Source organism: Saccostrea cucullata, unplaced genomic scaffold (genome assembly GCF_032062105.1).
Source record: "Saccostrea cucullata isolate Sc308-1 unplaced genomic scaffold, CSIRO_AGI_Scuc_v1 ctg870, whole genome shotgun sequence".
Classification (NCBI taxonomy): Eukaryota; Metazoa; Mollusca; class Bivalvia; order Ostreida; family Ostreidae; genus Saccostrea; species Saccostrea cuccullata.
Genome location: NW_026930195.1, coordinates 278561 through 350649, shown reverse-complemented (window position 1 = coordinate 350649; position 72089 = coordinate 278561). Strand labels below are relative to the sequence as shown.

Sequence of the window (72089 nt, the reverse complement as noted above, 5' to 3'; positions counted from 1 at the left end):
AGAAAAAACACATCTAAAATTTCTGTGAACTTGAGACACTAGATGGTACTAGTAATTATGCCCGTTTCCTATCTTAGGTCAAAGGTCACTTACTTGTGACATTCAAACAAGTCTTAGAATTCATCAGTGTATTTATAGAAAGTTAGAAACACATGTGACTCATCTGATTTTTATAGGAAACGAATGAGATGGCTGCAGAAGACATTGGAGAACTTGAAATGTGTCAGGTGTGTTACAAGGAGACAACATACACCTGCAGAAATACGTGGACAGAGAGACATCTATGTCATGTGTTTCAGTTTTACAAGGACAGACTTCCCCTGTAAAGGGATTTCCCGCCCCTAGTATTCCATTGTCAAAAGGCACACAGAATGGTCCACATGTTCCTCATCTTTTATTGATTAAAGGAGGGCAACATTCTCCTTCTCCAGGTGTGTCTATGATGACAAGTGGACAGCATACATCACAATCTTCAAAGGATTGGAAATCAAGAAGGTAAGTCATCCTCATATAATTGTGTACTGTAAATCACTTTTTATTCGCGAGAACTTTATTTTCGCGTAATTACGCGAGACGGTGTGCTCGCGAAAATTTAATTCTCGCGTATAATAATATTCCTTAAGATTTTTTAGAGCAATAACCACAATTCGTGAAAATTTTGTCTCACTAATCAAGAGTCAATGACTATCTCGCGAAAATAAGGTGTCGCGAAAATTAAGTGATCTACAGTATGTCTAACTATTCCGTGTAAACCTGGAAGTAGTATGCATAACTATCATCCTTTTCTGTTGTTAACATTCAATATCAAATTATGATATTTTAAATTGCAGGAAGAGAAAGAGCCCAACAAGGATTCCTAGTGAATTGGCAACAGAAGACCAAGCAGGGCGGGGAGCCAGTGTAGGGGATTCCCTGGGATCTGATAGTGAGGACAAACCCATCGTTAAGAAATCAAAGAGGGACGAGGACTTATAGTAAAATAAATAGGAAGAAATAAAATGTACACCAGTCAAATTATCCGGGAGTTACAGGGCTGGGCTCCAGTAAATTACTCACAGGTAGTGAGGACTAGTCAAATAAACCAAGGGAGTATTGGCTGTTATCAAGTCGTTTGTCAGACAAGCAAATTACTTGTGTGAACAACTGTAAACAAATGAGTAATGGGTTATTTAGTGGTTTTATTAAGTCTGCCATATATACATTGGTTTTTTTTCCTTTACTTTTCTTGTTTTTAATAAATGATAAATTGCACATCAAGTTTTTCAAATCATTTCTCAAACAGTGCATGTAAGTGAATGCCTGACTGTTATTATTATAAAACTTGACATTTTTGGTCCCATGTGTGTCATAAAATTCTCTCTCTCTCTCTCTCTCTCTCTCTCTCTCTCTCTCTCTCTCTCTCTCTCTCTCTCTCTCTCTCTCTCTCTATCTGCCATTTGCCATTGGTAGAGGTAATGGGAAATTAATCAAATTATATATACTAGTACCATATACCCGGTAAATCTTCCTATTTCATTTCACCCTTGAGTCCCCTGTAGTTAGTGTAAGAGACCTTCCATGGGATGTATATCAAATGTGGAAAATAATTGATATAAAGAGAAAATGAATTTCCTCCATAACAGAAGGACTTCATTATCCCACTTGCTTTTTCTAAAACAACAGCTAGCCTTCCTCAAAGCCTAAAATCACTTATCCTGCAATCAGAGGTGGTACACACTGATGGTCACAATATGAAAGATGTAATGGGAGGCTCAGTAGCAAGCAATATAATTAATCCCAAAGTTGCGTTAGCGCGATGGCGTGTTGTGCAAAGTTGTGTTAGCGCGACGGCGTGTTGTGCAAAGTTGTGTTAACGCGACAGCGTGTTGTGCAAAGTTGTGTTAGCGCAACGGCGTGTTGTGTGTTAGCGCAACGGCGCATTGTACAAAGTTGCGTTAGTGCGACGGCGTGTTGTGCAAAGTTGCGTTAGCGCGACGGCGTGTTGTGTGTTAGCGCGATGTCTTGTTTATCTGAACGCGATGTCGCGCTAACGCAAATGGCCCTATCTGGACACCATAAATATGTATATTTTATCCACCTTTCAACCTTTTATAATTGTCTCTACAGGCAAATGAACTCGCTTGAAGTGAGTTTTCGGCAATCTAATGAATAATTTTAATCAAGTGAGTTTATCACTTGTAGAGACGACTATAAAGGATTGGGAGATGGATAAAATATACAGATTAGTTATAAATATATAGTGTGCCTAGAATTCGGGAGTGAAAAGTAGTTAAAGCTGACCTTGATGCTGGAAAATTGAGAAAACTTCCCCAAAAGTGCTAAAAAAAAACATAAGGCTGCAGCTACTACAGAGATTATGCCTCCGAAACATCTGATCTGACCAAGCTTAAGTTATAATTAAAGCATCGTTAAACATGTAAAAGGAATATATATTAAATCTGTGGTATTTTTAGCTCTCCTGAGCCAAAGGCTCAAGTGAGCTTTTCTAATCAAAATTTGTCTGTTGTCTGTCGTTGTCGTTGTCATCGTCGTCGTTGTTGTAAACTTTTCACATTTTCATCTTCTCAAGAACCACTGGGCCAATTTCAACCGAACTTGCTACAAAGTATCCTTGGGTAAAGGGGATTCAAGTTTGTTCAAATGAAGGGCCACGCCCTTTTCCAAGGGGAGATAATTATGAATTAGAGAAAAATTAATGGCATTTTTAAAAAAATCTTAATTCGATCTTCTCAAGAACCACTGGGCCAGGAAAGATGAAACTCATGTGCAAGCATCCTCAGGTAGTGTAGATTCAAGTTTGTTCAAATCATGACCCCAGGGGATAGGGTGGGGCCAAAATGGCCGATCAAAGTTTTACATAGAAATATATAGGAAAATTCTTTAAAAATCTTCTTCTCAAGAACCACTGGGCCAGGAAAGATAAAACTCGATCATGTGCAAGCATCCTCAGGTAGTGTAGATTCAAATTTGTTCAAATCATGACCCCTAGGGGTAGGGTGGAGCCAAAATGGCTAATAAAAGTTTTACATAGGAATATATAGGGAAACCTTTTAAAATCTTCTTTTCAAGTACTTCGAAGCCATGCTTATAGTGATAATAGGGAAAATTAGGGAAACATCCTCAGGTAGTGTAGATTCAAGTTTGTTCAAATCATGACCCCCTGGGTGTTAAAATTCAAGCCCCCCCCCCCTTCAGTAAACTTTCAGTTCTGATCTGATATCTGCTTTTTCCTAGCCAATTGCTCAGGTGAGCGATGTGGCCCCTGGGCCTCTTGTTTATTTACTAGATCTTATTCTTTATTATCAGACTAAGTAAAAGAAATTAAATATTTCAATTTTCTCAATCAATCAAAACTGGTTTCTATAGTGGAATTTTTAAAAGTAAAGAAAATATCAAAATAAGATACTCCATACGTCATTTATTTACAGAAGTTCGAAATAATGTGGACCGAATTAATTCAGTGTCGAATTTTTTTGTTAACCCGATCCCGATTGAAATTTCTTTATTTCTCCTTGACGTCCTAATCCATTTGAAACACTGACATCTATTTAATTAGCGGTCTTGTTATTAATTTGTTCTTTGTCTTTAGAAATGAATAGGAAAATAGTTATATTTCTTTAAAAATAATTTAAAATCTTAAACCGGAAGACATATAAAATAAAGCCCGGAAAAATGTGAGTTATTGTTCATCACTAATATACCTTTTCTAAATCGACCAATCAGACACAAGGAGGGCGGAGCTATCACCTTGGTTGTTTACATTCAACATGGCGGACAGAATAGTAGACGCTGCAGAGCAGGGTATGCAGGGGTTTCTTGGCGACCAATATACTGGAGCACACACAAAGAGGCTTATAAAGGCCGCTATTACTGCATTTGACGGGTTTTTAATCCAGAAAGGAATACAGCGAGATGTTATCAGTAAATTATCAACCGCAGAAGTGAACGACCTGTTAAGAACATTTTATTCCGAAATGAAGAAAGCAGACGGAGAGAGGTACGCCAAAAAGTCAATGATATCCCTCCGTTACGGGCTGCAGAAATACTTTCTGAAGCTGAGGAAGGAAGATATAGTCACAGATAAAAAGTTTTCATCGAGTAATGCGGTGTTCAAGGCGTTGATTAAAAAACTAGAGGCAGACGGAATCGGGGAAACGAAGCAAAAGATCCCCATTTGTCCCCAGGATATAGCAAAGTTGTACAGCACGGTGTTTAATACCGATACGCCACAGGGGCTGCAAAATAAGACAATGTTTGAATATCTGTATTACTTCTGCAAGCGGAAACGTCAGAGTCTAAGAGAGCTGACAAAGGGGGATTTTATCATTTGTGTTGACTCGGCGGGGAGAGAATTCGTCACTGTAAGGGAAAGACCGACACAGAACTCGATACGAGGCAACGGCGGTGACCCAGGCTCCTCTAAACAAACACGGATGTATGATCGTCCAGGTAAGGATATTTATTCATTCAGTTTTTATTTTTGATCGGGTTCGAAATTGTAAAATAAAAAAAATATATAATCGACATGAGAAAATAAGAAAAACAGATTCGATCCGAATGTATTACCATGGTCGTGATTATATGATTGAATGATTCAACAAACAAAACACAAAAATATTATATTCACCTGAGCCAAGTCATTCAGATGAATATAACTTTTATTTCTCTGTGCATTAAGCTAAAAATAGATATGGGGGAAAAACATCTGTTATATTTATGATTTTCGTCCAATGAAATTTCGGGCAGTGTCTATATACACGACCGTCGTGTATATAACTTCTGCAGACGTTAGGCGACTCAGGAAAGATGGCGAGATTCGCATCGCTTGAAGAGGCCCAGTTAGAAAAACTCGTGAACGACAGAGATGCAGAAAACACCCAGCGGTCCACAAGATCGGCTGTCAAAGTCTTTCGTGGCTATTTAACAGAGAAAGGCCTCTCCCCAGATTTCGAGTTGCTGGGACCAGAGGAGCTAGATTCTCTTTTGTGTAAATTTTATGCCGAAGCTAGAACAGTTGGCGGAAAGCTTTATAAACGTAGCACTTTATTTTCCATTAAACATGGTCTCAACAGACACCTCTTAGTGAATTCACCAGCCTCTCTGGATATCACCCACGGAAAGGATTTCATCAAGTCACAACTGGCATTCAAAGCTGCTACTAAAGACCTTAAAATTTTCAATGGGATAACAGAAATCTCTCTTTACATTATTGTATATAAAAAGTGATATATAAAACTGCATGTACCAGTATTTTGATCTACAGGATAATGTTAAACTCCAGGAGAAAGTTTTTGTGGATGTGATACTGTATTTTGGACGCCGTGGTCGAGAGAATTTACACAAGTTACGAACCACGGATTTCATCGCCCGGCGTGATTCGGAGGGTAGACTGTACATTGATTTAGAGAAAGGGAAAGACACACAGATCCAACAAACGGATACCAACCAAGCTGAGGGAAGGATGTACGCGATGCCAGGTTTGTAAGATATTCTGTAAATCAATTAATCAATTTGTGAGAATTTTCTTTTTGCCATGCGACACTGTTTGCTTGTAAAAATTGCATAAAATTTCTTTAAAATATAAATTTCCATTTATTTATTTTTTTAGATAACCCTCTTTATTGCCCAGTGACATCTTTTTTGGAGTACAAGAGACGACTAAATCCAAACTGTGTACGATTTTTCCAAAGACCAAAACGCAGTCACGAGCATTGTCACCTGTGGTACGACAATGTAGCTATGGGTCATAATACCTTAGGGAACATGATGGCAAAAATTTCCGAAAAAGCAGGGTTATCTCAGAGATATACAAACCACTCACTCAGAGTGACGCTGCTTCAATCCCAGGATTCCACAGGTTTGTTAACAGGTCACCTCATTATAAGTACTAGTGTTGTTACGATAGTCGCCGACTATCGAAAAATCGTCGTTTAAAGGCCCAGATCGGCGACAATCGATTGTAAATATTATGATCGATAGATCGTTCTATTTTTAAAGCCGATCAGGTTTAACTTTTATTTTCACCAAAGGGACGTCACTCTAATTGGCGGTAAACAAAATGGCGAACGTGCATGGTGAAGAGGTTGACGCCAAGTTATATCCATATCCTGGTGCAACACGATCTAAAGTTTGGAGTATTTTGGTTTCGGAAAAAAGGGCGATGGGCCTTCATGCAAAAATAATTTACAGATGGACACGGTTATTTGTAAATTGTGTAAAAAGTCGTATGCCTATAAAGATAAGTTGAAGTTTGCAGTCACATGTCATGGAATTCTACTCGTGCTGAATAAATAAAGTTAACCTTTTTTAATAGTTCAAATTATCGATTATATAATCGATTGTGTTCTTCCGATTCAATTTGACAATCGATAGCAAAATTTGTCCGATTTTACAACACTAATAAGTACTGTAGCCGACAGTTTATGTGTATCAACTGAAATTATGAAAAATAATTGCTGAAAAAGTTGCAGCTTGTGTTTTCTAAAACAATGAAAATGACGTCTCCCTATATTTCAGGCAATTTGTCTTGAGCAACGGCTAGCCTGGTTGACCCTTGGATGGGTGACCATATTAGAGTATATATATTACATGAATATCTTTGTTATACGCCCGTCTTAAGACGGGACGTATTATGTTATAGGCTTCATGTATATATCTGTCACTTTGCAATAGCTATTTGCACGACCGTCGTGTAAATAGCTTTTCTCGTGTAGGCTCATAACTTTAATACTATAAGGCCTAGAGTTATCAAACTTTGTCAGCTGATACATCTTGGGTAGAAGGTGTGTCGCGCACAAAAAGTAGGTCGCTCTGACCTATAATTAAAAAGTTATAGCCAAATATGGAAAAATCTTGTCCGGTCCGTAACTAGAAAACTATTAGACTTAGGATCATCAAACTTGGCCAGTTTATGCATCTTAGGTAGAAGGTGTGTCGCGACCTATTTCAAGGTCACTGTGACCTTTAATTTAAGTGGAATTTTAAAAAAAATATGTCTATTTTTCTATTCATTTACACATTCAAAAAAATGTAAAACTATTGCACTAACCTTATTAGAAAAATGTTAAATCAAGAAAATACTTATTGTTTTTAGCATATACTTGACAGCAATTTGATCAAATATAATGTATGTTAGGAGAAATTCTTCCATGTCATGAGTCTAATTATCAAGCACTGGTCAAGAAGAATTTTGATAACAGAAAATTGCATGTCAAATTAGAGAGAGAAATTAATGATTTAGTGAAAGGAGTAGCTGTAAGATCATCAGGTGCTATCAATCCCTTGAGTATTGGGCCAAATGGGTAATGCCTGGTTTGATTAAAAATAATTCTTGTTGGCTAGCCTTAGTTTTAAAATGAATTTGTATAAATTGAAAAAATTAAAATATAATTTGATATTTATATTTTTAGTATTTTGATATTACATAATATTATGAACTTAAAAATTAATTTTATGGACCAAAACGGGGTGAGCATTGTCATGTCCATATGAATTGCATATTAACAATTAACTGTCTGACATTAAATCTAAAAAAAAAATCATTGATGTTTTGTATGTTTTAAAAATGTTTAATGGTAGATAGTGCCGACTATCGAAAAATCTTTTGGGCCCAGTAATGAGTAGACAATCGAGTTAAAGATTAATTAATGTGTTCAATTTTTAAAGGCTATGCATGTCTCTTTTATTTTCTTCAAAGGGACGTGGTCTTATGGGAATTGCAGAAGAACTGTTGGTCAGTTTATATTTGATGGCCAGCCTTTTATTTTTGGCCAGAATTAATGGGCCTAGGTAATTTAGATTAAGTTGTTTGTAAATTGTGATAAAGTTGTTGCCTAATATGATAGGCATTTGGTCACATGTATAGAAATCTATGAATGTGCAATATGAATTATAATTTTTTAATAGTTCAAATTATCGATTATATAACATTGTTTTTTTAATTGTGTAAAAATCATTGAAATCTTAAAATCAAGGTTGACATGATTTTCCTGCACTTTTAACTGTTTAAGATACATTGTAATTGTAATTTTTTGACGGGCGTATCATGCTGTGGCGTGGCACTTTATTTTGTATATTGAGAAAGACTTTGAATCATTCAGTCATATACATTACTACATTTATCATTTATTGGTGTGACAGTGTTAGCTCAAAATGATGATAGGGAAACTATTAAAGTGTCCTGCATTCAGATGAGTCTAACACTCTTAGTGAATACACTGCAGGTGCAGATTCAGAAATTGAAGTTAGAGGGGCGCCAAAAGTAGGCAAGGGGTCTGGGGGCCGCCTTAAGGCCCCGAGTGGGTCCAGGGCAAAGCCTTGGTGGGGGCCAAGGGGGCAAAGCCCACGGAAGCTCTTGGGTTCTAGAGATTTTGTAGGGTGACAATGAGGTCTACCAAGTTCAAGTTGACATTACATTTTGTAGACGAAACTGTGACTTATAATGCTAATTTTGACAAATTTAGGGGGCGGGGGGTGTGCGCCCCTTAAATCCACCACTGCACTGTACTTTACTCCTTTGGTAGCCAAATCATCATATTGACCCGAGAAAGAGTTATGTCTTATGATCTGATTTTTTGATTGACATGTGACTACTAGCTATATTTCCTTGCCTGGGAGTTGAAAATTTATTTCCAGTGATCATTCAAAGCCATGTGGTTAGCCCTAAAATAAAAAGAAGTTTGTTTGCAGTTGCCTACCGACCCACTGAAAATGCACCCGACCCAAACTTTTTTCTAGCCATTTTGTAATTTTTTTTTTTTTTTTTTCAATTTTTCAGAATATTGAAACTGTTTCTTTTTCAAATTTCGACTTTTGTTTTATCAATCAGTGGTTTTTAACAAGAGTTGAGTTTATTCAAGTGTAGTAGATCTAAGAAAACCTCTTTTATTTGTTATCTAACAAAAAACCCAATTTTTTTTCCAAAAAAAAAAAAAGAATGCCTACCTACCGACCCAGTCTAAAAATTATAGGTCGGCAAATGCAAACAAAGAATTTTTTAAGCTTGGCCTTATTGAAATATCCAATTATCCTGTTCATTTCAGCTTGAGGTTGATGTATACAGGGTGTCTTTCTTAAATGTCTAGCCTAGGAGTTGATTTTTCCAGTATCTTGCAAAGAATCAAATGAATGAATTTTTTTCTTAAAAAGAGGTTGCAAGATTTGATATTTCAGATGTTTACATTAAAATATGTGACCCATAATGCCCATTATAAATCCCCCCTTGCCAGATGCAGAAATCTAGCCAATACTGAATAGTCACATGTTAGGCATAAACCAATGAAAAGCAACAATACAGTATATACTCTCCTATAAGTTGGATTTTTGGGAGTTAATTTCTGGTATAAAACTCTATGTCTGTCTATAGGCGAGCTATAAAATGAATGGTACATGTATTATATAATAGGTCAGTCCCTATGATATATAAGCTTATTAAATACAACCGACTTATAGGCGAGTATATATGGTAGTTTTTTTGGGGGAAAAAAGTAAATAATCTGTTCACAGGGAAATTTTCTCCCCTGTTTCATTCTGTACGTTTTTCTCTTGTCACGTGGGCAAATTTAAACGAGGCAAATTTTAATAAAAACGTCAGTGTGATTTCTTTTAATTAACAGAATTATAACTGGGCCAGCAAAATTGTAATGCTGGGCGGAAATAACCCTAGATTGTTTGTGTATTGTTTGTTTGTTGGTGTATTGGTTGTTTTTGTATTGTTTGTTTGTTTGTGTATTGGTTGTTTGTGTATTGTTTGTTTGTTTGTGTATTGGTTGTTTGTATATTGTTTGTTTGTTTGTGTATTGTTTGTTTGTTTGTGTATTGTTTGTTTGTTTGTGTATTGTTTGTTTGTGTATTTCTGAATCAGGTGACCCGTCCTTTATTTGTTTGTGTATTGGTTGTTTGTGTATTTCAGGTGACCCGTCCTGCCCAGTGTATTGTTTGTTTGTTTGTGTATTGTTTGTTTGTTTGTGTATTGTTTGTTTGTGTATTTCTGAATCAGGTGACCTGTCCTTTATTTGTTTGTGTATTGGTTGTTTGTGTATTTCAGGTGACCCGTCCTGCCCAGTGTATTGTTTGTTTGTGTATTGTTTGTTTGTGTATTGGTTGTTTTTTGGTGTATTGTTTGTTTGTGTATTTCAGGTGACCCGTCCTTTGTTTGTTTGTGTATTGTTTGTTTGTGTATTGTTTGTTTGTGTATTTCAGGTGACCCGTCCTGCCCCGTGACGTCTTTTAAGAAATATATCTCCAAGTTACATCCTGACAACCCAAACTTCTGGCAGCGAGCCAAGAAAAGAGTCAGAGACTCAGACGGGCAGTGGTATGATAAAGCTTCTTTAGGGAAGAACACCCTCAACTCGTTTATGTCTAGCCTGAGCGAGGAGGCGGGTCTTAGTCAGAGGTATACCAATCACTGTATCAAGACCACCAGCGTCGCAGTGTTAGACAACCAGGTGGTTGACGTAACGTCCCACAATTCCAGACTGGAGGACCAGAGGAAGAGGGAAATGTCCGACATTCTGTGCCAAAATCTTCCGTCTATATCCGCCACGACTGGATTCCAGAATACTGCTGCGTCATCAACTCCGACTCACACAAACTCTTGGTCTGGAAAAGACGATCATTTCACCGGAATGAACGAGTACAGGAATCTACTGGTGGGCGACGCGGCCAGTGCATGGAAGCGTCTGATTGGACGGTTTTACTGGCTCAACGATAGCGACATCGCCAAACATCTGATTGAGGTTCACGAAATCCACTGCCATGGCTCATGTCCTTTAGAAAGGTATGTATGGCCAAGAAAAAAAAATGTTCGTTTCGGCTTTCAGGCTGAAAAAATATAGGGTAGGTAGGAAGGCAATTTTTTTTTGGGTAAATTTTTTTTACTTCTTTAATCAAAACGTGTATAGAAGTAACATTAATGAAAAAAGAAATGGTGTTTTCAATCATTTCTGTGACTTAAACTTACAATAGAAAGGTGACTCAAACTTCTTTCTGTCTTGAAAAGCTTGCAAAGTTGGAGACTAATTCCCTGGGTGAAATCTTGCACTTCATGGGACAAAAGCATTAAAAAATATTTTAGGGTCGGCACTATAAATTGGGGTCGGTTGGGAAAGCGGAAACAAACATATTTTTTTTCTAGGCCTAATCCAGAACTGAACTTTAAAATTCTGAAAAATTGCTATATATAAACAATTCTGAAATACTTCTTCCTTAATTCAGAAAAAAAAGAGGGAGGTGATTTGTTGTTTTTATTTCATTGATAAAGCATTAAAAAGGATCAATGAGGCACCCTTGGAACAGATGAGATAGGGCCTGAAAACCAAGAAATTATTTTTTTATGGCCTTATTTTGATGTTTTTTTTATTCTTTGTAGAACACAGGATACACCGAACTCAGGACCAGTGATCTCAAACAAACAACAGGGTAAGTCTGTAATACTGTAAACCAACTTTTATTCACCTGCGAGAAAAGTTCATGAGTTTCACGAATATTTCTCGCCGCAAACGGATCCTTCAAGTCTCTGTATCTATAAACAACAGATCAAAAATGGCTTCATCCAAAAAAAAAATCATCGCAAAATAGTTTACCCTCATAAAATCGTGAAATAAAGTCGTCGCGAATAAAAGTTGGTTTACAGTAGTTCTGGTGCAGATAGTGAGATACAGTAAAAAAGAACTTTTTTTTTTCTACAGCCGTAACACTTAAATTAAGGTACTTGGACACAGATTTGAAGTTCTTATTTTCTCTATAATATTACGACTTATATATTTTAATAGCATTTCACACAAAAATTAATTAAAAATCTTATTTCATATAAAAGATATTATTTTTTCAAATTTTTTGGCGGGTTTGATTGACACATCCTTGCACCTTTACAAATTTAATTTTCTTCTTAATCCTTAGGTAAAGTGGCAATCTCGTTGTATATAAATAGAGAGGCGTAGTCACAAACTTAAAAGTGGGGGGCTCAACTAAATTCTTTGACAAGCAAAAAAAAAAAAAAAAAAAAAACCAACTTTAAAAGTGGGGGGGGGGCTAACTCCAGAAATTCTTTGACAAGCAAAAAAAAAAAAAAAAAAAAAAACCATACACTGGCCCCCCCCCCCCAGATCTGAAAGTGGGGGGGGCTAGTGCCCCCGCTGCCCCCCTTGTGACTACGCCTATGAAATGGAAAATATCAATACTATAATCCAGAAAATTCAGAGTAGACATGTTCAAAAGCAAAACAAACAATATATTGTCAGTCCATGCAGTTGTGGTAAGCAGACTGTGACGATTTAGAACGCACCCAGTGAATTCTAAACATAAACAAAAACAGAACTCTTGCCCTGTTTACAAAAACTGTGTACATAACACGAGTGTGCTCGATTTGCTAAACTATGTACGCAACTCTTAGTTCGGAATGACGATACTTGTTAAGGAGTTTTGTTTTCTAACATCTCTACTCTGTTTAAAATTATTTTTCTGGATAAAAGTTTAAATATTTCTCATTAATACACAACAAGATTGCCACTTTTCCTAAGGATTAAGAATAAGGTAAAAATTTGTGAAAGTGCAAGCATGTGTCAATCAAACCCGCCGAAAAATTTGAAGTTTTAATATCTTTTATATGTAATAAGATTTTTAATTAATTTTTAATTGAAATGCTATTAAAATATATGTCATAATATTATAGAGAAAATATTGACTTCAAATCTGTGTCTAAGTACCTTTAAACCGTGAAAACTGTTAAGTCCGACACCTGTGAAATGGACACAATGTGAATTCAAACTTTAAATTTGTTTCCAATTTACTATTTAGTTGTTTTTTTTTCACTGTGCAATACCTGACACACTGTCTATTTCAACACAAAATTTTGTCTCCCAGTGCATGTCGGATTAGACAGGTTTAACTGTAATGAACTGAAACTTATAGGGGAGGGATTTTCTTTCCCTTTGAAAAATTATTTTCATTTTCCTTGACCGTAATAAATGCTGTAAACTTAACTGATATACAAAATTTTGCACAAATTGTCTGTCCCTTGCAATTCTTTATATGCATGTTTTATTGTAATCTCCTCAACCCATAGAATTAAAGTGATATTTTATGAAGCTGCAGTTTTAAAACTGTTTATTTTGTTGTTACAGTTCTAGACCTGACACCTTCTACAGACACTCACACAGGAAATAAGGACATCTTACTGCAGTTAGAAGGTACTGATGTGTATAGTTAACAAGTACAGCCGAATCTGGGTATCTAATAAATGTACAGTGTACTGTAGGGCTGTCACGGGTACCCGAAATGACAGTTAATTCGGGTCGGGTACGGTTCCGTTTTTCCGGAATTCGGTTCGGTTCCGATTTGTTAAATAAAGTAGATTTTACTATAAAAATGGCGTCAAAAACAAGACATTTGTTAGTACGTTGTCATTATAAGGTGATTTAAATAATTTGGTACAATTGTTGTCTAGTCAGGAGGCTACTTTAAACTAGTTATAATGTTGCTATTTCTAAGATTAAATGAAAATATTCTTTTTATTGTTGAAAATAATACAAATCATGAGCTTTTCTTCCATTACCTACCCGACCCGAGAAACCCGAAACCGAACCTTAAAAAATCAGAACCGACCCGACCCGAAAAATTTTGGAACCGTGACAGCCCTAGTGTACTGCAAATCAGTTTTTATTCTGACATGAGAATTTTAATTTTTACATAATTAGGCAGACAATGTGCTCATGAAAATTTATAGTATTCCTCCGAATTTTAAAAATTAATGCAAGGTTTCTTAATTTATTTCAAGCTGATACAAAATCATGCAAGTCGTATTTCTCTTTCCCAGATCTAGAGTTGATGCCCTTCTTGTGGATAACAGATTCTTCTTACCTTTTGTTTGGACTGTAATGTTTTTATGCCTCCCCCCCTCCCTTGGAAGAAGGGAGGGCATATTGCTGCTGTCAGTCGGTCCATTTGATCTCTGTTCATTTTCTGCACAACTGTTGCACATACTGATATGAAATTTGGTTTACAGGTATATCAGATGAATATCTAGGTCAAGTTTTGTTTTGGGTACAATCGCACCATTTTTGACAGAGTTATGCCCTTGGACTTAAACTATTTGCAGTTTCCCTTCATTTTCTTTTGAGAGGTTGCACACATTGAAATTGAAATGGAATTTAGATACAGATTAGTCAGATGAATATCTAGGCCAAGTTCTGTTTTTGGTACGATGACAGAGTTATGCCCCTTGGACTTAGAAAAATTCCAATCATTTGCAGTTTCAGTTCATTTTCTTTGGAGAGGTTTTACAAACATCTCTTGTTCTGTTGACAGTTGACGAGGAAGCGGAGTCCATTGATGAAGACTCGAGTGATGACAGTGACCTACAGGGGGACGAGGTACGTCACTACAGATGTTAATGAAGCTCTAAACAAAGCACACTAAAGAGTTCTAATTGTAGGATAGTTTTAAAGGGGGATGAGGTACAGTTGTATGTCACTACAGATGTGTTGGAAGTTAAGGAAGGTCTAAACAATGCACACTAAAGAGTTCTAATGTAGGGTAGTTTTACAGGGGGATTGGGTACGTCACTAAAGATGTGTGGCATGTTAAGGAAGCTCAAAACAAAGCACACTAAAGAGTTCTAATTGTAGGGTAGTTTTACAGGGGGGACGAGCTCTAAACAATAAACCCTAAAGAGTTCTAATTGTAGGATAGTTTTACAGGGGGATGGGGTACGTCACTAAAGATGTGTGGCAAGTTAAGGAAGTTCTAAACAATGCACACTAAAGAGTTCTAATTGTAGGGTAGTTTTATGCAGCTGTAATAGTGATCTGCCCTTATAAATGAGAAAAAAAATTTTTTTTTACAGTTTATTAACTTTGCAGAAATTGAACATTGTGAAATGAAATTTGGTATACAGATTTATCATAAGAATAGGTTGTTAAGGTACAATCAAGAAATTTTTGAGGGATTAATGCCCCTTGGGTTAAAAAAATATTCATTGGGGGAGGGGGGGGTTAAGTGTTTTACAAACATCTCTTCCCGTGTCTTATCTTTTTTAGGTACCAAGTTGTCTGTAAATCTAAACCTTTTGTTCTTCTCTCCCAGGATTTCGATATCAAACAAGAACAGTTGTCTGAGGATGACACCCCGCCCACCTCACCGGGGTCAACCCACCCTAGAACTCGCCAAACAGCGCCATCTACCAGCATACACACAAATAATCCAGGGGGAGACAACCTCGCATTGACTGAAGTAAAATTAGAACCCGTGGAGACCTTTTCCAGCAATTTTCCATTGGGAAATTTCACAGCTGACAAATCAAGGCCTCAAAAGGATCCAGTATTGACAAACACTGACTATTCTATACCCATCCCTACTTCATCTCATTCCTCTGTGACAAGTAACACAGCTCCAACAAGGCCTTTTATACCAAAGATAATACAGAAAGCTATGCAGGAGTCAGACAGAACTGGTACAGGTGCACCGAGAACAGCTCCATCTAGTGTCAATTTTGTTTATCCACTCCTGAACACGGTGACATCTAGTGTTAAACAAGTTCATCCACCCTCTTCTCAAAACTCTGTTGTGGCACAGAATATAAACCCAGTGACACCACCCACTAACATAATCAGAGCACAGCTACCTCTTACACTGAACAGTCCTGCTGCTGGAAATGCAGTTAATCTACCTCAGAGTATACCCTACTTTACCATACAGCGGGGAAATGCGCTATATCTACAGCAAGCTCCCGCACCTCAAGCTCTACAGCAGACTGCCAATCCACATGTTCTGCCCAGACTTCACGTGCTACAGCAAGATACCACGCCACATGTGGTTCAACAGACCACCACCCCACATGTTCAACAGGCTACCACCCCACATGTTCAACAAACCACCATTCCACATGTTCAACAAACCACCATTCCACATGTGGTTCAACAGGCCACCACCCCACATGTTCAACAAGGAACCACCCCACATGTAGTTCAACAAGTCATCATTCCACGAGTAGTTCAACAAGCCCCCACCCCTCAATCTATAGCACAGACGTTTTCAAATTTTGTCAACCCTCTGACAACTTCGTTATCTCCACCAGGGGGAGCTGATGTTCACTCTGTGTCTCCGGCTTCACAAGGATTCCCCACTGAGACAACCCTCGGACATTATCTTCCTGTGGAGGAGAATTTAACAGGCAGGGATTCCATTAAAAGGCCTCTGTCTGACAGTGATGAAGGACCAGGAACCAGTAAAAGATTAATTACTGTTAAAGAGGAAACAGACTCGGAGACGATAGGGGAACCAGTTTAACATTCTTGGTATCCCATTCAATTGCAAGTTCTGAGTCAATACTAAATTAAGTATTTGTTTTGTACATTATTAAGATACACAGTATCAGTTTTAATCTCTTATATCAGGATGTAGTTAAGACAGCTTAGACATGAAATGATCCCATATACCTAATTTTTTTAAATTTGGGAAGTAGCATACTAGCATTTTATATATATTTAAGTTAGAGTATAGGGGATGCCTACTTCTCTTAGGGACCTGATCCCACCACTTGAATTTCAATGGGGGGTGTCTTGTTTGTGCCTTAGGTACAGAATTGTATTTTCTATAGTTTTTATGAGATTTATTGATCCCTTTTTGGTATTTTTAGCTCACCTGAGCTGAAGGCTCAAGTGAGCTTTTCTGATCAAAATTTGTCCGTTGTCTGTCGTCGTCGTCGTTGTTGTTGTCGTTGTTGTCGTCGTAAACTTTTCACATTTTCATCTTCTTCTCAAGAACCACTGGGCCAATTTCAACCAAACTTGGCACAAAGTATCCTTGGGTGAAGGGAATTCAAGTTTGTTCAAATGAAGGGCCACGCCCTTTTCCAAGGGGAGATAATCATGAATTTGTTAAAAATAAATGGCATTTTTAAAAAATCTTCTTCTCCAGAACCACTGGGCCAGGAAAGATGAAACTTATGTGAAAGCATCCTTAGGTAGCGTAGATTTAAGTTTGTTCAAATCATGACCCACGGGGCAAGGGTGGGGCCAAAATGGCCGACCCAAGTTTTACATAGGAATATATAGGAAAAATCTTTAAAAATTTTCTTCTCCAGAACCACTGGGCCAGGAAAGATGAAACTCATGTGGAATCATCCTCAGGTAGTGTAGATTCAAGTTTGTTCAAATCATGACCCCAGGGGCAAGGGTGGGGCCAAAATTGCCGACCCAAGTTTTACATTGGAATATATAAGAAAAATCTTTAAAAATCTTCTTCTCCAGAACCACTGGACCAGGAAAGATGAAACTCATGTGGAATCATCCTCAGGTAATGTAGATTCAAGTTTGTTCAAATCATGACCCCCGGGGCAAGGGTGGAGCCAAAATGGCCGACCCAAGTTTTACATAGGAATATATAGGAAAAATCTTTAAAAATCTTCTTCTCCAGAACCACTGGGCCAGGAAAGATGAAACTTGTGGAATCATCCTCAGGTAGTGCAAATTCAAGTTTGTTCAAATCATGACCCCCGGGGCAAGGGTGGGGCCAAAATGGCCGACCCAAGTTTTACATAGGAATATATAGGAAAAATCTTTAAAAAATCTTCTTCTCCAGAACCACTGGGCCAGGAAAGATGAAACTCATGTGGAATCATCCTCAGGTAATGTAGATTCAAGTTTGTTCAAATCATGACCCCCGGGGCAAGGGTGGGGCCAAAATGGCCGACCCAAATTTTACATAGAAATATATAAGAAAAATCTTTAAAAATCTTCTTCTCCAGAACCACTGGGCCAGGAAAGAGAAACTCATGTGGAATCATCCTCAGGTAGTGGAATTCAAGTTTGTTCAAATCATGCCCCCCGGGGCAAGGGTGGGGCCAAAATGGCCGACCCAAATTTTACATAGGAATATATAAGAAAAATCTTTAAAAATCTTCTTCTCCAGAACCACTGGGCCAGGAAAGCTCATGTGGAATCATCTCAGGTAATGTAGATTCAAGTTTGTTCAAATCATGACCCCCGGGGCAAGGGTGGGGCCAAAATGGCCGACCCAAGTTTTACATAGGAATATATAGGAAAAATCTTTAAAAATCTTCTTCTCAATTACACTGGGCCAGGAAAGATGAAACTCATGTGGAATCATCCTCAGGTAGTGTAGATTCAAGTTTGTTCAAATCATGACCCCGGCCCTGGGGATAGGGTGGGGCCAAAAAGGCCGACCCAAGTTTTACATAGGGATATATAGGTAAAATTTTTAAAATCTTCTTTTCAAGTACTTCAAAGCTATGATTAGTGATATTTATATGGAATCATCCTCAGGTAGTGTAGATTCTAGTTTGTTCAAATAATGAACGCCTGGGGGGGGGGGGGGAGTAAATTCAAGCCTGATGTGCTCAGGTGAGCGCTGTGGCCCCTGGGCCTCTTGTTACCTTTTTCATTAGAAAGATTTAGATAACCGCTCTATTGCTTAACAATATTTTTCTATTTCAGATTTGGATTTTTCCAGAATGGTTCATTTTGGTCAGAAGATCCACCACTTGGACTTTAATCAACAAAACTTTTTATTGAATTTTGTTTTTCTTTATAATCTTTGTTGGATTTTTTTTGTTCTTGTTATCAGTATTTTGATGAGTTGATGATTTTATCACAATAAAAATACTAGAAACTTGTTATCCTGTTTCTACAGGGAAATTAGATTATTTGAATCACTGAATGAAAAGAGAGAACGATTTATAGTGAAGCAGAATCTCTCAAAGGATGCCTAAAAACAAAGAAGAAAGTTCACATTGGTCCATTTTTGGCCCTGTTTTTGAATTTTGAACTTCAGTTTTAAGTTGGAAATATTTGTTATATTTCACTTTGATGAGTTGGTGATTTTATCAAATAAAAATGACGTAATTTTTTTCTCTTGTCTATGTATTATGACGTTATGAATTTCGAGAACGATTTATAGTCAGTCGTAAAATTTTTTGAAAGTGGGGGGGCCAGCCAAAATTTAAGCTGTTTTTTTTTTGCTTACCTGAAAAACTTGACAAAATGTTGAATATAATGAAAAAGTTTTAAATGTTGCTAAAAGTCAATGAATCCTATTTTTGGGGGATCGGGGGGTGGGGTATTTTTATCAAAAGTGTCAAGATACTTTAATATTAATTTTCTTACAAAAAATCAAGAACATCAATTTCAAATGCCCGGTTTCCAAACTTGGCTTTCAATTAACATTTTTTACAGGAAATGAAAGCACTAAGTGTCTACTTTATGTTGATGATCGGGGGACGTAAGGACTTGGTCCCCCCCTGTTAATTACGTATGGTATTGAAGCAGAATCTCTCAAAGGATGCCTAAAAACAAATTTGCTCTTTCAGGAAAAAGTTCTTATCACTTAATGTGTATGTGAATCTTTTATATATCACAGTTCTAATAGCTAGAATTCTGTTTGATTTCTCCACATATTTCATATACATTAGTTTTGATAAGACCTTTCCAAAATATACAATTGTACTATGTATTTTGACCCCATGACCTTGACATGAAGTTTGACCTTAACTTTTGTTAACTATTTGAAAAAAAAAAGACATTTGACCCTGTGACCTTATCAGTTTGACATTATTTTTAAAAATTTTAACATGGGTGATAGCTTCTAAATGAAGATATGGATAGGACATTCATACATATCCAAATAAATACAGGAACTTTCTGAATGCACTATGGTTATTGACCTTGACCTGTTAAGCTTCAAATCCAACTATTGTACTGTGACAACAGATGATGGAACTTTCACATTATATACATATATACTTGTCAGTCAGTGTCCCAACATCTTTTAGGAAAACTATGGTTTGTGACTTAAAGATTTTGACATAGATGTTTGACCTAATGACCTAAAAAAAATTTAAGGCCATTTTCAAAAACATGTTTGTTTGTCTCTACTGGCTGACTAGAGAAAAATGGTCAGAATCATTTTTTCTTTACATTCCAGTAAATGATTTCTTTTCCTTTTAATGCCTATTTTCTTTTCAAAAAATATGTATAAATTTATCATGGTAAAAAGGGTTTCAGATGTATGCCGACCATGCAACAGAATATTATTTTACTCTGGGTCAGGAGATGGCAGACAAACATTAATCTAAAGATCCCTAAGTTTAGAGCTGTTAAAAGAAACTTTAATCATGCTATGAGTTGGCCATGCCTTTACTGCAGGTAATTCAAAATTTAATTTAATTTCTTTTGTATCGATATTAAATTATTATTAATGTAAAAACAAGTTACGATACGCCAAATACATGTGTATATATACATGTAATTGCACCCAAACTTAAAAGGGAGTAGAATTTACATTTATTGGAAACGGCCAATCAATATTCAGAGCCGATTGTAGAAAGTGAGAGGAGAGAGTAATTTTTTGAAATCTTCCATTTTTTGCAATTGAGGTAAGAATTTGGAAAAATTAATCAAGAATCGAGCTACTCAGACTCAAGGTATACAGGCGCGGATCCAGAAATTTTTTCCAGGGGGGTCCACCCCAGTCCCAAAAAAAATTCAACCCAGAAATTTTTTGACAAGCAAAAAAAAAAAACCTAAACTCGCCCAAACTTCAAAAACCTATTTCGGGGGGGGGGGGGGGGGTTAGTCATAAACCTGACAATGCAGTTCATTCTAGAAGGCTATGTGAATTTTTATATGAATGTTTTGAATTGCGTTCCAAAAATAAAGTGCAATTATAATATATATATTTAATGCATTTATCAACTCATCACTGTCCATACTATAATGCTTGCATAATGATTATGTTTTATCTTCAAGAAAACTCTGCATAGTTGACTTCACTGATCCATACACTTGCATGTATGTATGTATTTTATTATTTGTCTTTTATATGTAATATGGTTGTATGCCAACATATTTGGTGAATCAATAAAGAAATTGAATTGAACTGAATACTTCAAACCTTCAAACCTTTGACTTTTCATACCACTTTCATACAAATTTGCGTTCACCGGTGGGGGTCTGCGTTTTCCGAGGGGGGTCCAAGTTAACTTTTTTCTCGCTTCTGTATAAAAATTTCAAGGCCGTAACTAGGCTCAATTTTTTAGTGAGGCAAGGGTATACTGGGCATTCCTAGTCACAGACGGGAAAGGGGTAGTACCTAATGGCCAGTGATGGGAGTTTCTAGGGGGAGGGGGATCCTGAAATCTGGGTATTAGAAAATACAAGAGGCCCATGGGCCTTATAGGTCACCTGAGCATTATGCAACAACTTTCCAGTGATTAAACTTGATTCATGTTTTAAGCCAGATGCTATGGCATTCACAATTTTGAAAGAGGCACCATTGATCATCATTACAATACACTTAGCAGTTGCTTAATTTGTTTACTTAATACCCATACGCAGGGTAAGGGAACACAAAATGCATTTCAACTAATCAGTAATATTCAGCAATAATCAGTAGTGCCCCTACCATACATGAACCCCTGACCCTTTGGCCTTGTTATTTAATTAATACCAAGGAGCAGATTTCAAACCATTCATTCATTTTCAGTATATAAGTACAGCCCCCCCCCCCCCCCCAATCTATGGTACCCCTGACCCTGGGGCCTTGAAATTCACAATTCTGTAAGATATGGGCCCTTGTCTATCATAACTATATTCATCATAACTTTATTTGTAGTTCATCTGCTTAATACCCTGGAGCAGAGAAGAAAATTTTTAAAGATTTAATGTATTTTCACTATATAATCAATAGAGCCCCACCATAACACCAGAACCCCTGACCCTGGGGCTATAAAATTCACAATTATGGAAGAGGCATTCTTGCTCATCATAACTATGTACTTAGTTAGTTTATTTATTTCCTAGGAGCAAAGGAGAAGATTTTCAAAGAATTCATATATTTTCACTATATAATCAATACAGTCCCACCCTAACCCCTGACCCTGGGGCCATAAAATTCATTATTATGGTAGAGACACTCTTGCTCATCATAACTATGCACTTAGTAAGTTTATTTAATACCCAGGAGGAGAATTGAAGATTTTCAAAGAATTCATGCATTTTCACTATATAATCAATAGAGCCCCGCCCTAACACTAGAACCCCGACCCTGGGGCCAAAAAAATACACAATTATGGAAGAGGCATTCTTGCTCATCATAACTATGCACTTAGTTAGTTTATTAAATACCCAGGATCAGAGAAGAAGATTTTCAGAGAATTCATGTATTTTCACTATATAATCTATAGAGCCCCCCCCCCAACACCAGAACCCCCGACCCTGGGGCCAAAAAATACACAATTATGGAAGAGGCATTCTTGCTCATCATAACTATGTACTTAGTTAGTTTATTAAATACCCAGGAGCAGAGAAGAAGATTTTCAGAGAATTCACGTATTTTCACTATATAATCTAAAAATGAGCCCCGCCCTAACACCAGAACCCCTTACCCTGGGGCCATAAAATTCACAATTTTGGTAGAGGCACTCTTGCTCATCATAACTATGTACTTAGTTAGTTTATTTGATACCCAGGGGCAGAGAAGAAGATTTTCAAAGAATTCATGTATTTTCACTATATAATCAATAGAGCCCCGCCTAACACCAGAACCCCTGACCCTGGGGCCATAAAATTCACAATTTTGGTAGAGACACTCTTGCTCATTATAACTATGTACTTAGTTGATTTATTTAATACCCAGGAGCAGAGAAGAAGATTTTCAAAGAAATAATGCATTTTCACTACCTAATTATTTAGCCCCGCCCTAGCACTAGAACCCCTGACCCCAGGGCCATGAATTTCACAATTTTGGTAGAGGACTCATTGCTGATTACAATCATGCAAACAGTTTGACTGCTTGATGTCCAGGAGTAAAGAAGAAGATTTTTAAAGATTGCATTAATTTTAGTGGTTTTGGCCCCACCCCTCAGGCCCCAGGGGGGCAGGGATCATGAAATTCATAATTTTTGTTCCCCTTCACCCATAGATGCTTTATGCCAAATTTGGTTGAAATTGGTTCAGTGGTTGCAGAGAAGAAGCTGAAAATGTTCAAATGTTAACGCACAACGCACGACGCACAACGCACAACGCACGACGCACGACGACGGACGAAAACGGATAGCAATAGGTCACCTGAGTTTACTCAGGTGACCTAAAAAGATCAAATCGTAGAAAGATTTTACGTTTTGCATTGTCGCCCGCATGGCACATTGGTTAGAGCGTCTGCTCTAGAGTCGCAAATTAAGGAGTGGGTCCTTACATCGCGGGTTCGAATCCCACTGCGGGATGTAGAGACAGGTCCTTCAAATGAGGCCTTAAAAACCGAGGTCCTATGTCACAGTAAGTGATGGCACAAAAAAGAAATCTCACTGTTCACTCATCTTCAGAGACCCTGTAAGCCCACTACAGAAAACTTGCAGCCCTCCACCGGCAAGTAGTAGTGTCTCAATATGAATGAGAAATTCTTAGATGGGATTTTAAACAATCAAACAATTTACAACACAAACATTTTAAATTATATTTTACATGCAGTTCTAAATGAAAATGAGGCACCTTGCGATATGAATGATTTACAGATATTGAAACAAAAGTTGGAAAATATTAATTAATAGCACATAGGCGTCGGAACCGGGGGGGCTAGGGGGGGGGGGGGGGGGTTAACTTAACGCCCCCCCCCCCACTTTTTTTTCCAAATGTATGAACATATCTTCGTAAGTTCAGCCACCCCACTTTCCACAGATACGTCTCAGTTTAGGTTAAAAATGGGGAAAGTGGTGGTGTTCGGAAGAAAATTTTTGTTACTGGAGTTCGAACCTACCCCCCCCCCCCCCCCCCCCCCTACGAAATAGGATTTTTCGTGTTTGGGTAAAAGACATATTTTTTTTTTTTTTTTTTTTTTTTTTTTGCTTGTCAGGTTTTTACGACGGCGTATTAGTGCCATTTTAACAATGTAGAATTTTTTTTTAAAATCGTTTGTACGATTTAATAAATCGTTTGTACGATTTAGTAAACCGTTTGTACGATTTAGTAAATCGTTTGTACGATTTAATAAATCGTTTGTACAATTTAGTAAATCGTTTGTACGATTTAATAAATCGTTTGTACAATTTAGTAAATCGTTTGTACAATTTAATAAATCGTTTGTACAATTTGTTTGTTAAATCGTTTGTACAATTTATTAAATCGTTTGTACAATTAATTAAATCGTTTGTACGATTTAATAAATCGTTTGTACGATTTAATAAATCGTTTGTACGATTTAATAAATCGTTTGTACAATTTAGTAAATCGTTTGTACGATTTAATAAATCGTTTGTACAATTTAGTAAATCGTTTGTACAATTTAATAAATCGTTTGTACAATTTGTTTGTTAAATCGTTTGTACAATTTATTAAATCGTTTGTACAATTTATTAAATCGTTTGTTCGATTTAATAAATCGTTTGTACGATTTAATAAATCGTTTGTACGATTTAATAAATCGTTTGTACAATTTAGTAAATCGTTTGTACAATTTAATAAATCGTACAAACGATTTATTAAATCGTACAAACGATTTAAAAAAAAATTCTACATTATTAAAATGGCACTAATACGCCGTCGTAGGTTTTTTTGGAAGTACGAAATTTTTTTTTTTCACACTTAGCCCCCCCACTTTCAGTTTGCTTCCGACGCCAATGTAGCATGAAGACACACATAATTCATAGTTCAATTTAAAACATTTTCACTTTTCAGAAAACTATAAAAATTAATGAGGCATTTGCCTCAGTTGCCTCAATGGTAGTTACGGCCTTGAATTTAATAACCTTGCAAATTCCAGGGGGGGAGGGGGGTCCTGACCCCCCCCTTTTAGATCCGCGCATGGTATACTGGTCAGCGTAATTATAAATATTTGGCTAGGTTTAAAAGTCATTCCTTATGATCTATTTCTTTAATCAGTACTGTATATAGTACATGTATGTAAGTGTACAAAATAAGATAAATTCCTTCAAAATATTTGACGTAAATCATCATTGTGACGTAGGCAGCGCTGACGTTAAATATTTATTTATCCGATCAAATGACGCGTAACACATGATTTAGTGGGATTTTTAAAATTTTTATTTTGAAAAAGCCCGCCTGTTCTCTTTTTGTTAATGTCATGTGATACGGCGAGCTACTTTTAGAATATAAACAAAAAATAATGGCGTCAAAGAGAAAGCCAGGGAGGCCAGCCAAATACACACCCGAGCAAAGGAAAGCAAAAAGAAAAGAATGGCAGCGGCGGGTTGATAAGGAGAGATACAAGGGTCGAGTGTACATAGGAGAACACATCGCGCGGTGGAATCGTCTGAAGGAAGAGCTGGGTCTCCTGTATAACTACGAAGTAGCCGGCTATCTCCTGGACAGGTCTGTAGAAGTCTGAACGTGTGTAAATGATGGGTTCTGTTTGTTTAACGTCCCTTTGAGTACTTTTTCACTTAATACTTAGACGCCACTTCTGGCCGGTGAGGGAAGCTGTAGAGATTCTTCTGTCTGTAGCTCTCTGTGGTTTGTCTGTCCGAATTTACTCAACCAGAGAGTTATGCAGACTTTATGCAGCATGCAGTTACTGAGTTAGGTGGAGGGTTGAATTTAGAGTTTAACCCTTAAGTCAAAATCTTTTTGTGGACCTAAACAGATCAAAATTGAAATATATTTCAATATTTTATTTATAAAAGGTTGCTTTTTGCCAAATTTGATATTAATTCAACATCGTATGCCATCATATTTGAAAAATCAATTAATAAATTAAAATTGATATTTTATTTTTGACATGTTTTTTCAGATACGAGAATGACGAATACACACTGGACCTAGAAACAAGAAACAGTAAATTGAGTCAAGGAGTTGTAACAGTGTCACGGCCTAATACGTCATCCAACACAGCTCATCTGTAAGTATTAGTAGATGATCTGTAAGTATTAACGTGGGAAAGAAATAATTGGGGGGGGGGTTAACATGCTGAAGAAAATTTCAGGAATTAAGAAAAATTGCTGTGGATTTCAAAAAAGTTTTGTTATGTCGTTTTTAGATGATTTGAATTGATGCTTAAAAAGCATGCAGAGACATATATATATATATAGCCTTATGTTTTTATCTTTGTAGAAGAAAAGATGAACAGACCCCTGGCCACGAAAATCCAGTTACAAAACAGAGAAATCTCCCATTAAGTTCTGATGGTAGGGCCTAGTATTCAAGTTTTCAATTGCATGTATCAGTCTACTCCAACATGCTAGAGGTTCACGTCAATATACTGTTGCGTGGCGCCACATAACTGTGGTGTAAAAGGAGCGTAGGGACGTAAAACCAAGGCTCTCACTTGTAGGAGTAGTATAAGAATTATAAACCGCAGATAAAATAAAATGTTTTATAGATGGGCTAATATCATAACATAGTTTTTAGTGAGGCCTAGAAAAAAAAAAAATATGTTTGTTTCCGCTTTCGGGCTGAAAAAATATAGGGTAGGTAGGTAGGCAATTTTTTTTTTTTTTAATTTTTTTTTTTCTTCTTTAATGAAAACGTGTATAGTATTAGTAGTAACATTAATGAGTAATGACAAAAGAAATGGTGTTTTCAAGCATTTCTGTGAGTTAAAACTTATAATAGAAAGGTGATCCAAACTTCTTTCTGTCTTGAAAAGCTTGCAAAGTTGGAGACTTTAATTCCCTGGGTGAAATCTTGCACATCATGGGCCAAAAGCATTAAAAAAATATTTAGGGTCGGCACTATAAATTAGGGTCGGTCCGGAAAGCGGAAACAAACATTTTTTTTTTAACAATAATGCTATATGTATTTTTCCGTGGGATTTCTCAAATCCTGGATTAACTTTATTTTTTTCTTATTCTTTCTGAGTTCAGTTCAACAAGGCTTGACTGTTTATAAGCTTAGGAATTGAATGGGAGAAAATTTTCTAGACAAATAATCTACTAAATATTTTTTATTTCAACAGTTGATGATCTATCGATACATTCAGACGGAACAAGCAATGACATCTCGCTTCAGTTAGAAGGTATGGAGGATACACCATTAAACCAAGAATATTTTATTTACAGCAAAACTCTGTTATAACAAGTCACTGGGTCCTATGAAATTACTTCACTATATCAGTAATTTGTTATAACCATATAAGGAATTCATTAAATTTATATACCTGGGGATCCAAGATGACTTCGCTATATCCAAAACATTTGCAACGTCCATATTGAATTTCGTACTAAATTGATTTTTGCTGTATTCAACTTTTTTTTGAAATTACGTCGTTTAAGTTGACTGATATGGACTCAATGTGTCCCCTTGTTCAACTAATTGCTGTCATTCTGTCTAACTCTTATTTAAAAAATAGCCTGTTTTTTTGACAGTTGATGATGGAGCAGAATCTATAGATGAGGACGAGTCTGTTGATGATGATTCTACCAGTGACCTTGACCTTGAAGATGGCGAGGTCAGTGAGAAATATCTCTTACTGTATAGTTTACTTCAGAAATATTATTCTGTGTTGTATATCAGTCTGATTATTTATCCAGAGGACTTAGTACATTTTTATAGGAATTGCTTGCTGTCCAGTCCTACTATGTATTCACAGTTTTGTTTAAATTAAAATCTGATAATTATAATTGAAAGTTTTTTTTAAAAACTTAAATGAAATGTTTAATATTAAATTATTTGATTATATTTAAAATTAAATGTGATAAATAATTTATTTAATTTTAATAAGTACAATTTGTTATCATGTAGGAAATGGAAATAAAAGAAGATCCTTATTCTGACACTGAAGATTACACCCCACAAAACTCTGGATCCACCTGTCATTCTCATGAGTCAGGGGAAGACAATCCCTCCCACATCAATACACAAATAAAACAAGAACCTGTTGATAATTACTCCGATCCTATGGATTCTGTGTTACCAAGTGATACCAGTGAGAAAACCAGGGAAGAACTAGAAACAATAAAAACAGAGCTAGGCAGCTCCCCTGAGAGGGACAACAGTGAACTGAAGACTTCAAGTGCGAAGGCAACTTCAGGAGTTCATCCTTCAGTCCCCGCACAGAATGTTCCTCAGAAGCCTTCGCCGCTTACACAGCCTGTGATAAAGACAGTGATATCGAGTGCTAGTGTACAGTCATCACACACTAACCCAGTCACAGGAGTAAATGTGATGTCTGTCCCATTAAAACTTATCAGAATTGGAAATTCTTTATATGTACAGAATAATTCTTTACCTCAAACAATGTTAGTGAATCCCCAGAATTCAACACTGAACTCCCAGATCCCGGGATCTATTCCTAGGGCAACGAACTTTACAGTGTTACCAAATTTGGTGCAGAATGGCTACATATCGTCACAACCTTATATTGTTTCACCAGCTAAAACTGTTCAGGTGCTCGCGGGAGGGCAGCAGATTATAGCAGGAGCACAACAGTCAACCTTATGTGCACAGCAACCTATAATAGGAGCACAGCAGCCTACTACATATACAATAGGAACACAACAGTCTACATTAGGAGCACACCAGCCTATAGGAGCACACCAGTCTACAATAGGAAATCTACAGTCAATAATAGGCACACAACAGCAATTCATGGGAACACAGCAACCTATAATAGGAGCTCAACAGCCTATAATAGGCACACACGAGCCTACATTGGGGATTCTACAGTCAATAGTAGGAGGACAACAGCCTATCTCAGGACCACAACAGCCTATCTTAGGACCACAACAGGTGTCATCAGGGATGGTTTTTGTCAAAGAAGAGAAACTGAATGATAAAGAGGAAGACAGAAAGGTTGAGTTATGTTACATAACAGTTCATTTTTGTCTCACCTGAGCCGAAGGCTCAAGTGAGCTTTTCTGATCAAAATTTGTCCGTCGTCTGTCGTTGTCGTCGTTGTTGTTGTAAACTTTTCACATTTTCATCTTCTTCTCAAGAACCACTGGGCCAATTTCAACCAAACTTGGCACAAAGTATCCTTGGGTGAAAGGGATTCAAGTTTGTTCAAATGAAGGGCCACGCCCTTTTCCAAGGGGAGATAATCATGAATTTGTTAAAAATTTATGGCATTTTTAAAAAATCTTCTTCTCCAGAACCGCTGGGCCAGGAAAGATGAAACTCATGTGGAAGCATCCTCAGGTAGTGTAGATTCAAGTTTGTTCAAATCATGACCCCCGGGGCAAGGGTGGGGCCAAAATGGCCGACCCAAGTTTTACATAGGAATATATCAGTCTATGCGAAAGTCACCGGACCATCGGTTTTTACCGGTAAAATTTAGGTCGGGTCGGTAAAAAAATCAGTTAACAGGACAGAATGTCCGGTAAAAAATAAGGCCAAATAAATCTAAATTAAGAGGTAAACATGGTTCAGTTCCCCACAAATGTCCTTTATTTGACCAATTTAGCAGTAATAACTGATTAATTTTTTTATATTACAACCCTGTCATGATCGTTTTTATTCTAATTCGAATTTCCTCTGTCAAGGGTTTGAGATCTTTAGATAGCTCATACGTAGATTTGGTTGGGAAAATATTTAGATGGCTCATACGTAGATTTAGTTGGGAATTTTTTTTCAAATGATCATCAAATTAAAGTAACCATAATGAGTTGTTTCAGGAAAAATAAACATGCATTGAAAATGCATATTAAATTTAAGAATTTTTTTTGATACAGTGTATGTTGTACAAGTCAAATGTGAAGGAAAAAAATACATGCAATTGTATAGATACCTTTAACAAAGGAAAATTATGAATAGTCCATGAATGTCCATTTCACTCTGAATTTATTTAAGGTTAAATTTTACAGTGAGTATTAACCCCATCCCACCACCCTCTCAATCTCAGTATCATAATGATACATGGATTTAAAGGAAAAAAAGTCGGTTTGGTAAAAAATTGCTTGGTCTGGTAAAAAAATTATTTTTTCCAGACATTTTGTCCGGTAACAATTTTCAACTTTCGCGTGGACCAGTCTTCGCGAAAAAGAAAAATCGCCACAGGACATTCGGACAGACAATTTACACAATTTCACAGGACCAAACGAATCTTCACCGGTCCAAAACTTTTTCACATAATGATCACCACGATGTTTTTTCATGGCATATGAATCAGTAACCATGCATTAAACTTTTATTTTTTTTTCCTGTAACATTCCCCAAAAAATAAGGGTCGTTAGGTCAGGAATTCTTTTTTTTTTTTTTGCTTATGTATGGCCAAACATCCCTGGACTGAATACCAGGTGTCATATTTCCAGTGGACACCCAACATGTCATCTAAAATGGCTACCTAGCGGCAGAAAACAAACTTCACAAAGTTGTAGGGGGAAATTGTTGTTAGAATAATGATTACTTTTTATATTTAAGGTAATTTGTAAAGTAGATTGACATATTTTATGTCTCAAGTTAGTAAAAGTTACAGGTTAATTTTTTATTTAAATAAATGGAATCGGCTGATTGATTGTCAGAAAAAAATCCACTCGGGAATAATTTGAATGGGTAACAAACATTTTTTTTTTTAGTAGGTTTTAAAATCACAATCAACAAATACAATAGGTTTTTAAAAGTGTCTTTTGGTTTAAGATTAAGCGTCTACATGACGAAATCGAAATAAAAAATTTAAAATCCAACCAAAACGAACCTCGGACAAACGGACCGAATTTACTAGATAATGCATCGGACCAATCAGATTTTCACCTGTTTTGTCCGACGGACCGGTGCTTTTGGGATAGACTGGTGGACTGATATATAGGAAAAATCTTTAAAAATCTTCTTCTCCAGAACCACTGGGCCAGGAATTTCAAAGATGAAATTCATGTGGAATCATCCTCAGGTAGTGTAGATTCAAGTTTGTTCAAATCATGACCCCCGGGGCAAGGATGGGGCCAAAATGGCCGACCCAAGTTTTACATAGGAATATATAGGAAAAATCTTTCAAAATCTTCTTCTCCAGAACCACTGGGCCAGGAACGATGAAATTCTTATGGAATCATCCTCTGGTAGTGTAGATTCAAGTTTGTTCAAATCATGACCCCCGGGGCAAGGGTGGGGCCAAAATGGCCGACCCAAGTTTTACATAGGAATATATAGGAAAAATCTTTAAAAATCTTCTTCTCCAGAACCACTGGGCCAGGAAAGATGAAACTTATGTGGAGTCATCCTCAGGTAGTGTAGATTCAAGTTTGTTCAAATCATGACCCCGGGGCAAGGATGGGGCCAAAATGGCCGACCCTAGTTTTACATCTAGGAATATATAAGAAAAATCTTTAAAAATCTTCTTCTCCAGAACCACTGAGCCAGGAAAGATGAAACTCATGTGGAATCATCCTCAGGTAGTGTAGATTTAAGTTTGTTCAAATCATGACCCCTGGGGCAAGGATGGGGCCAAAATGGCTGATCCAAGTTTTACATAGGAATATATAGGAAAAATCTTTAAAAATCTTCTTCTCCAGAACAACTGGGCCAGGAAAGATGAAACTCAGGTGGAATCATCCTTAGGTAGTGTAGATTCAAGTTTGTTCAAATCAAGACCCCCGGGGCAAGGATGGGGCCAAAATGGCCGACCCAAGTTTTACATAGGAATATATAGGAAAAATCTTTAAAAATCTTCTTCTCCAGAACCACTGGGCCAGGAAAGATGAAACTCATGTGGAATCATCCTCAGGTAGTGCAGATTCAAGTTTTTCAAATCATGACCCCCGGCCCTGGTGATAGGGTGGGGCCAAAATTGCCGACCCAAGTTTTACATAGGGATATATAGGAAAACCTTTTAAAATCTTCTTTTCAAGTACTTCAAAGCTATGTGATACCCAGGGTATTCATATGGAATCATCCTCAGGTAGTGTAGATTCTAGTTAGTTCAAATGATGAACGCCTGGAAGGGGAGAGTAAATTCAAGCCCGATGTGCTCAGGTGAGCGCTGTGGCCCCTGGGCCTCTTGTTTAGTTTATGATTTAAATTTGTAAGTTCTGAAGGTAAAATTGAAAGACTGTCATGCTTTTGACAGTGTATACTGATAGGTAGATCCATCATAATCAGTATAAAAACTGTTTTCAGGATGAAGGGCAGGGGACCAGTAAAAGGTTTGCTGTCAGGAAGGAAACTAAGACTCGAGAAGAGGACCAGTCCATGACACTTCACAGTGCTGGTAAGACAATCGTACATAAATTATTTAAGACCACACAAATTTTCTATATCAGAATTCTTCAAATCAAAAAAACCAGTTTTTTTCAGATTTAGAAATTAAAATATAAAGAGAAACTTGTTAAATGTAAATGTTGCATAATCAGAAATTTTGACTAATGCAATCTTAACTTGACACCCCCCCCCCCCCTTTTAGTATATTTCATTGTTCAAAATGGTGATGTCTAAGCCATGTTGTCAATTTCTCAAGGGTCCAGATAAGACAGGTTTTAATGTATTACTGTATTTTTATCCCACCCTTTTGAAGAAGGGAGGGCATATTGCTTTGCTGCTGTCTATCAGTCGGTCTGTCAGTTGGTTGATCTATTTAGTTTTCATTCATTAAGATTTTCTTCACAACTGTTGCACATACTGAAAGAAATTTTTAAATATACATATTTATCAGATGAATTTCTAGCTCAAGAACTGTTTTGGGTATGATCTCGCCATATTTATACGCCCGTCTTTAGACGGGACGTATTATGTTATAGGCTTCGTGTCCGTCTGTCTGTCCGTGTTTATGAGAGTGCATTTATTGGGTATTTTTCATGCCAAGATTGTACTTATTGGGTACTTTTTGCTTATTGGGTATACCCAATAAGAAGTGTCGCTGAATATGCTTAAAACACCCTAATTGGGTATTTGCAAGTTAGTACCCAACAAAACTTGGACACGATGATTTGTCCAAAAAAGTGTCCAAAAAAGTTGCTTTCACGGACTCACCGTGTTTTGTTGTTTCAGTTTTACATTCGGAACTCTAAATTCTCGAGAGTTCCGAAAATCAACTTCCGTTGATCCTGATTATAGCAACGTTTGTTTTCATGGAAAAAAATATGGTGACTAAGAAACACTTAATGTCAACAAGATTTTCTGATTGACAAGAGAAAAGGTAAGTTTATTCGATTAATATTTATCCATTGCTGGGTTCTTGTTTAAGGAAAATTGATTTTAATGTAATTTTGAAAACAATTATGCACAAAATTAAAATAGATATATCGGAACAATTAATACTAAGTTGCACTTGTTTGTATTTTGAATTTTCTCTGTCTTTTTAACTCTCTTGAGGGCGAGAAGTATTTAGTAAATGATCGTATATTGTTAGATAATCTTTAATAAATCGAAAGTGTTTATTATTTAATTTTATATCATAACCAATTAAGTATGTTCTGACAATGTATATTGGAAAGGGAAATGAAAATTTTAACAATCGTGTGTTCATAAATCAGCTGTAAATTATCGGTTCATGTAGACAGTATTACAATCTCAAAGTGAGCTGAGATGATGATAAATGGGATAATTGACAACAACTAAATAATTGTATGTAAGTTTATCTCATCTGATACGTAACTTAAGAGATTCATTGTATTACTGAAAAACTTTCAGTCAAAACAGTGCTTCTTTCTGTCCTTGATTTTGAATGAGTGTACTTTGCTTTATTTTAATTTTTTTTTAAATTGTTTTTTTTGTCATTTGTTTTAATTAATTTAAAACAATACTGAAATTGATATAGGGCTACTATAACTATTTCACATGATGAGTGTGTAATTAGCATCGCGCGACACCCGGGGCTTCCATTTTTGAGGATGGGGCTAATGGTTTTCTGCACTGAGGAATCCCCTTGGGCTATCAGGAATTTTAAAATACACATGTAATACATGAAAAGCACCACCGGTATTTTCACTCTTTTTTGCTATTAAATTCCCTAATATGGAAATATTCCAGACAGCTTGCTCATATTATCCATAAATCTCCACAACTGCATCCATTTTGCAGTACTACAAGACTGATTAACTTAAAAACGATCTTTTATTTCCTAATTTGAATTCCCCCTTTCCTTTGTTTAATATAGCATTATTTGCTTGTACATATATGCCTCACAGATATCTCATTATTAAATTATACATTCACTCAATCAGCTCAATGATAAGAGTTCATGCAATTATGTAGCGTTTTTTTTAAAGCCATGTATGGCGTAACTGATCAAAAAATATATTTTTGAAAAATACAAAATTAAGTAAAGAAATATAGTTAATACATTTAAATTAAAACTTTTCATACAATTCAGAGCACGGAGAACACCTCGTTTTATCTAATAATACGATTTTATCTTCTCTTTAATGTGTTATTTAAATCTTTTGTATTTTCTTCCAAGTCGGAGATAATTCCAAGAATCTAAATTAAATTGTGATATCTTTATAACGCAATTGACTTAGATTTTGTAATTTACGGAAAATTTCTATCTTTATCATGTTTATATAAAGTAATGATACAAATAATAAGTTCTTATAATTTTAGTCTTAGACTAATAATTTTCATTGTACATACGCCATATATGGCATTAAATGATTCAAGATGAAAACAAAATGATTTTTGCTTCGTTTTAATTAGACGAATTAGTGAATGACCAGTAAAGGAATATTTAAAAAAAAATTTTTTCATTTTTTTAAATCATTAATTTATATATGATTAAATTTTACTAGCGAAAATTAAATTAAACTTTAATTTTAAAAAGAATTATCTGTAGTTAATACTCTGACTTTTTTCACGATGAACTTTTTTTTCAATGTTACTTTTTAATTTTTGCCTCTATAATTGGGCTTGTTACTTTTTACTCGGGGATAGTAACTTTATTGCCACAAAGCTGTGGATTAACACTTGATTTCCTTTATTGCACAGCGATGACTAGATTTAATATTTACATTACATATATTTTTTGCATATAAAATGAATGGAAATCTATTGCATTCAAAACACCATAACACAGACAGGGTACCAAGAGGTTAAAACATGCGTTTTAGTTTGACGTCATAATCGTTGAACGCCGAGGAAGTGCAACGTCACAAGCGAAAATCAAAAAATCACGTTCAAATTGACCAGAAGCTGTTACGTTGGCTGATCCATTAAATGTAGCTTACACGAAGGATAATACATAGGTTTTTAAATAGAAATCACATTTGCAGTTAAGATAGAAAGTTTAAAAAATGTAAATATAAGCAATGAATCATTATTTTTTGAGTGATATAGTTTCATAACTGCAACGGTGTGTGCAAACAAATTTTCATAAAGCGCTAACGCGCGTTATTCAATTTGTTTGCACACACCGTTGCAGTTTTGAAACTATATCACTCAAAAATAATGATTCATTGCTTAAATAGCACAAAAAGCTAATGGGTTTACGTATGTGAATTTATATGATTAATGCTTACTTGTGATTTTAGGATAACTGGAGATAATGATTCCTTTTTTCCATTGATATTACATAAATATTTTCCTAAGTATTATGTTACAATAAATTGGTTTAGATTTTTTTTTATAAAAGTAATCAATAATTACAATGGAAATTAAAACCATAATCATGTTCATTGAGGATTATCAATATGTAACAGGTCAAACAGGAACTTCAATTGTGAACATTGCAGAGAACACACTCATCAGAAGATGACCCTCAGAAATAGGACAATTGTAAGTAATCAGTAAAATGAACAGGAATACTTCATGCCAACCATAAGATTTTTACAGACATTTTCGCTTCTTGAATTAGAAGAGATAGAGGGAAAAACTTGTACATACTACATAACTACTAGGCAATCAACCTTTAACTGCAGGAAAGCTTTTGGTATGTGCAATACAGCTACATAAAATCTCTTAAGTATTCATGTTAGTTTGAGAAAGTACCTTAGTATTTTTTCTAGTGTTTGCCAACATTTTCATGCACACTGTTTGCTTGTTTGTACTATCATTTTATTTTAAATTCTTCAGATGCCCTTTACCTTTGCCAGTTTAGAATCATTTGTTTTAAGGGCATCTGAGGGCTTAAATAATTGTAAAGTAAATACTGGGGTACTATACGGTCATAGGTTATCTTAATACATGTATAACATTTTGTTCTGATAGAGGTGGCATACAGGAAAAGAAACAATACTAGATATCACTTCAAAGGAATAAAAGAGCTTCATCTTGTAGGTGTATTTTATCTAAGGATCACTACTTCATGTCTGATGTGCTGAAAGTTATTCATAATCTGTTTGACTGTAATTTTTCATATTTTCAACTTCTATCCAGCTTAGTCAATTTTAATTAAATTTTGTGCAAAGCATACCCCAGGAAGGGGGGATGGAGTGTCAAGTGTGTCTCTGTCCCTGTCAATATAATTTCAAAGCAGTTAGTAAGGTTTGGGTCAATTTTAAATCCTCTTAAGCAGAACCATTGGGCTAAAAACAATACTAATGTGAAAGCTTTATCATTAAGTGTAGAGATGTTTTTGAAGATTATGTACCCCTAATATACTGATCAGGCTGGGGGTAATGCTAATTGTAATGGTAATGCATTAGAATGCATTACATGAACTCCAAGTAATGCTAGTAATGTGTAATGCTACAAAAATTGCATTACATGTAATGGTAATGTAATGCATTACTTCATTGAAATCAGTGTAATGCTGGCATTACATAGCATCACAAAGCATTATTTTGCACGTACCTATTAAAAGATATTTAAATAGACATGGAAAGTATTGTTTAAGTTATTTTTTTATTTCATTTGCAAATGATAAAATTTAATGAAAAAAGTTACACTATTTAAATAGAATTCCTGTATTTATTTAAATACATTTTTTATTCTGTGGAAAGTACACTTATCTTACATTTAAGTCTTCAAACTTATTTTAGATAAGATTTGATTTCAAAGAATTATTCAAAATAGTTTTTTTTTAAATAAAAAGTGTGTATCAGGTACTCTAATTAATGTAAATTAATAATTGCCACAGCTAGAGAGTCATCAAAACACACTCTAGGTTATGTAACAATTAAACAGTGCATTGTTTGGAGAAGTGCTCCAAATTACCTAGCTGTCTCTTTCTCCCGACTGTATTTTAAAAACATTAATTGAGCTGGTCTAGCTTAAACTGACCATGAAAAATACATTGAACCAAAGAAAATATAAGACATACAGGTATTATATGCTTAGCACAGCAAAATGTACATGTTGTCTATCTTTTGTACAACTCTGTCAATGCATTTATTTTTTTTTCATAGCTATAGGGTACTGATCAAAATAATCTAATTTAAGCTTTATTATTAAATATTTTTGGCAGAGCTTAACGTGTTTTAAAAGTTCAATTGCTTCTTAACATCAATAGTTACACAAAAAGTGCATATTGTACATGTTTTATATTACTGACAATTTAAAAGTTTAAACTTTCTTTGAATGTAATTAACTTATTGACAGTGTAATATATACAAATACTTGAAATCAATTTTTAATTATCATTTATCCTGTTTAGTTTTGAAGGGTGGATGCATGCTTATGAAAAAAATTTGCAAAGTTTTGAATAATTTTCTATTTTTAAAAACCTCCAAAAGTAATGGTAATGGTAATGCATTACTTTACTAAAGTAATGGTAATTATGTAATGCATTACTTTAAGAAAATAGAGTAATGGTAGCCTTATGGTAATTTAATGCCCAAATTGTTGAAGTAATGGTAATATAATGCATTACTTTACAATGTAATTCGCCCCAAGCCTGGTACTGATAGTGTTACATTAGAAGTCTAAAATTTGCAAGGAATAGGTGTAAAATCTTTTTAAAATCTCCTTCTTAACAATCAGAAACTAACATACTGTCTAATTAATATGCAACGTCGTTTTGTGTGTTGAATGATGATTCCATTTGATAAAATTATGGCGGATGGGGGGTAGGATGAAGATGCAGTTAGACATAGAAGAAAAAAAGAGTTGATAGAATTCAGTTTTTCTTCAATTTTATTTATCAATACATATTTCTGAATAAGAAATATACTTCTACTTCTTGGTTGGGTTTGATCAACATAAAGGGTGATCTTGCTGTAGTCAAGAAAAACATGTTTTATACGGCAAAGAAATGCCTTTATCTAATTGCAGGACAGAGGCAGAACTGAAGGAGATGCATGAAATGAGAAATATTTCAAAGATTGCCTGAGCATAACCACTGCTACTGGATAAACATATGGCAATATAAAAGAGCAGGGTCAATGGAGGTATCATACAGTATAGGCCATGAGAGACCCTGAAGAAGAAAGTGTTGAACAGAAACAAAATTAAACCATTTTGACATTTATTGAAATATAGGATCAAAGTCTTACATGTACAATTTGGGCATGTAATGACTTTTCTCTAGCTCTAAGACTTATAATATTGATGATTTGATTTAATATCTTTATCCCGATTTGTCGAAAAGATTTGGACATAGTGCATCAATTATTGTAAAGTTTTGATACAACGAATTCATTCATTGTACTTGTAACTGAGTTTTCTGGTGCGAATTCAAAACTAAGTTTGTGATTTCCAAACCAGATTAATGAGATCATGTAATATCTTTTAACATCGGTGACTATTTAATCCATTCTTTAACATCTCAGAAGTATTTTTATTATTACAGGGAAAATATGCATTGTACATGTATCTGTAATAAACAGGATTATAGAAATTTTCCATATAGTACAACATAATCTTAGCAACTGAAGGCAAATATTTTATCAAGGGTGTGATCTATTTATCAATATGGTTTTCAGCATCTTGCTCTACCTGTAATGACTTGCTCCAAGTTCCAATATTTAAATTTAAATTTTGCAAACATGGTTATAAAATTTTTTAAAAGCCAAATAGTTTAGGCACAAAATGCTTATATATTTCCTATCATTTGTAAAGTGTACACTGAAAGAGATGTGGAATGTTAGAATTAAAGTATTAAATATGTTTTGGACTTATGTATGCTTATGCAGATAAAGAACTATATGCGGTATTAACCAACATTTGCCCCCCAAAATCAAACTTTGATGGAGTAATATTTAATTAAGTCCTTAAACAGGGGAGTATATGCTGACTTCAAAGCACTGAATAATTTCATAAGTAATGACGTCATATGTACGTAATGACGTCACAAATATGACGTAATTTCAGTTTTTTATGAATTTTGCAGAAAAATGTACATATTTCGTCGATATTTTAAATAAAAGTCACCGAGCGCATGTGTGTTCAGGATAAATATTTTGATATAATGTGTAGAATGATAATATCAATGAAATATGTCGATATTGTTCCTGAACACACATGCGCTCTATAAATTTTAAAGCTTAAATTGTTGAAATTTTGTCCATTTTGTCCTCTTTCTGAAAAAGGATATAAAATCGGACTAGTTTGTGACGTCATAAAAACAGAAATTGTGAATACACTGCTCTGGAACTATAATATTTTCTGTTAACTTATATTTCTCGTACAATTTATTGAATTCAGCACATTTCAGGAAGTTTTCAAAATTTGACTTTTGTGGGGGCAAACATATGCAATATACCGCATATAGTTCTTTGAATTCAACTAGGGAAGGTAAATGTCATACTTATTGGGTTTGCAATCTAATGCAAGAGTATAAATATCCAAAACAAATTTGACAATTTTAATGAAGGGTATAAGTAACCCAAGAAGAATTGGACAGGTAAACATCACCTGTTGGGTTTTATTCTAATGTTGGGATGTAATATCCAAGAAGAGTTGAACCAATGTCCAATACCTATTGGGTTTTCTTTCTTATGAAAAAAAAATTGAGTAACCCAAGAAGAATGTCCAATACCTTTTAGTTTATATACTATAGAAGGGATGAAGATATCCAAGAGGAATTGGACAGATGTCCATTACATGTTGGGTAGTATTCTGATGAGGGGATTCTCAAGAAACCCAAGAATTAGACAAGTGTCCATTGCCTGTTGGGTGGGATGAAGATATCCAAGAGGAGTTGGACGGATGTCCATTACCTTGGATGGTATTCTGATGAAACAATTCAAGAAACCCAAGAAGAATTGGACTAGTGTCCATTACCTGTTGGGTGAGATGTAGATATCCAAGAGGAGTTGAACAGGTGTCCATTACCTCTTGGGTGGTATTCTGATGAAACAATTCAAGAAACCCAAGAAGAATTAGACAAGTGTCCATTACCTGTTGGGTGGGATGTAGATATCCAAGAAGAGTTGGACGGATGTCCATTACCTGTTGGGTGGTATTCTGATGAAACAATTCAAGAAACCCAAGAAGAATTGGACAAGTGTCCATTACCTGTTGGGTGGGATGTAGATATCCAAGAGGAGTTGGATAGGTGTCCATTACCTGTTGGGTTGGGTTTTGATGATGCAATTCAAGAAACCCAAGAATTAGACAAGTGTCCATTGCTTGTTGGGTGGGATGTAGATATCCAAGAGGAGTTGGACAGATGTCCATTACCTGTTGGGTGGTATTCTGATGAAACAATTCAAGAAACCCAAGAAGAATTGGACAAGTGTCCATTACCTGTTGGGTGGGATGAAGATATCCAAGAGGAGTTGGACAGTTGTCCATTGCCTGTTGGGTTGTATTTTATGAGGAGATTCAAGAAACCCAAGAATTAGAAAAGTGTCCATTGCCTGTTGGGTTGGATGTAGATATCCAAGAGGAGTTGGACAGATATCCATTACCTGTTGGATGGTATTCTGATGAAACAATTCAAGAAACCCAAGAAGAATTGAACAAGTGTCCATTACCTGTTGGGTGGGATGTTGATATCCAAGAGGAGTTGGACAGGTGTCCATTACCTGTTGGGTTGGATTTTGATGATGCAATTCAAGAAACCCAAGAATTAGACAAGTGTCCATTACCTGTTGGGTGGGATGTAGATATCCAAGAGGAGTTGGACAGATGTCCATTACCTGTTGGGTGGTATTCTGATGAAACAATTCAAGAAACCCAAGAAGAATTGGACAAGTGTCCATTACCTGTTGGGTGGGATGTAGATATCCAAGAGGAGTTGGACAGGTGTCCATTACCTGTTGGGTTGTATTTTGATGAGGAGATTCAAGAAACCCAAATAGAATTGGACAATGAGCACATGTTCAATTGTTCTTGGGTAGTTTAATCCCTTCGTTAAAATACAACCCAACAGGTATTGGACACCTGTCCAATGCCTGTTGGATACCTTCATTCTGTCCAACATGTAATGGGCATTTGCTTATTATTAATTAGTCATGACTCAAAAAGGTTTCTCCTCAAATACTTAATTTTGTTATACAAGAAAGGTTGAACAGAGTCTGAGATGTGTTGAGTTGTGTTTTCACAATTCAATTTTTTTGCACTTAGGTATTCATATATTTTAATATTAGATATTTTGAAATATACAGGTGTATATCCTTATTGCTAAGAACAAATTAGTTAGGTGTTACAATAAAAGAGCTATATCGCAGAAATTGACAAAAATATGGGTTCAAAACAAAAGGTTTTTAGTCTTGTCTGAATTTACCAGCAAATATTAAATATATAATAAATTTGAAATGAATAAAAAACAATAAGAAAAAACCCAATAAAATACGGACACGATGATTAATATCCAATAAGATTTGAACAGTAACTACCCAAATAATGCTCTCTTGTGTGTACACTTTTTTTGTATCCAATAAGCAGTATCCAATAGGACTTGGACTTGATGTACCCAATATATAACCAAATGTGTGTCCGTCCGTCTGTTAGCTTTTCTCGTGTCCGGCTCATAACTTTAATACTATTAGGCCTAGAGTTATCAAACTTTGTTAGCTGATACATCTTGGGTAGAAGGTGTTTCGCGCACAAAAAGTAGGTCGCTCTGACCTATAATTAAAAAGTTATAGCCAAATAAGGAAAAATCCTGTCCGGTCCATAACTAGAAAACTATTCGACTTAGATTCATCAAACTTGGCCAGTTTATGCATCTAAGGTAGAAGGTGTGTCGCGACCTATTTCAAGGTCACTGTGACCTTTAATTTAAGTGGAATTTAAAAAAAAAATGCCTTTTTTCTATTCACATACACATTCAAAAAAATGTAAAACTATTGCACTAACCTTATTAGAAAAATGTTAAATCAAGAAAATGCTTATTTTTTTTAGCATATACTTGACAGCAATCTATAATAAATATAATGTATGTTAGAGAAATTCCACCACTCCCATGAGTCTAATTATCAAGCACTGGTCAAGAAGAATTTTGATAACAGAAAATTGCACGTCAAATTAGAGAGAGAAATTAATGAGTTTAGTGTGAGGAGTAGCTGTAAGAGCATCAGTGCTATCTATATCCCTTGAGTATTGGGCCAAATGGGTAAGCCTGTTGGATTAAAAATAGCTCTTGTTGGCTAGCCAAAGTTTTAAAATGAATTTGAGAAGTAATTAAAACTAATTTGATATTGCATATTAAACTATTTTGATATTACATAATGTTATGAAATTAAAAATTAATTTTATGGGGGTAGGGGTGGAATCTGCATGTCCATATGAATTGCATATTAACAATTAACTGCCTGACATTAAATCTAAAAAAAAATCATTGATGTTTTTTATGTTTTAAAAATGTATTGTACTAGATAGTGCAGATCCAATAATCTTTTGGGAGTAATGAGTAGACAAGCATCCAGTTAAAGATTAATTAGTGTGTGCAATGTAGGAAGGCTATAGCTGCAATTGTCTTTCATTTCTTCAGAGCATGGTCTTATCTGTATCCTTCGGGAATTAGACAGAAGAACTGTTGGTCAGTTTATATTTGATGGCCAGCCTTCTATTTCCAAAATTAATTAGGTATAGATTAAGTTGTGAAGACTAATTTGTTATTGTTTAGTATGATAGGCATTTGGCAAGGCATAGAAATCCATGAATGATGCAATATTTGTTATAATTAATGCCTACACCACAGGAGATGGATAAACAAATTTTTTAAGGTGTGTAAAAATCATTGAAATCTTAAAATCAAGGTTGACATGATTTTCCTGCACTTTTAACTGTTTAAGATTCATTGTAATCAGTGGCGGATTTAAGGGGGGGCGCACCCGGCGCGCGCCCCCCCTAAAATTGTCAAAGTTAGCGTAAATCAAATATGTCTACTTGGTAGACCTCATTTTCACCCTTCAAAATCTCTAGAATCCAGGAGCTTCCGGGGGCTTCGCCCCCTGGGCCCCCACCAGGGCTTTGCCCTGGACCCACTGGGGGCCTCAAGGCGGCCCCCAGACCCCTTGCCTAATTTTGGCGCCCCCCCTAACTCCAAATCCTGGATCCGCGCCTGGTAATTGTAATTTTTTGACGGGCGTATCATGCTGTGGCGTGGCACTTGATTGACAAAGTTATGTCCCTTGGAATTGGAAAAAATTCAATTTGGGGCAGGGGAACATAAGTGTTTTACAAACATCTCTTGTTTCATGTTTTTAGATGTGAGTGAAGTCCCTGAAGTCTTATCCCCAGAAAAAGCTCTATCCAGAGGGCGCTTCAAATCTCTGTCTCTGAGGGAAATCAGGGGGTACCAGGAGGTCAACCAAACAAAAAGCACCAAGAAACAGACGCGCTGGGCCACAAAGATCTTAAATGGTAAGAAACAAACGTGCTGGGCCGCAAAGATCTTAAATGGTAAAAACCAAGAAACAAACGCGCTGGGCCACGAAGATCTTAAATGGTAAGTAACAGACACGCTGGGCCACAAAGATCTTAAATGGTAAGAACCAGAAACAGACAGGCTGGGCCACAAAGATCTTAAATGGTAAGTAACAGACGCGCTGGGCCACAAAGATCTTAAATGTTAAGAAACAGACGTGCTGGGCCACAAAGATCTTAAATGGTAAGAACCAGAAACAGACCCGCTGGGCCACAAAGATCTTAAATGGTAAGAAACAGACGCGCTGGGCCACAAAGATCTTAAATGGTAAGAACCAGAAACAGACGCGCTGGGCCACAAAGATCTTAAATGGTAAGAAACAGACGCGCTGGGCCACAAAGATCTTAAATGGTAAGAAACAAACATGCTGGGCCACAAAGATCTTAAATGTTAAGAAACAGACGTGCTGGGCCACAAAGATCTTAAATGGTAAGAAACAAACACGCTGGGCCACAAAGATCTTAAATGTTAAGAAACAGACGCGCTGGGCCACAAAGATCTTAAATGGTAAGAACCAGAAACAGACGCGCTGGGCCACAAAGATCTTAAATGGTAAGAATCAAACACGCTGGGCCACAAAGATCTTAAATGTTAAGAAACAGACGCGCTGGGCCACAAAGATCTTAAATGGTAAGAACCAGAAACAGACCCGCTGGGCAACAAAGATCTTAAATGGTAAGAAACAGATGCGCTGGGCCACAAAGATCTTAAATGGTAAGAAACAGACGCGCTGGGCCACAAAGATCTTAAATGGTAAGAAACAGACGCGCTGGGCCACAAAGATCTTAAACGGTAAGAAACAGACGCGCTGGGCCACAAAGATCTTAAATGGTAAGAAACAAACACGCTGGGCCACAAAGATCTTAAATGTAAAGAAACAGACGCGCTGGGCCACAAAGATCTTAAATGGTAAGAAACAAACACGCTGGGCCACAAAGATCTTAAATATTAAGAAACAGACGCGCTGGGCCACAAAGATCTTAAATGGTAAGAACCAGAAACAGACGCGCTGGGCCACAAAGATCTTAAATGGTAAGAAACAGATGCGCTGGGCCACAAAGATCTTAAATGGTAAGAAACAGACGCGCTGGGCCACAAGGATCTTAAATGGTAAGAAACAGACACGCTGGGCCACAAAGATCTTAAATGGTAAGAAACAGATGCGCTGGGCCACAAAGATCTTAAATGGTAAGAACCAGAAAGAGACGCGCTGGGCCACAAAGATCTTAAATGGTAAGAAACAGACGCGCTGGGCCACAAAGATCTTAAATGTTAAGAAACAGACGCGCTGGGCCACAAAGATCTTAAATGGTAAGAAACAAACACACTGGGCCACAAAGATCTTAAATGTTAAGAAACAGACGCGCTGGGCCACAAAGATCTTAATTGGTAAGTACCAGAAACAGACGCGCTGGGCCACAAAGATCTTAAATGGTAAGAAACAAACACGCTGGGCCACAAAGATCTTAAATGTTAAGAAACAGACGCGCTGGGCCACAAAGATCTTAAATGTTAAGAACCAGAAACAGACCAGCTGGGCCACAAAGATCTTAAATGGTAAGAAACAGAAACAGACCCGCTGGGCCACAAAGATCTTAAATGGTAAGAAACAGACGCGCTGGGCCACAAAGATCTTAAATGGTAAGAACCAGAAACAGACGCGCTGGGCCACAAAGATCTTAAATGGTAAGAAACAAACACGCTGGGCCACAAAGATCTTAAATGTTAAGAAACAGACGCGCTGGGCCACAAAGATCTTAAATGTTAAGAAACAGACGCGCTGGGCCACAAAGATCTTAAATGGTAAGAAACAAACACGCTGGGCCACAAAGATCTTAAATGTTAAGAAACAGACGCGCTGGGCCACAAAGATCTTAAATGGTAAGAACCAAGTAACAAACGCACTGAGCCACAAAGATCTTAAATGGTAAGAATCAAGAAACAGACGTGCTGGGCCACAAAGATCTTAAATGGTAAGAACCAAGTAACAAACGCGCTGGGCCACAAAGATCTTAAATGGTAAGAACCAGAAACAGATGCGCTGGGCCACAAAGATCTAAAATGGTAAGAAACAAACGTGCTGGGCCACAAAGATCTTAAATGATAAGAACCAAGAAACAAACGCGCTGGGCCACAAAGATTTTTAATGGTAAGAAACAAACACGCTGGGCCACAAAGATCTTAAATGTTAAGAAACAGATGCGCTGGGCCACAAAGATCTTAAATGGTAAGAACAAAGAAACAAATGCGCTGGGCCACAAAGATCTTAAATGGTAAGAAACAGAAACAAATGCGCTGGGCCACAAAGATCTTAAATGGTAAGAACAAAGAAACAAATGCACTGGGCCACAAAGATCTTAAATGGTAAGAAACAAACGCGCAGGGCCACAAAGATCTTAAAGGTACTTGGACACAGATTTGAAGTTATTATTTTCTCTTTAATATTACGACTTATATATTTTAATAGCATTTCACACAAAAATTAATTATAAATCTTATTTCATTTAAAAGTTATTAAAACTTCAAATTTTTTGGCGGGTTTGATTGACATATCCTTGCACTCTAACAAATTTTATTTTATTCTTAATCCTTAGGAAAAGTGGCAATCTCGTTCTGTATAAATGAAAAATATTAATACTATAAGCCACAAAATTCAGAGTAGACACGTTCTAAAGCAAAACAAACACACAATATATTGTCAGACTGTGCAGTTGTGGTAAGCAGACTGTGACGATTGAACGCACCCGGTGAATTCTAAATATAAACAATAACAGCACTCGAGCCCTGTTAATAAAAACTGTGTACATAACACGAGTGTGATCAATTTGCTAAACTCTGTATGCATCTCTTAGTTCGGAATGACGATACTTGTGAAGGTGTTTTGCTTTCTAATATTTCTACTCTGAATAAAATTATTTTTCTTGATAAAAGTTTTAATATTTCTCATTAAAACACATCAAAATTGCCATTTTTCCCAAGGATTAAGAATAAAGTTAAAATTTGTGAAAGTGCAAGGATGTGTCAATCAAATCCGCCAAAAAATTTAAAGTTTTAATAACTTTTAACTGAAATAAGATTTTTAATTAATTTTTGTGTGAAATGCTATTAAAATATATAATTCGTGATATTATACAGAAAAAATGAGAAAATATTAACTTCAAATCTGTGTCCAAGTACCTTTAAATGGTAAGAAACAAACGCGCTGGGCCACAAAGATCTTAAATGGTAAATAGAATGCTGGACCACTCGCCCCCAAGACAACTCGCCCCACTCGTCATGTTTTCATGTTTCATGTTTTTCATGTTATTGTTATTGAAATTTTTTTTTTCTATCATTTAGACAATTTACTTTGAACAATTTTTTTTTTGCTTCAATACCAGAAATTATGTGAAACTTAAAAAAACATAAGCTATAGCACTTAACTTGAAATACATACATGTACTAAATTAGGGAATATGGAGTATTTGATCAAGAAGACATACACAATTCTGTGCTCTGTCTGATAACAATAACTAGCAAAGTATCATTTGTTGTGCACATACAGTAAAACTTGGACTTTTCCTCGGTTATAATGAAGTCAATGGGACCTATGACAGTACTTCAATATATCTGTAATTTGTAATATCTGTATAAGAAAATCATTAAATTTATGTACCGGTAGCTGGGAATCAAAGATAACTTTGCCATATCTGTGAATTCGCAAATTCCATGTCTGTACAAATAAAACGAGTTTTACTGTAATTCTTTTTCAGATTGGCATTTGGAGACCTACGGTGTCAGCATTGACATGGAGTCCATTCCAGCAGAGGAACTCGCGGTAAAGCTGGAGAAATTTTACTGCGAGGCCAAACCGCAGCACGATCAGAAGAACGAGGAGTATAACAAAAACACAATGAAGGCCATCCGAGCCGCTATCAACAGGCACTTCACTGACCTCGGACGGAACTTTGATATTGTGTACGACAAACAGTTCAAACTGGCCAACAGGAGTCTGATGGGCTTACTGCGGCATCGCATCGCGGAGAACACCATTCACTTCACCGTACGTAAGGAAATCATACCTAAATCCGATCTACACAAAATCTCTAAATACTTGGAGACAGCGTACATCTCACCCGTTAACCTCCGACTGTCCTTGTGGTACATACTGGCAGTGCAGTTTGTCAGGCGAGGCATCGAGTTCCACCATCAGCTGAACATCGACTCCTTTGACTTCAAGGTAGACGAGACAGGGAGGGAATACGCTCGTCTCTGTCACGAACCACAGCTGAATAATAACCCAGGGGGCGGGGCAACTGACGAGAGGTTACAGCCAGACACGCGTATGTATGCCACAAGGAATGCGGTCTGTCCGGTCACAATGCTGAAGTACTTCCTTTCAAAAACAGATGGTGACGCCACTAAATTATTCAATCAATGTGAGAAGGACGCAGTGAAAAATCCCAGAGACAACAAGATCTGGTACAATTCAAAGCCAGCGTTAAGAGATTCATTTAGGAAATTTCTGCCGGACATTTGTGAGAGTGTGGGATGTAAGCGCTACACGGCGTACTGCCTTCGCGTTACCATGAAAGCCAGGATGAATGAGTCGGGTTTTGAGAATCGTCATTATATATACTACCCATCATGAATGAAGCCCAGGGCTTTCTCAATGACTGTAATATGTGGTATGTCATGTCATACATTATTAAGATGTAGAGGCAGCAAGTGCACCTGTGCCGTGTGAATTCTGTTTACTTGTCAGAGTCCAATGATTGAGCTCTCTGACAATTGGTTTAACTTTATTGACTGACCACCAGTGTCTTGGATGTGATGGGCTGTCATAAAGACCGAAGTTTTACCCGCAAGAAGCAGAAATACCAATTATGAATAAGCAAAGGGGCCATATTTTCATGGCTACAGTATGTAGTCATTTGCATTATTATATAAACATGTTATGTTTCGGTGTTTCGTTTTGTTTTCTTTTCAATTTACATTCTAGGCGTTGGAAGCAAATTGAAAGTGGGGGAGGGTGGCTAGCTAAGCCAATGATAAAGTGAAAGGTTTGCCCTCATTTTTAATGGTGCACTATATTATGTATGTGTCAGTTTGCTAAAACTTATTTTAGGAATGATTTGGCACAAGAACAAGGTACAGTCTCAATACAAATAAAAATAAATATTTTTCAAAAATATGAAAGTGATGTAAGAAATCAAAATTCATTCTCTCTGAACCATAGGAATTCCATCTGGTAAGAACACACAAATAGTTTTTCTCATATGTGACAGCGACTGGGAAAAAGGGGCCAGATGTGACAATTTACATCATAATGAGAAATCAGCGATCAAACTTACGTCATGACATCCTAAATGCTGATTGTGACGTCATTAACTTGTGTATTTTCTGGTATTTTCTTAAAAAGTTGCAGAAGACATCAATTTTCAGTGGAATTTTCTTTCAGAAGACATACTCTGCTACTGTCGCCCACAAAGATTTTTAGATATGTGATTTTTCACAGCAGTTTACATAAAATATCCAAAAATTGAAGTAGGTGACAGTGGCAGACACTATTTTCTAAAGGAAATTAAGCACAGAAATGAGTCATTTTGAGGCTTTTCTGCATTAAAATTAAAAATGTACAAAATTGGTAAAATCATATTTTCAGAATGGTCCTCCATCATACCATATCCTTTAATGATTATCATATTCATCTACTTAATGAACTCTATAGATAGTTTTCGATGGACCTAAATTTAGCAAAAGTTATGAAATATATATTTCTTTTCTTACCAAGTTTAAGAAAATATAGCAGAAATATTTGGTGGAAAATCTTTATTAAATATTTTTTTTAAATAAAGGAGGCTTCCAAAAATTTATATACTTCAGAAAAATAATGATTCCTAATTTTTTTTCAGCATTTGGACCTCCAGTATGGCTGCCAACTGGAGGTAACTCTTGCTAAATTTAGGTCAATCGAAAACTATCTATTGTTAAAGCCAATTTCATAAACCGTACTACCTCCTACTTTATATACTGAATTGTTGAAATTTTTTTTCTTTGAAGTCGTTGAAACGAACTAAGCCTGTAATTTTTTTTTTTTTTTTTTTTTTGCCCAAAATGGACCTCCATATGATCATATGCGAGTGCGTAACCCACTTTTGAAAAAGACCGCCCTTTCTTAGATCTCTGTCACGTGACACGGCGAGCTACTTTTAGAATATAAACAAATAATGGCGTCGATGCTGACGAGAAAGCGAGGAAGGCCATTTGGAGGCAGATTCACGCCGGAAGAAAGGAAAGCAAGGAAGAGAGAAAACTGGAGGCTGAGTTCCAAGGAAAGAGTCCACATCGGAAATCATGTCGCGCGGTGGAATCGCCTGAAGAGTGCGCTGGGTTTTATGTATAGCAAACAAGTAGCTGGCTATCTGTTGGACAGGTCTGTTGCAGACGACACCACTGTAAAATAATTAGGGACAAATATGTCAACCAAACCAAAGGATTTTTTGTCTTTGTCGGTGTTTATTCATTTTTTGCTGGCCCTATGAATTTAAAACTTCAAATTTACTGAGTTTTTTCCTTCATTGAGCCATTAACTCTGAACTCAAAATAACCGGTTTTAACCGGTTTCGGCTATAGATATCATACCTGCATTAACAGACTAATTAATAAGGCTCTTAAAAATTTTAAAAATGTCACATGCAATAAAACCTGTGACATATGTGTTAGAGAATCAGAGAGGAGAAAAGTTATGTACACAAACAAAATAAAAATCAAACAAACTACATGTAGACTAGTATTTTAAACCAATTTGAAATTAACTTATTTAGTTATTCATGAATAAATCAATAGTGAATTCCTTTTACTAAAATTTGATCTTTCCCTGTATTCATAGCTTAGAAAATTCAGTTTCTTAATTTTTAGCTTCTGTAAAAAAGCAATTAAATCATCATCCCATGGCGCTGGAAATATTCATCAAAAGTACTAAGTAGATTTTTTCCCTCAATAGGCTTACAACAATTTCTTTTTTAAAAAAAGAACATAACATACTGAACCCATGCTTTCATCTTCTGATGTGAATGTTCATTTTTCAGATATGAGAATGATGAATATACACAGAAACTGATAGCAAAAAATAGTAATTGTCACAGAAATAAAAAAACATCAAAAACCAACACCGGGTCAACCACAGAATCTAACCGGTAAGTCTTATCAATGAAAGAATTGGAGATAATGAAAGTCCATAAAACAATACAAAATAGGAGCAGAGAAAGTTACACGGACACAAAAAACATAGAGGTGGGATCAGGTGCCATGGAGGAGTAAGCATCCCCTGCCGACTGGTCAAACTCTCCTTGTTGTTATTTCTCCAAAGAACATAGCTTAAAGAAGTGATGCATAGTGGGTGCAAATGTTAGTGCTGAAAAAAAATTGGTTTGGTTCATAGTGTGAGTCCGATTTCTCTTCACCCAGGCATTGTAGTTAGAGCTCACATTGCAAGCTGTGCTGTGCTCACAATTTAATTCATTACTTCTTTTGGAAAAATGTGTAATACTTGATATTGCAAATACTTAACTTAGCAGAACTTTTTCATGATGGAGGTAGGAAATGTCTGTTGGCTGGGGATCAATGTGCTCTTGAATACAATCCAAGATCAATCATTGTAGAATTTATAAGCCTTAAGGACAGATAAGTAAAAATTCCTGGTGAATTACCCTGCTATAAACCAATTGCTGAACCAGCCTTATTAATTTTTGAGAGGAGCTTATTCTAAAATGTTACATTTTTAGCGATATTTTTAATGAAGCAGGCTCTTCTCATTAAATTTTCATTGAAAATCGTCACATTTAAAAGCTGATAAAAATAATCTAAACTTTTCTTATTTTACAATCTACTATTTGGAGTTCAATTCTTGGAAATACATTGTACTTTCGGCATGAAATTGTTCAAATCATTCGATTGGTACTACTGTAAGCAATGCCATGTGCCCCAGTAATCTCTCGAAATTTGACCTTTCTCGACTCCCCTGCAAAAGAGTGATAGTAAGTTAGGTAACTGCGAGGTACTTGCGATATTACGTATTACACTGTACTGTCCAAACCATCTAGAACAAATGAAGAACATGAAAGACTCACTTACCTCACAAATATTGCATCTGACCTTGGAGAATGTGTTGACCTTGATTTAATGTCATGCTAAGGTCATTGACAGAAAAGGCAAGCTAGTCAGTAAGTCTCAGCTGGTCAGTAAGTCTCAGTATGTCTCAGCTGGTCAGTAAGTCTCAGCTGGTCAGTAAGTCCCAGCTAGTCAGTATGTCTCAGTATGTCTCAGCTGGTCAGTAAGTCTCAGCTAGTCAGTAAGTCCCAGTATGTCTCAGCTGGTCAGTATGTCTCAGCTGGTCAGTATGTCTCAGCTAGTCAGTAAGTCTCAGCTAGTCAGTAAGTCTCAGCTGGTCAGTAAGTCTCAGCTAGTCAGTAAGACTCAGCTAGTCAGTAAGTCCCAGTATGTCTCAGCTGGTCAGTATGTCTCAGCTGGTCAGTAAGTCTCAGCTAGTCAGTAAGTCTCAGCTGGTCAGTATGTCTCAGCTGGTCAGTAAGTCTCAGCTAGTCAGTATGTCTCAGCTAGTCAGTAAGTCCCAGTATGTCTCAGCTGGTCAGTATGTCTCAGCTGGTCAGTAAGTCTCAGCTGTCAGTATGTCTCAGCTGGTCAGTAAGTCTCAGCTAGTCAGTAAGTCTCAGCTGTCAGTATGTCTCAGCTGGTTTGTCTCAGTTGGTCAAAAGCTGCTCAAAAGTCTCAGCTAGTCAGTAAGTCTCAGCTGGTCAGTCTTCTGGTCAGATGTAAAATGGTCAGTTTCTCAGCTAATCAGTAAGTCTCAATATACAGCTTGTCAGGAACTGATGGTCAAAAAACAATAAAATGTCAGTTGTCTCAGCTGGTCAGTAAGTCTCAGCTAGTCAGTAAGTCTCATTATGTCTCAGCTGGTCAGTAAGTCTCAGCTAGTCAGTAAGTCCCAGTATGTCTCAGCTGGTCAGTATGTCTCAGCTGGTCAGTAAATCTCAGCTAGTCAGTACGTCTCATCTGGTCAGTATGTCTCAGCTGGTCAGTATGTCTCAGCTGGTCAGTAAGTCTCAGCTGGTCAGTAAGTCTCAGCTTGTCAGTAAGTCCCAGTATGTCTCAGCTGGTCAGTATGTCTCAGCTGGTCAGTAAGTCTCAGCTGGTCAGTATGTCTCAGCTGGTCAGTATGTCTCAGCTGGTCAGTAAGTCTCAGCTAGTCAGTAAGTCTTAGCTGGTCAGTGTGTCTCAACTGGTCAGTAAGTCTCAGCTGGTCAGTATGTCTCAGCTGGTCAGTAAGTCTCAGCTAATCAGTAAGTCTCAGTATGTCTCAGCTGTCAGTAAGTCTCAGCTGGTCAGTAAGTCTCAGCTGTCAGTATGTCTCAGCTGGTCAGAATGTCTCAGCTGGTCAGAATGTCTCAGCTAGTCAGTAAGTCTCAGTATGTCTCAGCTGGTCAGTAAGTATCAGCTGGTCAGTAAGTCTCAGCTGGTCAGTAAGTCTCAGCTGTCAGTATGTCTCAGCTGTCATTATGTCTCAGCTGGTCAGTATGTCCCAGCTGGTCAGTAAGTCTCAGCTGGTCAGTAAGTTTATGCTAGTCAGTAAGTCTCAGCTGGTCAGTAAGTCTCAGCTGGTCAGTATGTCTCAGCTGGTCAGTAAGTCTCGGCTGGTCAGTATGTCTCAGCTAGTCAGTAAGTCTCAGCTGGTCAGTTAGTCTGAGTAAGTCTCAGCTGGTCAGTATGTCTCAGCTGGTCAGTAAGTCTCAGTATGTCTCAACTGGTCAGTAAGTCTCAGCTGGTCAGTACGTCCCAGTATGTCTCAGTAAGTCTCAGCTGGTCAGTAAGTATCAGTAAGTCTCAGCTGGTCAGTAAGTCTCAGCTGGTTCAGTATGTCTCAGCTGTCAGTATGTCTCAGTAAATTTCAGCTGGTCAGTATTTCTCAATTGGTCAGTATGTCTCAGCTGGTCAGTGTGTCTCAGCTGGTCAGTATGTCTCAGCTGGTCACTAAGTCTCAGCTGGTCAGTTAATCTCAGCTGGTCAGTATGTCTTAGCTGGTCACTAAGTCTCAGCTGGTCAGTTAGTCTTAGTAAGTCTCAGCTGTCATTATGTCTCAGCTGGTCAGTAATTCTCAGCTGGTCAGTAAGTCTCAGCTGGTCAGTATGTCTCAGCTGGTCAGTAAGTCTCAGCTGGTCAGTAAGTTTCAGTCGGTCAGTATGACTCAGCTGGGCAGTAAGTCTTAGTAAGTCTCAGCTGGTCAGTAAATCTCAGCTAGTCAGTAAGTCTCAGTATGTCTCAGCTGGTCAGTAAGTCTCAGCTAGTCAGTATGTTTCAGCTAGTCAAAAGTCTCAGTATGTCTCAGCTGGTCAGTGTGTCTCAGCCTGGTGACCTTGACCTAAGTCTCAGCTGGTAAGTATGTCTCAGCTAGTCACTATGTTTCAGCTAGTCATAAGTCTCAGCTGGTCAAAATGTCAGCTGGTAAAAAATGGTCATATGTCTCAGCTGGTCAGTAAAAGTCTCAGCTGGTCAGTATGTCTCAGCTGGTCAGTAAGTCTTTGAGTATGTCTTGCTGGTCAGTAAGTCAAAACTGGTCATTGTGACAGCTGGTCAGTAAGTCTCAGCTGGTCAGTAAGTCCCAGTATGTCTCAGCTGGTCAGTAAGTCTCAGCTGGTCAGTAAGTCTCAGCTGTCAGTATGTCTCAGCTAGTCAGTATGTCTCAGTATGTCTCAGCTGGTCAGTAAGTCTCAGCTAGTCAGTAAGTCCCAGTAAGTCTCAGCTGGTCAGTATGTCTCAGCTGGTCAGTAAGTCTCAGCTAGTCAGTATGTCTCAGCTAGTCAGTAAGTCCCAGTATGTCTCAGCTGGTCAGTATGTCTCAGCTAGTCAGTATGTCTCAGCTGGTCAGTGTGTCTCAGCTGGTCAGTAAGTCCCAGCTGTTCAGTAAGTCTCAGTATGTCTCAGCTGGTCAGTAAGTCTCAGTTAGTCAGTAAGTCCCAGTATGTCTCAGCTGGTCAGTATGTCTCAGCTAGTCAGTATGTCTCAGCTGGTCAGTGTGTCTCAGCTGGTCAGTAAGTCCCAGCTGTTCAGTATGTCTCAGCTGATCAGTGTGTCTCAGCTAGTCAGTAAGTCCCAGTATGTCTCAGCTGGTCAGTATCAAATTTGTATGTTTCAGCTGGTCAGTAATCTCAGCTGGTCAGAATGTCCCAGCTAGTCAGTATGTCTCAGCTAGTCAGTATGTCCTTTCTCAGCTGGTCATACCCAGCTATATAAGTCCCATTATTTTCAGCTGGTACAGTATGTCTCAGCTGGTCAAAGTCTCAGCTAGTCAGTATGTCTCAGCTAGTCAGTAAGTCCCAGTATGTCTCAGCTGGTCAGTATGTCTCAGCTAGTCAGTATGTCTCAGCTGGTCAGTGTGTCTCAGCTGGTCAGTAAGTCCCAGCTGTTCAGTAAGTCTCAGTATGTCTCAGCTGGTCAGTAAGTCTCAGTTAGTCAGTAAGTCCCAGTATGTCTCAGCTGGTCAGTATGTCTCAGCTAGTCAGTATGTCTCAGCTGGTCAGTGTGTCTCAGCTGGTCAGTAAGTCCCAGCTGTTCAGTATGTCTCAGCTGATCAGTGTGTCTCAGCTAGTCAGTAAGTCCCAGTATGTCTCAGCTGGTCAGTATGTCTCAGCTGGTCAGTATGTTTCAGCTGGTCAGTAAGTCTCAGCTGGTCAGTATGTCCCAGCTAGTCAGTATGTCTCAGCTAGTCAGTATGTCTCAGCTAGTCAGTAAGTCTCAGCTGATCAGTAAATCTCAGCTGGTCAGTAAGTCTCAGCTGGTCAGTAAGTCTCAGTATGTCTCAGCTAGTCAGTATGTCTCAGCTAGTGAGTAAGTCCCAGTATGTCTCAGCTGGTCAGTATGTCTCAGCTGGTCAGTATTTCTCAGCTGGTCAGTGTGTCTCAGCTGGTCAGTAAGTCTCAGCTAGTCAGTAAGTCCCAGTATGTCTCAGCTGGTCAGTATGTCTCAGCTAGTCAGTATGTCTCAGCTGGTCAGTATGTCTCAGCTGGTCAGTATGTCTCAGCTAGTCAGTATGTCTTAGCTGGTCAGTATGTCTCAGCTGTCAGTAAGTCTCAGCTGGTCAGTATGTCTCAGCTAGTCAGTAAGTCTCAGCTAATCAGTAAGTCTCAGCTAGTCAGTAAGTCTCAGCTGGTCAGTAAGTCTCAGCTAGTCAGTAAGTCCCAGTATGTCTCAGCTGGTCAGTATGTCTCAGCTGGTCAGTATGTCTCAGCTGGTCAGTATGTTTCAGCTGGTCAGTAAGTCTCAGCTAGTCAGTAAGTCTCAGCTAGTCAGTAAGTCAGGTAGTAGTCTCAGTGTGTCTCAGCTAGTCAGTAAGTCCCAGTATGTCTCAGCTAGTCAGTATGTCTCAGCTGGTCAGTAAGTCTCAGCTGGTCAGTATGTCTCAGCTAGTCAGTAAGTCTCAGCTAGTCAGTATGTCTCAGCTAGTCAGTAAGTCTCAGCTGGTCAGTAAGTCTCAGTGTGTCTCAGCTAGTCAGTAAGTCCCAGTATGTCTCAGCTGGTCAGTATGTTTCAGCTGGTCAGTAAGTCTCAGCTAGTCAGTAAGTCTCAGCTAGTCAGTAAGTCTCAGCTGGTCAGTAAGTCTCAGCTGGTCAGTATGTCTCAGCTAGTCAGTAAGTCCCAGTATGTCTCAGCTGGTCAGTATGTCTCAGCTGGTCAGTATGTCTCAGCTGTCAGTAAGTCTCAGCTGGTCAGTATGTCTCAGCTAGTCAGTAAGTCTCAGCTAGTCAGTAAGTCTCAGCTGGTCAATAAGTCTCAGCTGGTCAGTATGTCTCAGCTGGTCAGTAAGTCTCAGCTAGTCAGTAAGTCCCAGTATGTCTCAACTGGTCAGTAAGTCTCAGCTGGTCAGTATTTCTCAGCTGGAGCCTCATTAAAAATTGATACTTAATACAAAGGTTACCAAGGCTAAAGTGACTTTGGAGAGTGTAATGACATGTAGGATTTTTTATGATACACTTTTAACTTTGTTATCTAATTCAATATTTCCTATATCTCAATGTTGAGTTTTGGTCAAGTTGAGTTTGAGATGAGATCTGAATGTATTTACATGTGAACATTTAACTTACTTACAAACTATGTTTATGTCTTTTGTAGAAGGCAAACTGGACAGACAACCGGTCATGAGAGGTCAAACGGACAACAAAGCAATTCCCCAAGTTCTAAGTGTAAGTCATTATCAAGTTCTTAGTTTAGTCCCCATCAACATGATCAAATTCAAAATGTAACTCCCAATCAAGTTCTAAGTGCAAGTCCCAATTTAGCTCTAAATCCCCATCCAATTTTAAGATAAATATGTCAATTTTGAAGTATAAATCCCCATTCATTACCTTTTTGTGTAATTACCAATGAATCCTATTATAAGTGCAAGTCACTTTTGAGTTCTATATCCCGATGAGGTTCTATGTGTGAATCCCCATCAAGTTCAAACTGAAAGTCTTCATTAAGCTCTAAAAGTCATTATCAAGTTATCAAATTTTGTCCCATTCTTGGCACTTATGGCCGTTAAGCAGTGCCAAAAAAGGAAAGAAAATATGTTTGAAATCAAAGTTATGAATGAGTATTATCAGGTTGTCATCTCAATAATCCCTAGGATATTAGTCTGAAAGCTGTTCTGTGTACTATGTCTTTTACAGAATGATATTGCATTTTGTATGAATAACAAATATTTGAATGTTTTGTCTATGGAGATATTGTTTTGTCTGAGTGAAGAAATAATTTCTGACCTAGAAGTTTTTTTTCTTTTTTCAATAGTTGACAATCCATCCAAGGACTCTGAAGAAATAAGTAATGATGTCTCACTTCAGTTAGAAGGTATGAGAGTCAGAGATTCAAAGCAATGGTCATGTACAAACTGTTATACCTGTAGTAAAACTTTTTGTGCTGGAGTCATTATTCCATGGAATCTCTTTTTCCGTTTACTGTATACAGGGTTATTTTCGCCCCGTCTTATCTTCGCCCTTTCACACTTACAAACAATTTTGCCCCGTTTTAAATTCGCCCAGTCATAGTTTTGTTTAAGAAATTATACTGTATTCTTTGAATTTGCCCCGTTTTAATTTCACTTAATTGAAAATAGGGCGAAAGGGGCGAAAATAAAATAGGGGCAAAAATTTCCCTGTATACAGTAATCGGTGGGTAAAAAATTATCCAGATTTCCTAGAATCTCACTCCAGGCCTTAAATGAATAGCAAGTGTGACCTGACAAATTTATGTGGAATATTTGTGACCACATTCATAAAGAGAATTCAAAATGGGTTCATTGCAGAATTAAAGTACTTCTATGGTACTCTGTACAGTACTTTTATTGTCTAATACATGTTCAACAGTGAAATACTGAAAATGGCTGGGGGCATCAGTACTGTTAAGGATAATATTTTTACATAATTGTTATTGAGAATATTTACCCTCAGATGACGTGATACTGTAGATTCCTAATTATATGCAAGGAATTAATTATCACATTATGTCGCGAAAAGCATCACTCGCAAATTAAAATTTCTCGCTATTATTTCTATGATGTTGAAATCCATGTTAATGCTCTTGATCAACAGTCCATTCACTTATTATCATTCTCACAATTTAACATGAAAGAGACTTTTCGCGATAATGGCAAAAAAAACTCATAAAAAATTCGGAATCCCTACTATAAAAGTACAGTGAAACCTGTCTAATCTGACATGGAGTGGGAGATAAATTTTGTGTTGGAATAGACAGGGTGTCGGATTGCACAGTGCTAAAAAGAAGGAAATTACTCAAATAGGAAAGAAATGTAACGTCGGAATTCACAGTGTGTCAGATTATTCAGGTGTGGGATTAGACAGTTTTCACTGTACTCTGAATCTTACAGTTTATAATGTATGTTCAAAACATAACAGTCTCCTTGTCTTCCTATAAAAGTACCCTGTTTTGACAGTTGATGACGGAGCAGAGACTATAGATGAGGACCAGTCTGCTGATGACGATTCTACCAGTGACCTTGACCTTGAAGATGATGAGGTCAGTGTTGTGTATACATGTATAAAAAGACATTCTCTGAAAGAACAATTTAAAGAATTTCATTGTTTAATCTTTACTTGTATGTTTCAAACAAAGGGTAAAATGTTGTTCAAAAACTTTTTTTTATCTAAAAATCATAGAAAAAAACAAAACATACAAATTCATGTACTAAGTTCATGCTAAGTAATACCATATAGCCACTTTTTGGGGGGTTTTGTTTTCACATTTTGAAAATTTTGCAAAAAAAAAGGGTAGATTTGTTTGTTCAAGTTCAGTTCATTCACCCAAGCCAACCTACTGGTACATGGGGTTTTAATTTTACAAAGGTTATTTTTTACGATTGAAGGCATTTTTTTAAAATGGTAATGTTTTTATCTCGCATTTTAGCTTACCAGTACATAATTTCTGTGTGTTTTATATTTTGCAAATAAAAATTATCACAGAAAAGGCGAAAAAATAGACCACTGCAAAAAAAAAAAAAAAAAAAAACGGATTTTAATATAAGTTATTAATTTCTTATGGAAATTATTCTAACCTGTATCAAGGTATTTTTATCAATGGTCAGATGTTATATTTTCTATTACTTTCCACCATAATTTGTTAACCTTGACCTTGGCCCCATTTTTCTAAAATGGGCATTTAGCTAAGTTCCAAACATTTCTATTCAAGGTAATTCATTGATGCATAATATTTACAAATTTTGATTAATTTATGTGATAAATTAACCCTAATTTGTGTACACCATTTCTTCTAATACAGGAAATAGAAATAAAGCAGGAATTGGACTCTGAGGAATACACCCCACAAAACTCTGGATCCACCACTCATTCAGAGAGCAGCATAATCCAAACAACAGCCAGTAGAACTGATGAGTCAGGGGGAGATAATCCCTCCCACATCATTACACAAGTAAAACAGGAACCTGTTGATAATCATTCTGATTCATTGAATTGTGTGTTAACAAGTGATACCAGTGAGAAAAGCAGGGAGGGACTAGAAACAATAAAGACAGAACCAGGCAGCTCCCCAGAGAGGGACAACAGTGGACCGAGGACTTCAAGTGCAAAGGCAACTCCAGGAGTTCATCCTTCAGTCCTAGCACAGAATGTTCCTCAGAACACTGTTCTGTTTGCACACAGGATAATAAGGACTGTTATACCTGTGGCTAATGTAGCGTCCCCTGTGAACACAGACTTAAGGGGAAATACAGTACCCTTACCAATCAAAACGGTGAGAGAAGGAAAATCTCTGTATGTACGGAATGATTCTATACCTCAGACAATATTAGTAAATCCTCAGACTGGGGAAACACTAATCCCTTCACTGGGATTGACCTCCCAGATCCCGGGAAATAATCCACTGAGACTGAACCTTCAGGGCTCCACCCAGATCCCGGGATCTGTTCCCAGGGCCGCTAATTTAATCCCGGGATCTCTTCCTAGGGCCGCTAACTTTACAGTGTTACCTAGTGTAGTCCAGAGGGGCTATATATCCTCACAGCCTTACATTGTGACAGGAGGACAGCAGGGAATGATGGGGAGGCAGCAAACTGTAGCAGGAGGGCAACAGCCTACAGGAGTACAGCAGGGAATGATGGGAAGGCAGCAAACTGTAGCAGGAGGGCAACAGCCTACAGGAGGACAGCAGCATGTAATAGGAGCACAGCAGCCTATAATAGGAGCACAACCTATGATAGGAGCACAGCAGCCTACGATTGGAGTACAACAGCCTACCACCAGAGGGCAGCAACCTATAATAGAAGGGCAGCAGAATACATTAGGAGCACAACCTATGATACGAACACATCAGCCTACTGTAGTATTACAGCAGGTTTCAGCAGAGCTGGTCAGTAAATGAAGTTTCCTATTTAATAATGCAAACATATCCAGATGAGAAGCTCGATTTTGCAATCAATGATTTTTTTTCAGATTGCAGAGGGAAGTAAACTAAAGAGGTCACTGTCTGATAATGGTGAAGTGGCCAGGACCAGAAAAAGATTTGCCAGTGTTGATGAAAAGGAAACGCAAGAAGGGGAAAAGTCCAAGACAGTGCTTGACAATGGTAAGTGAATTGAGAAACGGTACCCTGTTTCTAGCTCACTTAAGCTAGGACTTTAAAAAATTGTTTGATTGCCCTCTCCCAACCAACTGGCTAAAAAGGGCGCAACTTGAAAAACTTTTATTTGATCCTCCAAGAATCAATGATTTTTTATGCACTCTGGAAAATAGATTTTGATGATTCAGCATGAAATTGAATTTTCTGAGGAAAAAAAATTCTCACCTATCTAACGACCTAAATTTTTCATCCTAAGTTGGGAGGGGGCACCCAAACATTATTTTAAAGTTGGCCATAGTTTGTTCTTTGTGCAGAACTTGAAGTAACATAAATTGCATTGGAATCAATGTTAGCCTCGATTTAAGGAGATACTCCACCTCTTCTTGCCCTTGTTATATATTTCTAAACACAATATTTTTGTATGTTTCTGTGAAATGACTGAAATGACATAAAATTCAGAGGTCACCTAACTTTTGACATGTGATTTAGATACTATGCCTGATGGTAATCTTAATGAGGATGACGATGATACTCAGTCAGAAGCTGATGATTTTGATGACAATCTGAGCCAGTCCTCTGGCAGCAGTGACGATACGGACACACCGTCAAATCCTGCTTCACTGAAACGCTCCAAAGGAACAGACAATTTATTACCAGGAGGGAAGAAGAAGAGATTCACCACGAGTACTGAGGAGGAAATCAACCAGTTGTTTGAGGCGCGACAAACCTACGGCACAAAGAAGAACACTACCTGGGGATGTAAAATGATGCAGGGTAAGACAGGTTTTAATACAATTATGTAAATGCATAAAACTTACCCTAAATTGAACTCTTTAGTGTGCAGTTTTTAGAGCTTCCTTAAGCATTGATGAAGTAGAACTCTTTAGTGTGCATTATTTAGAGCTTCCTTTAGTATTCATGAAGTAGAACTCTTTAATGTGCATTGTTTAGAGCTTCCTTAAGTACTGATTGAGTAGAACTCTTCAGTGTGCAGTGTTTAGAGTCTCCTTAAGTATTGATGAAGTACGTTTTCTTTCTGTAGACTGGAGCCGTGAGAGGAGAGGGGAGGAGATAGATTTTGAGAACGTCTCCCCCGCCCAGCTCAACAAGCTACTGGAGAAGTTCTACTGCGAGGCGAGGCCAGAGAAAGACGGACAGGTGTACCACAAAAACACACTGACAAACCTGAGGGCGGCCATCAACCGCAAACTGGGGGACTTAAAGAGAAATGTAGACATAGTGAAGGATAAGGAGTTCAGGTCATCTAATGGGGTGTTAGCTGGCTTATTTAAGGTACGGGCGAGGGAGGGCATAGGAGTGTCCATGCCGCACAGAGAAATCATCGAGAAATCTGATCTAGAAAAAATGGCCAGTTATTTTAAACATGCACTGTTGAACCCGATAATTCTCAGACAATGTGTTTACTTTCATCTGACTGTCCACTTTATTTGTCGAGCTCACGACTTCCGGAGGGACATGAAGATAGACTCCTTCACATTCATCAGTGATGACAGCGGTGAATACGTCAATCACGAAATCCGACTAAAAGGTGTTAAAAACGCAGAAATAACCATAGACAAGCGCATGTACACCACAGATGAAGTCGCGTGTCCTGTAAAAATGTTAAAATTACTTATAGCTAAAACTGACAACGGTGCCTCTGCTCTCTTTAATAACCACAGAAAGGACTCGATGTGTCTGCCGAGGAGTATGAATAAGTGGTACAGGGCCGCGCCCCTCACACAGGGGACCATGAGTCGCTTTATGAAGGACATCAGTCGGGGGGCAGGGCTGTCACGGGACTATTCAGGTCAGTCTTTGCGGGACACTGCCATCCAGCACCTGACGGACGAGGGCTTCGAGGCTGAAGACATCCTCTACATGACTGGGTATAAAAACCGTAAATCTCTCATGTCTAACCACAGGAGGATTTCTTCATCACTGAAAAGGAGTCTTAGCTGCTCATTATCTAATATGATGAAACCATCAGCAAATGAATAATAAAATTCTTGAAATATCTCTGTGTCTTGATTAGGCCATGTAAAAGTACTGGTAATTTTTAAAGTTCCAACATCTGTTAGTTATGAAGTATGGAGCCACAGCTGGGTCAAGGTCAATCCTCAGCTCTGCAGATGTTAAAATTCTGTCATCCATTCCATATCACAGACATTGTAATAACAAAATGCCATTATGTTTGGATCAAGGGATTTGATTCAGCCGTTTTAAAGGCACATTGATTCAAACATTTTGGATGCATAATGATTTTAGCGATGAGAATTATTGCAGACACCCTCCAGTTTATACACCATGGTGACAAAGATTTACATTAACACATTTAGGGAGAATAAAGCTTCAATTTTTTTTATAATCTTTTTATAATAGTAATTTAGACAGAATAAAGATAATTATTTAAAGGATTCCTGAAAGAAGTGTTTGCGAAACACTGATGCCCCGTATGGCAACATACCAAAGATTAAACTTTTCTTAACTGCAAACTCACCGGAAATACAAATTAGGAAATATGAAATTGGGCCAAGGTTAAAGATTTTTCATAAACACAGAAATCTACAAGGTCAAAAGATCAAGGTAAATGGTATCCAATGAATGGCCTTGCCACAAAAATGTATATGTAAAGTATGGAAGCCCCAGCTCTAACCCTTCAAAAGTCATGGCCAAGGTGAACATTTTTAAAAAGTAGGTCAAACTCCAAGGTCAAAGGTCTTGCAATCAAATGAAAGGCTTGTCACAAGAATAAAACAAGTTAAGCATGAAAGCACTAGCCCTTACCCTTTAAGGGGGCCGACTATAGTTTCCATTGCGCAATATTTCGCGCATCATAGTAAAACGAAGCGTATTTACTGTTTTAATGCAACTTTTTCGCTTAATTATTAAAATTAAATAAAATTAAGGAATTATAGGTATAAAAATGTAATTACAATTTTAAATAAATGATTTGTTAACCGTTTTTGCAATTGATAGGTAGGTTGACGTCGTTGCAGTGTGTTTTTGACGTTATGATAATCTGTAGCTCTTAAAGAATGGGTTAATAAAAATTTTATTAAAGAAAAAGTAATAATCATACACTCTTGAAATTTAAAACATAGAAATTTGAGAAGATCTCCAATATTTTTATTATGTTTTCATGTGAATCCATAATGTACGTCATATTTTGTAAAACTCTATAAAAATAGTAAAATTTGCTAATTTTTTGCATTTTGAGATGCCCACTCAGGTAACAAGACGGTAGAATTTTGTGTTTCTTACATATATTGTATAATATAGTATTACTCATCAAATATTATAGTTTGAACAAAATGTCTATTGTAGTATTTGTATAATTTGCTTTAAAATGCTAAAAATTGGCATTTTCCTATATAATCCTATAGTAAATGTATCTGTATTTTGAGACGGTCCCTCAAAGATACCTGGACGGTAGATTTCCCCCAAACTTTGCATGTACACTGAAGTTAATGTAAGTTATACATGTTATAAAAACGAAGAGTTTCGCTATTGTAGTTTTCACATAATAAAACTATAGTCGGCCCCCTTAAAAGTTATCGTCAATGTTTGCTTTTTAAAAGTAGGCCAAACTCCAAGGTCAAGGGTCAAAGTTCTTGGTATCCTATCAAGTGTCTGCATATAAGGACTACATATGTGAAGTATGAAAGCCATATCCCTTACTGTGCAAAACTTATAGCCAAGAATAAAATTTGTTCACAAGTACAGAAATCATCAAGGTCAAAAGGTCAAGGTTATTGGTATGCAATGAAAGGTCTTGCCAAAAACAATACATAAATTATATGAAGTATAAATGTCCTGGTATCTACTGTTCAAAAGATGTGGCCAAAGTAAAAGTTTAGAATTTTTATGTAAAAGTAAATCAAACCCCAAGGTCGAAAGGTCAAATTTGGTGGTACCCAAAGAAAGGTCTTGTCACAAGGAATACACATGAAATATGAAAGTCGTAGCTCCACAAAATCAAAAGTTATATATGGGCAAGGTTAAAGTTTTTGCGGCCAAACAGAGAGACAGATGGGCGGACACGACAAAAACTGTATACCCTGAAACTTCGTTTACGGAGGCAAAAAAAGAAGTGTCTCCGATGTATGTTGGATTAATAAGGTTAATTTTGTATTGGGTCATGAGTTGTGAAAAGGAACAATAACCATGTCCAAAAGTCCATTGATCAAACATAGAAATCACGTACCTGATCCCATCTCCGATCTGTGTACTGTATTAGAGGAATACTCACACGTCCATGGCACCTGATCCCATCCATAATGTTTTAGAGGCCTTTGTTTACTCCTCTCCCAATTTTTTTCAATGGGTTCATGCGATTGATTGCTGTTTGTTATCTCTATATGTTATTATACCCCCGCAAACGAAGTTTAGGGGGGTTATATTGGAATCACCATGTCCGTCTGTCTGTAGACAAGATTTTGTCCGGACCATTACTCAGAAACTATTGGAAGGATTTGTCTGACAATTTGTACACATATTGTTCACCATATGAAGGTGTACACCTGATATTTTCATCTTGATTGGATGATTATTTTGAATTTTACAGGTGTTTTTTTTTTCATTTTTATTTTGTGGATTTGTGCAGACTATTTCTCAGAAACTATTGCAAGGATTTATCAGAAAATTTGTACACTTATTATTCACCATATGAAGGTGTGCACCGGGAATTTTCAACTTTATTTCATTTTTCTGCATTTTACAGGTTTTATTAGGTCACCAGAGTCACTAAGGTGACCTATTGCCATCCGTGTTTTTCCGTCGGCGTCCGTCGTTCGTCGTCCGTCGTGTGTTAACATTTGAACATTTTCAGCTTCTTCTCTGAAACTGCTAAACCAATTTCAACCAAATTTTGTATACAGCATCTGTGGGTGAAGGGGAACAAAAATTGTGAATTTCATGGTCCCTGCCCCCCTGGGGCCTGAGGGGTGGGGCCAAAACCACTAAAATTAATGCAATCTTTAAAAATCTTCTTCTTTACTCCTGGACATCAAGCAGTCAAACTGTTTGCATGATTGTAATCAGCAATGAGTCTACCAAAATTGTGAAATTCATGGCCCTGGGGTCAGGGGTTCTAGTGCTAGGGCGGGGCTAAATAAGTAGGTAGTGAAAATGCATTATTTCTTTAAAAATCTTTTCTGCTTCTGGGTATTAAATAAACTAACTAAGTACATAGTTATGATGAGCAAGAGTGCCTCCTATAAAATTGTGAATTTTATGGCCCCGGGGTCAGGGGTTCTGGTGTTAGGGCGGGGCTCTATTGATTATATAGTGAAAATGCATTAATTCTTTGAAAATCTTCTTCTCTGCTTCTGGGTATTAAATGAACTAACTAAGCACATAGTTATGATGAGCAAGAGAGCCTCTTCCAAAACTGTGAATTTTATGGCCCCAGGCTCAGGGTTTCTGGTGTTAGGGCAGGGCTCTGTTGATCATATAGTGAAAATGCATTAATTCATTGAAAATATTTTCCTTTGCTTCTTGGTTTTATGCCAATGATCCAAGTTTATATATTTATGATGAAGAAAGGTACATCTAGCAAAGTGGTTTTTTTTATGCCCCCTGGGTCAGAGTGGTGGTGGTGGTGGGGGGGGTACATAATCTAAAAATAAATAAATGCTTTGAAATCTGCTCTTTGGTATTAAGCAACCATTTTATGATAAAATTTTGAAATATGTGGCCCCTGGGTCAGTGGTTCCTTTGGAGTTAGGTGCACAACTGGGTATAAAGTGGAAGTGCATTTTCTCTTTGTTACTCTGATCTACCTCTGGGTATTAAGTAAATAGAGTAAGCATGCTAACTTTATAATTATGATAAGCAGTGGTGCCTCTTTCAAAATTGTGAATTTCATGGCCTCTGGTTTAAAACACAAACCAAATTTAATTGTTTGAATGTTGTTACACAATACTCAGGTGACCTATAAGGCCCGTGGGCCTCTTGTTTTTTATTTTGATTGACTTGTTCATTGGTTCATTGGGCTCATGTATAAGGTTTGAGACATAGAATCTAGAATATCTGTATAAAAATGTGAACTTCAGCTTAAAACTACTCATAAAAAAAGAAACTTCATCAAGTGTTAAAAACAGTTTTTACATTACACAGAAGATAATGTAAATTCATTTGTCTCTTGGGAATTATGACTGGACATGCATCCGGTTAAAGATAAATTAATGAGTTTGGTGTGGGAAGTTGTTAAGGCATGTCTTATCAACCATGTTTTATCTATATCTCCTGGGAATTTGGCACAAGAATTAAAGTTCTCTCTTCTCTTATTCTCTTAATTGTAATTTATTGTCTGTCAAAGCACTTCATTACTGGATGACCAGCTATTTTTTTCAAAATGAATTTGATATAAAATTATCAAGATTAATTTGATTTTGTATAATATGATTTTTTTTTCAACAATCAGTTTGCAGAGTGTCATGACACATAATTGGAATATATTTTTTTAATGCAGAAATAAAAAAAAAATGTTACAATGGAATTACAATATATAAGTATTAATGTTTCATTTGGTTGCACCTTTGTTTCATTCATTAAGAAACATAATGAGCAATTATATTTCACTGCAAATTTTTGTAAGTAAATTGTGAACACCTCTATATCCATAAAGTATTTGTGAATTGGCACCTTCTCTGAAAAACCCAGCGGGGGGTATTTGTCCCTATTGGACGGTTCTAGTTTAATAAAATCCTTATCCAGTTATATTTCATACCAGCAACTAGGATGTCCACATTTATAGAGCAAAAGGGAAAAAAATCTTATTGTTATGCGATATTAAATGAATTAATGTAATGTAAGATTTAGATTGATAAGCTCATGTTATGTCAAAGGTATATACCACCGCGGTTGACAGATACAGGACAAGATTTATTTTCAGAAAGAAAATTGATAAAATTTTATTGAATTCTTTTAATTTGAAACCGGTCGAAACACCAAGGTTATTTTCTTTTGATTGTTTTTTCTCCAAAACAAAATTATTTCTAAAGCAGATCTTATTAAAGCAAGGGAAAGATTGAATTACGAAAGATATATAAATGTATATAAAGCAAAATAAAAGGACGTTGTGTAAATGTCATAACATGGTACTTGTTCTTATTCATATACTAGTATAAGTTTCACAACCAGGAAGTTCTATTAATGTAATTTTGTGAAGCATTTTAATCTTTGTTGTGAAGATAATTATGTAATTTAAATACCTTGTATAATAAGGGCCTCTTCAAAAAATCATTTAGATATCAGTTAATTTGTTTATGCTCTAAAATGGAAAAAAAATTAGATAACCCCGAAAAATTATATAACAAAGCAAAAATAAAGAACGGTTGTGCAGGTGCCAAAGATTGATACTGATTTTGAGCTTGTTTTTTGTCAAATCTTTCTTAAGTTTTCTGCTCACCAAAGAAGTAATCTTGATTTAATGCATAATTAAAATCGTGTTTTGAAGACAAATTGTGTAATTCAAATATCTAACATTTTAAGGCCCTCGAAATTTTGGTATATTTTCAGAAAAATAATTGTTAAAATATCGGTTAATCTGTATTTCAATGATCAAATACTTATCTCCCGCTAACTTTGTGTGTCAAGTAACAAGGACACATACACGAATATTGAATATAAGCATTCATTTAATTTTTTCAAATCAAGGATACCCTTATAATGAATTCTAAAATTAAAGGGAATTATTACGGTGAATGTTAAATTACACTTTCAGAGGAAATGCACTGGCAAACTGTTTATAATCATTGTCTTCTACTATAATTTATCCACACAACTATAAATGACATGCATGTTATCTTTAAAAAATATATGTATATATATAATAAAAATTCAGCGAGAAGAATACAGTTAACACCCTTCTTAGAGCCTTTTGATACATGTCTGTATTTACAATATTCCATAACATCCTTATTTGATTTCCAGTTCTTGTAGTTTGGTCTTTTTGTTACTTTCTATTAAATATTTTAAATGCTGTATTTCGCTGAAGATGTATTCTGTAAATTCTCTGCTTTTGGTCCATTTCAAGTTCTTTCTGCACTTCTTTTTTATTGAAATATTCTGAGAAAAAACCAAAAGAATATTATAAAAACAAAATTTTTTGGAGAAACTCCGAACAATTTTAAATGGAATATTGAGACAAAAAAAATATTCAAGCTTAAAATTCAATTAAGGACCCTCTCTACACAAGTGCAATTTTTTTTGACATTTTTGGAGAAAAATATATTGTATAAAGGAGTAAATAATGAGCTTATTTATTTAATTTTCACTGTATGGTGCGTGGTATTTACCCCCGCGAAAAAGGTTCAAAGACAACAGAGTATCATTAAAAGAAATCACTGTTAATTACTCCAATAGAGAAAATACATAGAAATAAATGTTTAGTTAATTTATCTTGGCCTTTCAAAATGTTAGGAATACTTGAATTCATTACAAATTGAGTAATATATTGTAAATTTCTAATTTTCAGAATTTAGACAAGGGCAGATCACTCTAACTGCAGAAAAATACTTCAGAATCAGAACTCTTTAGTGTGCAGTGTAGAGAGGGTTCTTAAACAGTAGAGATTCAGAGGCAGATTAAACAGTCTTAAAAAAGGAGTATGCATTCCCTGTGTCGACTGTTCACGTCCGCCATGTGCTGTTTTGCCATAACCAGATTAACGGATAAATCTGGAGAAAGGATGAATAAATGACCATCGAGTTACCTCTGCATTTGTCCCTACATCCCCCTTTACGTCCAGGCCAGCAGCAACATCGATAAGGAAGAAAGAGAAGATTTAGTGGCGAGGGAATCCTCCACTCGTAGTCGTTGATAACCGTACACCTGTGAAACTTCCAGAACTTCTCGGAATTTTCCTGGACTCTCTCGAACGTATAGCTAAAAATTAGGGGAAAAAATATTCAAACTGATGGTCAAAATAACTTTTAAATTAACAACTTCTACTAGCCTTAAAAGCTTGTACAAAAAAATCTCGTCATAAACATGATGAATAATTTATATTTTGTGAAAAAGGTGCAACAACTAACTTTTTTACAAAAGCTCAAAACAGTACAAATATGGAAAACATAAATAAACATAGCACAAAGAGTTTTTATGTACCTAATAACTATATTTGCAAAGAAAAAGCAAGATGTGCTTGTGAAACACTATGCGCCCGGTGGCAACAAAGTTGCAAAAACTATTTTTAGCATATAGGTCACAGTCAAGGTCACAAGGTTCTTGGCCTTGGTGTCATTTGACAGAGCTAAATAAATGTAGCAAGTATACCAAATATGAGGTCTCGATCTCTCATGGTTCAAAAGCTATGGCCAAATTTCGAAAAAGCTATCTTTAGCTTATAGGTCACAGTCAAGGTCACAAGGTCAATGTCCTTGGTGACAACTGAAAAGCTTAATTAGTGGAGTAAGCATACCAATTATGAAGTCTTTATCTTTCATGGTTCAATTGTTATGGCAAAAGTTCGAAAAAGCTATTTTTAGCATATAGGTTACAGTCAAGGTCATAAGATCATTGACCTTGATGTCATTTGAAAGAACTTTTCTAGTGGAGTATGCATAACTTATATGAAGTCTCTATCTCGCATAGTTCAAAAGTTATGGCCAAGGTTAAAGTTGACAACAGACAGACAAACAGATAAACAGACAAATAGACAGGACAAAAACAATATACGCCTCTGATCTATCGATCCGGGCGCATAATAGGGAACACTAGTTATAAAGTGTTATACACATCTAAATATTGATATAACTAGACCGACCAACAGAAGGCTGGAGAACAACATGTATATAGCAGCTACTCTACCTAAACATGGCAATAACTAGATTGACCAATAGAAGATTAGAGAACAGCATATAGAGGGCGGCCACGGCAGACACGGTCCAGTCTTCCTGAGGACACCGCTCCCTGGACGTGTCTGAGGACCAGATACTCGTCACGTTAGTGCAGTCCGAGAGGTCCTTACCTTAATTATAAAACATAGAATAAAGGATGCTATGAATAAATGACAATTTTTCTTCTCATTTTTTGTCGTTTATCTTCACATTTTTCTCCAAAAACACCTCAAAACTTATGAATTGTTTCCTAAACATTTCCCCCTTTAAGAATACTTTCGACATACCCTCCAGGAACTCGTTTTTGATTTCCCCATACAGTTGCCAGTACGGATAATAGATGATGGTCCAGATTCTCCAGTTGTGCCAGTCCCCGCTCCAGATGTTTGGGTGGTCCGGCCACAGGTTAGCGTGGTAGTACATCCCCACACCCAGTACCACGAAAACGGCCAACACCAGGAAGCGGAGCAGATCCTTCAACTACAGAGTATTCATATAATAATTACCTGTATATTGATTGATTTAATTTTGTCGTTTTTCTAATGAAATATTTGGAAATGATTAACTTTATGCAAGCTCAGAATTTCATTCAAGCAGAGCAAAGAAAAACCCTTGTTACAACGCACTTTGAAGAATTACGCACTTTGAAAAAACATTTAGAAGTGCGTTGAGTGTGTCCCAAATTTAACGCACTTTTAATTTTTTTTTTTCAAACTGCGTTGATTTTGTTCCCAATTTTAACGCACTTTGAAAAAAAATTTCAAAGTGCGAAATTTTTTCAAAGTTTGTTGCCACAACCCCTTTAACATCAGAGGAGGAATTAGGTACCATCCCTTTTTTTATCAATTTTACCGTGTCCCTATGAGCTTCATGAACCCATAATCAGCAGATAACTTTTAACTTGTTATCGTGGGTTTTTTTAATACATGTATTGCAACAAATGAAAATTAAAATAAGTTGAAGCAAATGATTTATCAACTTTCTAGGGATCAATAACATACTAGAGCAAACTATGTATATGTACTTTACCATTTCTTTAATCATTATTAGAGTTGGTCCCATCTTCCTGTGCACCAGAAATACCTCGAGGAACCTCAGGTACATGACGAGGAGAGAGAGGGAAAACATCCTCCTAGCTACAGTAAAATCAGGGGATGGGTGGAAAAGGTGGACAAACAACGCGACAATCAGTAACACATAGGACAGAAGGTCCACCACGTTCCAGAAGTCGAACAGGTACCTCTTCATCCTGGAGTAATACCCACGGTGGGACCTACCTACTGGTTCCAGGCACCCCTACAGTGAAAGCAGTGGAAGCATGTCGTAAGCAGTACATTTTATACTAAAGAACAAGGTTCAATGAAAACATTTTTCGGCCTTTTAAATTTCTGAAGAGACAGAGAGAGAGAAAGAGAAAAACTGTTTTAATTTAATTTATAGTACAGTGGTTATTGTAATTTTCATAGTTTTCTTTGAAGAAATTTACTATTTGCATGATATCTTAAATCCGTCTGATTTTGTAAGATTGTTAACATACTAGTA

The 72089-nt window shown here is 36.7% G+C and overlaps 5 protein-coding genes across 7 annotated transcripts in view; 4 read left to right on the top strand and 1 right to left on the bottom strand.

Annotated features, from left to right (window-relative positions):
- Nucleotides 1-326, top strand: part of LOC134283226 (uncharacterized) — a 15286-nt gene extending 14960 nt beyond the window's left edge. The window contains exon 8 of the mRNA XM_062765674.1: nt 177-326. Coding sequence (XP_062621658.1) covers nt 177-326 — 150 coding nt within the window. The remainder of the gene's footprint in view (nt 1-176) is intronic.
- A 4913-nt stretch (nt 327-5239) lies between these two features.
- On the top strand, nt 5240-18637 carry LOC134283225 (uncharacterized). Its single transcript, XM_062765673.1, has 8 exons — nt 5240-5477; nt 5609-5857; nt 10201-10780; nt 11372-11421; nt 13125-13190; nt 14308-14372; nt 15085-16295; nt 18456-18637. The coding sequence occupies exons 1-7, from the start codon at nt 5240-5242 to the stop codon at nt 16285-16287; spliced, it is 2451 nt and encodes an 816-aa protein (XP_062621657.1). The 3' UTR covers nt 16288-16295; nt 18456-18637.
- Nucleotides 18638-25026: 6389 nt separating this feature from the next.
- Nucleotides 25027-48519, top strand: LOC134283232 (uncharacterized). Its single transcript, XM_062765681.1, has 9 exons — nt 25027-25340; nt 25759-25866; nt 26079-26152; nt 26923-26982; nt 27332-27414; nt 27708-28757; nt 32013-32103; nt 43362-43517; nt 47334-48519. The coding sequence occupies exons 1-9, from the start codon at nt 25135-25137 to the stop codon at nt 48209-48211; spliced, it is 2706 nt and encodes a 901-aa protein (XP_062621665.1). The 5' UTR covers nt 25027-25134; the 3' UTR covers nt 48212-48519.
- A 1242-nt stretch (nt 48520-49761) lies between these two features.
- LOC134283231 (uncharacterized) lies at nt 49762-62743 on the top strand. Its single transcript, XM_062765680.1, has 9 exons — nt 49762-49996; nt 50652-50759; nt 56746-56816; nt 57403-57462; nt 58565-58647; nt 59407-60492; nt 60576-60708; nt 61192-61476; nt 61745-62743. The coding sequence occupies exons 1-9, from the start codon at nt 49791-49793 to the stop codon at nt 62701-62703; spliced, it is 2991 nt and encodes a 996-aa protein (XP_062621664.1). The 5' UTR covers nt 49762-49790; the 3' UTR covers nt 62704-62743.
- Nucleotides 62744-68606: 5863 nt separating this feature from the next.
- Nucleotides 68607-72089, bottom strand: part of LOC134283228 (transient receptor potential cation channel subfamily M member 2-like) — a 15384-nt gene continuing 11901 nt past the window's right edge. For all 3 annotated transcript variants that reach the window (XM_062765677.1, XM_062765676.1, XM_062765678.1), the window contains 5 exons: nt 71577-71843; nt 70835-71027; nt 70519-70678; nt 69422-69594; nt 68607-68775 (listed from right to left, as the gene is read on the bottom strand). In XM_062765677.1, coding sequence (XP_062621661.1) covers nt 68663-68775; nt 69422-69594; nt 70519-70678; nt 70835-71027; nt 71577-71843 — 906 coding nt within the window. In that variant the 3' untranslated portion in view covers nt 68607-68662. The remainder of the gene's footprint in view (nt 68776-69421; nt 69595-70518; nt 70679-70834; nt 71028-71576; nt 71844-72089) is intronic.

Bases quoted from the DNA above. Each gene is read 5' to 3' on its own strand.
- LOC134283225 (XM_062765673.1), top strand. From the start codon at position 5,240: ATGTACCAGTATTTTGATCTACAGGATAATGTTAAACTCCAGGAGAAA. The intron at 5,478-5,608 runs GTTTGTAAGATA...TTATTTTTTTAG, and splicing joins AAGGATGTACGCGATGCCAG to ATAACCCTCTTTATTGCCCA. The intron at 14,373-15,084 runs GTACGTCACTAC...CTTCTCTCCCAG, and splicing joins GTGACCTACAGGGGGACGAG to GATTTCGATATCAAACAAGA.
- LOC134283232 (XM_062765681.1), top strand. From the start codon at position 25,135: ATGGCGTCAAAGAGAAAGCCAGGGAGGCCAGCCAAATACACACCCGAG. The intron at 26,153-26,922 runs GTAGGGCCTAGT...TTATTTCAACAG, and splicing joins TCTCCCATTAAGTTCTGATG to TTGATGATCTATCGATACAT. The intron at 26,983-27,331 runs GTATGGAGGATA...TTTTTTTGACAG, and splicing joins CATCTCGCTTCAGTTAGAAG to TTGATGATGGAGCAGAATCT.
- LOC134283231 (XM_062765680.1), top strand. From the start codon at position 49,791: ATGGCGTCGATGCTGACGAGAAAGCGAGGAAGGCCATTTGGAGGCAGA. The intron at 50,760-56,745 runs GTAAGTCTTATC...TGTCTTTTGTAG, and splicing joins TCAACCACAGAATCTAACCG to AAGGCAAACTGGACAGACAA. The intron at 56,817-57,402 runs GTAAGTCATTAT...TTTTTTCAATAG, and splicing joins CAATTCCCCAAGTTCTAAGT to TTGACAATCCATCCAAGGAC.